The 54,424-nt window shown below is 33.2% G+C and overlaps 1 protein-coding gene across 1 annotated transcript; it reads right to left on the bottom strand.

Moving 5' to 3' along the window:
• Positions 1-401: 401 nt before the first annotated feature.
• Keap1 (kelch like ECH associated protein 1) lies at positions 402-49,236 on the bottom strand. Its single transcript, XM_085952484.1, has 13 exons — positions 49,060-49,236; positions 16,367-16,565; positions 15,289-15,402; positions 14,484-14,648; positions 13,617-13,766; positions 13,403-13,519; positions 13,144-13,305; positions 12,839-13,030; positions 11,544-11,675; positions 5,966-6,045; positions 5,649-5,854; positions 4,512-4,688; positions 402-980 (listed from the first exon to the last, which is right to left on the bottom strand). The coding sequence occupies exons 2-13, from the start codon at positions 16,520-16,522 to the stop codon at positions 520-522; spliced, it is 2,112 nt and encodes a 703-aa protein (XP_085808610.1). The 5' UTR covers positions 16,523-16,565; positions 49,060-49,236; the 3' UTR covers positions 402-519.
• Positions 49,237-54,424: the final 5,188 nt, after the last annotated feature.

Genomic DNA, 54,424 nt, shown 5'->3' on the forward strand with positions numbered 1-54,424 from the left:
TTGGCGATAAGTGCCAAATTTCGTCGCACCTACTGTTGAAAATTATTTGCCGTTTCACTGAAGTACGCTCTTAAGAAAAACAATATTATTTACCTAGATTTTAGACAATATCTTAATTCCAATATTTGACTGAATGAGTGATAATGAAAAAAAAATTGATTATGTCTCTCCAGTGATGCTGTTCACAGGCGAATTTGTAAAATTGCGATTCTATAGATCTCAAGGTGCTATAAATTGATGGATTGATTTATACGAATATCAACTGTTTTTCACGCGGGAACTTGAGGACCGGTGGAAAGGTATCCGGTCATTGCTCTCAGCGGACTCACATGTCCCGTTCGAGGTTCCAATGCACCGTTTGTCGGTACCTTGAAAAATGTTATATAAAAATATTTTTTATTCACAATTATGCAACATTCAAAAAGTAGTGGAGGAGCTCATGCTGTCGGGACAGTCAGGATAGTCGGGTTGGGGGAAGTGGAGGCAGCACAGACCGAAGCACGCGGTTCACAACATGTCTCATAAGCCACCTGCACCTGTCCCCGCCCCCGATCCTGGCCCCGCTCGGTGGCCGAATACAGAGCCGATGATGGCCCGGACGGATGGCATGGAGCACTGGCCGCCTTCTCTCCGACGCCCCGGTTCACCGTCTCGGGAGTCTGAGTTAACGGAGGGAGTGTTGCGGGGCTCGTCAGGCCCGTCTGAGGGCGAGGGGGAACCGTCCTCTGGTGGGCGGGCTGCATCACGTCTCCTGTGTGGTGGGCGGGGAGCAGCCGCACAGTTGTCGGTCTCGCGGGTCGGTGCAGCCCCCCCCGTCTCGGTCTCGAGGTCCACACTGTGGAGGGGGCAGGCGTGCTGGTAAGACACCGCTGAGGCGTGGCCCGACCGTCCTGAGGTCAGCGATGCTCCCTCTTCCCACTGGTCCGTGGCCGGATCATATACTTCCACGATCGACAAGAACGCCTGGCCGTCGTAGCCACCTGGAGATGAATATTATTTTATTCGAGAACACTCAATTCAATTTCAACCGGTATTTTAAGAAAACAAGCTCTGTGATCGTCTCAGCATCCCAATAAGATTATCGTTGGTTTATCATGTACCGACTCAAATTTGACATAATTAATTTGAGGTCATTTACACCAGGGATTGTCAATTGGTTTTTGTTCAGGAGCACATTTATGTTCAAGAATGGATGTTTAGTTGCATTTAGACCAAACGAACATGGAGCTGGAGCATTCTGTTCCTGCACGCCTGGTGTAAACACACTAGTGAACAATATCCACAAAACAAGTTAAAACTAAAAGAGCTAGAAACACTGCAAGCGAATTCTCCGGCTCTCTTTCTGCGTTTTTGTTCGTTTGGTTTAAACTATCACATTTGTTTGTTCGCGAGACATATTTTTGGCTGGTCAATTTTTATTCTCTAATATTTTCTAAATGCAGCGAATCTCTGTAGAATCCAAAAGAATGCTTGCTCGCTTGACAAAAAGCGTTTACGTCAAGACAATTTCGCTGGATTGGGGAAAGAACGAGAATTTGATCGCTTGGTCTAAATGCTGCTTAGGTACCTATGTTCCAGTATATCAAATCAAACAAATCCAACTGGATAGTCAGAAACTGTTAAATGTCACGGTTTCAAAGAAATTTTGCGGGAACACGATTTCCGGCAACTAATTAGTGTTGCCAGTACCTAAAATTAATTCAATAATATATTTGTCACTATAACAGCAATACATTTATTGAAATATCAACTAGTCATGAAATTCCAACCTCCTATGGCTTGTCATCTACAATAACACAAATTTAATTCAGTACTGTGATGACTGGATGGCAGACGGTTATAACTGGAGTTTTTTCACTTTTTAAGTTTTCTTCCATAATATGTTCCAAATTGTACATTCTTTGATGTGGAAAAATATTAGAGCTGCAACTTTATTGGTCACAAAGTAATGTTAAAAGATATTTGCAGCTGACCAAATGTGAAAAAGTTGATATGGCAAAAAGATATACCTATCTGCTTAAAATGCAAGATAACAATAAAACTACAATCTTATTAAAATAAATGATTAGAGGTTTGTATTGGGATGCTAATTCTGCTTATTTTGATATAAAATATTTCAAAACTTGCTCTCCTGTAAAATTGTGTATAACCGTTTGACATCATAGTACCGAATTGTCGTATTCAATTATTTTATATATATAAAATATAAATAATGCTTCATGAATAGGTACCCAATTAGTTCATTTATCAGAATTATATGACAAAGGTATTCAAAAATTACTTTTGTCCAAAGCTTTTCCTAATCGCCCACTTGTTTGATTGTTTTCATGTTGACATATGACTTGACGACAGTAGAATATATAATTAATAAAATCGATAGGTAGTTTTAAAAATTAGTTAGATAATATAAAACCGGAACATTCCCTGTTGATTTAACATAATATAGTTTGTAGTTTAGAATCCATTACAATATATTATAAATAAAACAAAATAAATTGTCGGTATGACATGATAATACGTTGATATTAAATCAAACTCTTTACATAGAGAAAATGGCCAGAATTATGAGATAATAAGACCAAAAGCGGTTTCTTGTTCGCATACGGTTACAGTGAAACCCTGATTCAACAGTTTTCAATGAACCCTTAAAAAAAAGATAAATGTGGGAAACAATAAATGCGCGATTTAAAAAAACTCATTTTTCTCTTGGATTTTTTTCGGCGTGTTGAATTATTTTCAGTTTCTCAGCTAGAGTTCTAGTTTTCTTCATGGGGGGCATTTTAGTTGCGGTTTATAAAAATTTGTGATACGAGATGTGAGGGGAGCCTGAGCGCCGACCGACATGTGCAAACAAAGTGACGCGACTGAAAGGTCTGTATGTATCATAAACAATTCTACGAAAGCGAAATGAAAAATATTCAACAAAAACGGTCAATCGGGATAATATTTGTGACAGGACCATAATATTTAGACGATAGATCAAGGAAAACGATAAATCGGGGAACGGTTAATGCGGGATTCTTTAACATTGTTATATGGGTGTTTGGCGGGCAAAAAAGAACGATCCGTGCGGGAAAACGATTCATGCGAGAACGGTAGATCGGGATTCCACTGTACTAATGAATAATAGCTATTGATTACTAAGCTATAATATACCCAATTATACCGCATACGCATTGCGTCAATTTTAAGCTGTCAAACCGTTGGAAACGTTTCCTGGAACGCACCTAGAATATGGATTGCACTACAGTCCACTTTTGGAAATAGGGTAACATTCTAGGGAGGTTCTTTTATCCCATAACTTTGCCATTTAGAAAGGAATTTTTCTTTATTCCAGATTAATATAGAATGCGAAAAGTTTAACTTTATGTGCGGCAGCTTGGTTTACTAAAATCCTCTCTCGCAGTTCCCTCTTCACTCCCCTCACCATGAAAGCATTTGATGCTTCTTTTTTTTCTACTGGAGGTCTGTGGACCACTGATGCATAGAAATTTTTGGTGGTCTGCAAAATTTTGGAATCCAAATGCATATGCTAAAAATTCCAATAAAACCTACAAAACCCGTGCACCAGCAGTAAGTATTTGTGCATTTAAAACAGATTAATGGTTTTACGTGACGAAATCATTACTGCACCGTGATCAGATGTTTCACTTGAACTTATTGTTTTACAATATAGTCATTTCATACGGCTGAATTGATACATTTTGTTAGCGGTTTGCAAAATGTTACTCGCATTTTCAGTGGTCTGCAGGTGGAAGAAGCTTAAGAAACACTTTTGTAAGTCATTTAGATGTGTTAAAAATGCAAAAAGTTTTGAAAAGAAAAATGACAAAAAAAGCTTATTCGGCCCATAGACTGACTGTGGCCGCACAATTGACATTGACAGTTCTATGGAAATGTCTGGTGGCCGCACCAAATTTCACTTTTGTTGTGATTAAAAAAATGAATGCTAAATTTTATTTACTAATTTAATAAAAGCCATTTGAACATTTTAGTAGATACATAGATATCTATTTATTTAAAAATAATGCAAATGTAAATTCCTCAATACCTACTCCTTTTTTCCAATGCGAGTCACATGGCTGCTTCTAAGTTTACATCTGTCAACTGGCTTCGATATTTGTTTTTTATGAAGTGCATTACACTAAATGCTCTTTCACAGTATACAGGAGTGGGAAAAATCGACAATATTAATAAAGCAATTGTTGCCAATTCTTTTGAATTGACTTGTTTCTTGGTCAAAATACTTATAACTTCGACCAAAATTTTTCTACCATGGTATTATTAAAATTGTTTTTAAGTACTTGGTTATGACTCATTTCCAATAACGCATATTTAACGTTAGCCCAGTTAATTAAATTAAATACTGAAAATGATGTTGGTGGCCGCATGCGGCTGCCAGGACCGCACATGAGAATCACTGCTCTAAACCGTGTCCTAGATAAGAATGCAACTATTTATTCAAATTGAAGTTGGCGAAAAATAATGAATCGTATAGAATGAAAACCAACCCATGGCGTAAAGTTTTCCATCCAAAACCGTAAGAGAGAGAGCGCTGCGAGGCACTTTGATGGGGCTTGCTGTCTCCCAGGCCCCTGTTTCCGTGTCGTATCTTTCCACTGACCCCAGCTGTCTGGTGCCATCGTATCCTCCTACCACATATATCCAGTGGTTTAGAGCAGCCACACCTATAAGGAAGGATATAGAATGATATGATTAGAATATAGCGTTAACTGTGAAAAGGTCGCGAGACATTCATGATAATGATCTGGCATTTGGTTATTTTTGTTTAGGCAATAATATGATGGAACCTGCAAATCAAAATTTGAGTGAACACAGTTTATGGGGCCATATTTCATGTAAAAATTACAAATAAGAATTTGAGTTATCTTTGGGAGTTGAGTCTGAACAGTCTGACAACTTTCTGGATAGATGCGTATGTCATTAATATAGGTACCCTATCTTTCCTCATCCTTAAAGTTGACATTTCAAGATTATATAATATATTAATACCATAAAAATGTATTATTGTAAGTGTCGTCATTTGAAATTCAGAGTACAGAGAGTAGTACTGCTTAAAAGTATTCTTTTGTAAAAGTGCAATACATGCATTATGCCTTTAATTTTTTTAATAGACAATAAATATCTAGTATAATAAGTTTACTTAATACTTTACATTGGAGTTTGCAATTAACATTCACATTCACATTCAGTATTTGCGATGATACACTCGTATTATGTATTTCATGATGATTTAACATATTATTATCACAAGGTTCATTCATTCCCATTTAATACCTACTAAAATAATTAGAAAAAAACAATTTTTCATTATAAAATATAATTTTATTATAGCACATGATATGGCATCAGCGATCTATCGGCAATAAATTGGAACCACTAATTCCAAGGCAAGTGTGTATTCATTTGAATTTCTCTCGCCACTGTATAATATTATGTTTTCAATTGATTCTTAATAATCATATAAATTATCTGATTTAATAATGCTTTCGGTGTCCATCTGTTTGTTATTCATCACATTGTTTATTTTGAATCTTAAATTTATCATATATCTCTGTGAATGGTCTTATTGGTTGTGATTTATAAAAAAAATAAAATTCAACGTGTATCAGTATTAAAACAATAACCTGCTCCGCTTCTGGCAATATTCATCGGTGGCACCATCGTCCAAGCATTATTTTCAGGGTGATAACACTCCATACTAGAAAGGCGGTCCTGACCGTTGAAGCCTCCGACTGCATATAGCAAACGGTTGACGACAGCAACTCCTACCCCCAGACGAGCGCAGTGCATCGGTGAAACGGGTGTCCAACAGTCTTCTTCTGGATCGAAACTGAAAAAAATTTAAGGCTTAATGAACCTTGTAATATTAATGTGAAATTGGATGCGTGTTAAAATTTACAGAAAATTTTATAAATAAAACAATAAATTCTCGTTTACTTACTATTCAACACTTTTGTGATATTCTGTTGCAGCTGATCCCCCAACAGCATACAAAAGTCCATCCATAACGGCAACGCCCACCTAAATATAAATTGTTACATATTATTCGATAAGAGACATGTGACATTATTCTCATATGGCAGTAGTGGTGAACCTACGGCGCACATGCCACAGGTGGACATTCAATATGCCCGCAAAATAATTATATACAAAATCAATTTTATTATTTATACATATACAGAAGTACCCGAAAAGAAAACACAAAAAATTTTGGATTTTTTTTTTTATTTCTCTACGTAGTCTCCTTTTAGGTCGATACATTTTTTCCAGCGATGTTCAATAGCTTTGATACCCTGTTTATAGTGAAAATCTTCGAGCTCCTCAAAATAGCCATCAACCGCCGATTCCACCTCTTCATTGTTGGCAAATCTTTTACCACCGAGCCATTTTTTCAAGTTTGGAAACAGAAAATAATCCGAGGGGGCTAAATCTGGCGAATAGGGTGCGTGAGGAAGCAATTCGAACTTTAACTCATTGATTTTGGCCATCGCGATAACGGATGTGTGAACTGATGAATTGTCTTGATGAAACAAAACTTTCTTTTTCGCCAAATGCGGTTGTTTTTTCTTGATTTCATTACTCAAACGCTGCAATAAGTTTGCATAATACACGCCGTTGATTGATTTTCCTTTCTGAAGATAATCAATGAAAACTACCCTACGCGTATCCCAAAAAACTGACGCCATGACCTTGCCTGCAGATGGAACTGTCATCGCCTTCTTTGGAGCCAATTCTCCCCTTTCAGTCGATTGTTTTGACTGTTCTTTCATCTCAGGTGTGAAGTGATGGACCTATGCTTCATCCATGGTTATGAATAGACGCAAAAACTCTGCTTTATTGCTGTGAAACTTCGCCAAACATTTATTGAAACATCCTCACGATGCTGTTTTTGTTCCATTGTGAGTAATCGCGGCACCCACCTTGCGCACAGCTTTCTCATGTCCAAATTTTCAGTCAATATGTGATGTACAGCACTTTTTGAAATGCCTACCATGTCTACTAGCTCGCGCAATTTCAGTCGACGTTCATCCAATACCATTTTGTGGATTTTCGTTACCATTTCTGGTGTGGTCACCTCATTTGGTCGACCACCGCGATGTTTGTCTTGGCAGCTCGTACAGCCTCGTTTAAACTCAGCCACCCAATATGTTACTGTTGTAAACAAAGGAGCAGACACCCCCAGAGTAGAATCTAGCGCCGCTTTCATATTGGTTGGACTGAAGCCTTTCAAATGAAAGTATTGTATCACATAAATATGACCAAGTTTTTCCATGTTTACAAATTCACTGAGAGCGTTCACTGTTGATGGCTGACAAATAATTACTGAACAACGTAGCGTCGTCAAACTTCAAACTTAGGTTTTATAAAGTTGGTACTTTCTATCATGGTCACTATTTTCAAATAACAACTGCTATCTATACGTCAGGTCGGGTACTTCTGGGACTACCGGTACATATTTATTTTAGAAAAACAGTGTTTGCTAGTCTTCATTACACTTGTAAAATACGTGTTTGTTGACTGAGCTGGCCAGGTGGCTCTGTGTCTGATTTAGGACTAATGGCATATGGCGCTGCAAACTCTTGTGTTCGCACCGCTTTGACACGGATACTAAGTCGGTTTGGTTTGCCAGGTGTGAAATGCATTGTCTATCTGCGCCGCTTTGATGGATATATAATGCAATGCACATATGGCGCATCAGTTTACAGCACTATGTATTTTATCCTTTAAATGATTTTTCATCATTAAATGTTTTTGTGTGTTAATGAGCAGACACCGCATTAAATGGAGATCAGTATTTTAAAGTGGTCAAATAAAGTATATTAGTCTATGGGCCAAATCTCATCAGATTTAATTGGTACTGAAGTGTCATTTTATGTGATTTTGAGATATGCAAATGTTTAGGCTCCCACGAGACCAGTAGCTACCTATGGCTGTGAGACATGGTGCCTCATTCAAAGGGAAGAACATAAACTGGCCATATTCGAAAGAAAGATCCTCAGGAGAATTTTCGGGCCCACATTGGAAAATGGAAGTTACAGGATAAAAATGAACCACGAGTTAGAAGAGTTAAGTTAGAAGGTGGTGAAATTCTGTCGATCCCAAAGACTAAGGTGGGCTGGACACGTGCCTGAGCACAGGACGCCAAAAATCATGACCAAGTGGATCCCACAGTGGAAACGGTCTAGGGGCAGACCAAAGAAGAGGTGGGCTGACTGTATCGAAGAGGACTGGAGAAAGATGGGGGGGGCTGGAGACTGGAGAGGAGCAGCCAGGGAAAGGAGCGTGTGGAGGACAATTGTAGAGGAGGCCAAATCCCGCCCCGGGATGTAGTGCCGAGAAAGAAGAAGAAGAAGAGGCTCCCACGAGAAGAAGCATTGCATTGAAAATTGATTTTTTTATGAGAATTTTGTTTTTAACACATTTTGCGCGGGCCTCAGTACAAATTCACAGGTACACGCAGCGGGCGAAAACCAGCGGCAATTGAAATAAAATCGAATTTTACAAAAATCGCTCTATCTTCCAAACTATCAGTTATTTTTAAATAAAATTTGGAATTCACACTCACCATATATTGCTCCTCAGTGCTGTGTTTCTTTTTAGAACAAATTGTTTAAAATAACATAAGTACATGGTGCTAATCACATATTTACAGGAAGGTTTCGTAAAAAATATTCCATTCACTATAAATAAATTCCCGCACAAAAATTATTATTCTAATATTTGGATAAAGTATGATATTTATGAAAACACTCACCCCTGTGTAGGGGGACGTCACAAAATGTACACATATAACTAGTCAAACTTTTCTTTTTGTGCACCGAACACACTCGACACTGTCTTTGTGGGTATTTTTTTTTACCATCTGTAACAATTTTTATCATTCGATGCTTCTTCATATCGAGTGATAACCTACCAGGATGATCACTTTTACCCACTCTTCTTGGTAATCGTGATGTAGATGGCCCTGCTTCTTCCAAAATTGCGTCGGTTTCAACGATATGGTCGGCTATCCAAAATTTGCTTATACTACGCAAAAACTGTTTGTAAGTTAGCCTTTTGGTCGGATTTAATACTTTATAAACTTTAAAAGAATTGAAAAAAGCACAATTTAACAAATACATGACAACTCTCTTTGTCCATTTTTTTGTTCTTCGTATGATCGAGTAGTAAGAGAGATACTGATCCGCACGGTCAACCCCTTTCATATATTTATTATATTCGATAACACATAGCGGTTTCCAAATGTGTAGTCTCGTATTCCAATCGGTGTTGTGACTCTCTAAAATGGTAGATGGATGTATTGTTGAAATCATTCGAACATCTCTCTTTGATTTCCAGAGTTGTAACAATACATCCTTTCGCCGACGGAAAATACTCTGTCCTGCACTAAGATTGACGTGTTTAAAACATTCTGGGAAGCCTCGGTTTATTCGCATTGTTCCGCACGTCCTAATTTTATTTTTTAAAAGTGCTTCACTGGTTTTTACACTATTATAATAATTGTCCATATAGACATGATGCCACAAATTTAAATACGGACCAAGAAGCAATTGGATTGTGTCTAATAGTGGTCTTCCTTGCCCACTGTAAATGAGCATATTACAGATGTATCCCGTAGTGGCTTCACTGACCATGCGCACTAGGATACCGTATTTTATTATCTTAGATGCATTATATACTTTAAATACAAGTCTTCCCCGCCACGGTATAATACCTTCATCTAAAGAAAGTTCCCTTTGAGGCTTATAAACCGAAGAAAACTTCGGTATTAGGTATGTCATAATTGGCCTAATCTTTTCAAGGCGATCGCTGGAATCCGTAATGATATCGTTATTTGAAAAGTGCCACGATTGCCAAATTTGTCTAAAACGATCACGACTCATTGTTTTAGAATATATTGGTGTTTCTATACTCGGATCAGTAAACCAATAATCATCTCTTGTGTCTTTTCGAACTTGTCCCATAAGCAAAATGAGTCCGAGGAATTTTTTCATCTCACCAAGATTTACAGGCTTCCATTTGATAGATTTCTTCATTTTCTTGATTCGGGATTCATTTTGTGTGCGGTATCGATTGCTTTCTTCTACCATCATGCTAAGTAAATCATCTCCAATAAATAAACTAACTATATCCATCACATTTTCAGAATTGTTTGGTGCTACGCAAATACCAACGTTGCCTAAAAATGGTTCAATATGCGGTGGGTTGTCTATTTCAGACCATTCCATGACTTCCTCTTCCTCCACTTCACTGTCTTCAGAATCACTGATTTGTAACGGTATCACTGGTACCCTTCTCGTGCGAGGGAACTCTTCACTATCGCTGTCGCTATCACTGTCGCTGCCTAATTCTGGTAAATCTTCACCAGAATAGGCAGACAAATTATCGGCAAATATTTCGTCATCGCTTTCATAATTGTCTGAAGCCATTTTTTAAAGATTAAATAAAATATCGATTACTTAAATATATTTCACTTGTAAAAACACACCCGTTCTATAGCGCCGTATTTCAAGACTGAAAATTAAATACTGATATTCAATATAGATCGTAGTAGATTACAGACTAAATAACATTGGTTTCCACTTATGTTATAATTTATTGCTCCGCTCGCATACCAGCGTTATCGCACCGCACAATATCACTTACAACAAGTGCGAAAAATGCATTCCGTCTATCACAAATTGTCGTCTTTTCACTCGCTCACAAAGGATAATATTATAGTATGAAAAGGAGGCCTATGTATTTATCACACATCATAAAAATATAAATATAATCGCATTCACAGTACAGCGAACAAACCATGTTTAAAGAATACATCGATATTTCACAAAATGTTGTCTTCCTGCGCACCCATCAAAAAATAAACAAGTGTAAAAAGAAGACGCATATAGTTTTAGCATTCTTATCGTCTACAGAAATATAGTTCGCTGATTTAGTGACTCTAAACAAATTTCCTGATTACGCACAAGCTCTCATTTGGGCTGCGCAAGAGTGTGTGTAAGTAAATGAATCGACGGTAAATTATTTTTTTTTGTAGATGTGTGTGTAGTTTGAAACATTTTCAAACCGTTGACATAAAATATTCGTATGCAATAATCGGGTAGAAATACCTTTCCCGCACTTCAAGTGGAGCCGGCGTAAAAGGTATTTCTACCCGTCCCGCCGACGAGCACCGGTACGGCGCGCGGGTAGAAATACCCTTCCCGCTCAAGATGTGTTAATAGGTATCATGTCATAAAATAGACATTTCTGTAAATTTTAAATAATACCACTAATAGGTGCATAATACTGTGTACTAATTTATGTCCATTATTACAAATATTTTTTCAGTTCTTGGCACGTGGGCATGAAAAGGTTCAACATTGCTGTCCTACAAGAAAAGAGACGAACAGTATGTTTAATTTGTATGAATGTGTTGTTATTGTCATACGATGTCTGGAGTGTAATTTCCTTTTCTAATTATCCTTTAGCACGCTATTCATTTTCTAAACCATAAGTATTCCACAATATCAACATACCCTATTCCGGGGAGTAGACATGGGGCTGCAAGGGCGCCATTGTTCAGTGGCCGGGTTAAACATGTCCACCCAATCGCTGTCATACGAACTTTCTGGTGAATTATTACGGCCCCCAACGGCATAAAAAAGACCCTATACAGGAAAACAAAAAATATTCTTCACAACACATATTAAATCCTCAAGTCAACGTTTACATTTAAATGGGATTTAGAATAAGGTTATTGAACTTTTCTGATGTATTTATAAAAGTGTGTATGCACGGTTGGTCTTAGGGCTGATTGGAGTGGTTAGGCTCCGTACTCTAGGCGGCCCCACGTGTGACAACAAAACAGTGATAGGGTAAAATTGCTTTTTAATTTAAAGTAACGATTTGATATAATCATATAAGACGCGAGGCCACTAAATAAAAACAAAAAAGTCTCAATTTTCATTCAAAAAAGCTTCATTGCTGGTAGAGATTTTTTTTGTCATTGATATTAATTGAGAGTATTATGACATTGTTTTATTTTCACCAAATCTAGTATTTTTGATGACAGATTATTAATGAACACCCACCAAAGATGTTACAGTAAAACCTCGTTAATACGAATTCCATGGGACCGATAATCGAAAAAAAATTCGAATTACGAATTATGAAATGTATGGGGGAAAATTTAAAAAATTTAGAATTTTTTTTTTTTAATTTTCATTAATTTTGTTTCCGATTATTATAGATGTGCCTACCGAATTGGGTCATAAAATGTCAGGATTATTTTTATTATCTTCTTAAAATAAGTAATTTTTGATTTTTTAAGAAAAGTCTCACAATCTTCAATGACTGGCATAAAATAGTGTACTTTATTACGATTTATTGAATATTTTTGTATGCCAAGGACTCTGAAATCATTTCGAATTACGAAATTTGAATTAAAGGTATGGTTTTATATGAAAATAATGTTCACGGGACTTTTTTTTCGGGAAAATTTCGAATTACGGCGAATTTAGAGTTATCAGTGTTCTTAATAACGAGGTTTTACTGTATTTGTTTTTCAGATGGAGTTTTTTGTAGTTTCTTTCTCTATAAAAATTGTTCAAGTGAATTTCGCTTTCAGTGGCATTTTTCTATGCGATAAACAATGAATGCCATATTATGACTGCAGGATTTGTATGAAAATAATTAGACATGGGGTTCTATACGAACGATACATTTCGTAAGCAATCTATCCTGCAACAGCTGTTGGTTTATGAAAGAATTCACATTCATTTAAAGATATTAATGCAAATTACATATTATTTATAAAAGAGTCAAATATTACTTTGAGAAAAGCTCCTCCTAAACCAGATCTAGGTACTGTCAATTTGGGCAGGGTGGTCCACGAGCCGTCGTCGAGATTGAAAGCTTCGAGGGTATTGAGAGAGTGTCGCAGGAATCCGCCGGCTATGTATATCATCCGGGGCGTGTTGGGCCTTCTTTCTTTCACTATCGGCTTCTTGTGGAGGGTGAGATCCTGGAATACGGAAACTGCACTGACTTGTTGGAAGTAGAAAATCACTATTCATTTCAATCAATGCTCGGGATTGACGGTTAAGCTGGATCGCCACAAAGAAGAATTATACAAACCTTAAATATTCTAGCTAAGTATTCTCGGCAAGCAGGAACTTTTTTTAATAAGGTACAATTTTTCATTTGATCTTTAAGAAAATTTGGTGTTAAAAATTGGCACCTAACAGCGTACAAAATGTGCTCCATTTTTGGATAACGATTATCTTCATCGTGCTTTACCTGAAAAACAAATAAAGTAAACGTAATAAATAGCGAGGCGAGTCCAATAATTTATACGAAAGAAAATTTATCATATATTGTCAATAAGAGTAGGTACCCAGTTAAGAACGGCATTGTACACCTCCCGCTCCTCCTGTACATTGAGTTCGTCTTTTCTAATTAATGAAACTAACTGAATCGCTGAAAGCTGCAGAAATTCTTCTTCTTGGCATACCTGAGAAAAATATTAAAGATTTCATAAACAATAAATCAGATTTCGATGATAATATTAAAAGTAATAATTTAATTATTGACAAAAATTATGTACTTACCTGAATAAAGTGTCTTTCGATAAATTGTGTAGCTTTTTGTTTAAGGTCATTGCATCCATGTTGTTCAGCAAAATTTCCAATGCCGATTGCATTGCTAGGATCAAGTTGGCGTTCAAGAAATACGCAGCAAGCATCTATTACATTTGTTATCTGTAATAATATAAAAATTATTATGTTCAGATATTTGTCAAAAATATAGAGGCTAATGTTGTCAATGAGGAAAGAAGATTGACAACAAGCAATATATTTTAGAAGACTCGAGCAGTAGTAGTTTTAATCCTAACAATAATTATCAATGGTTTTAAATCAAATATAAAAAAATGATTAGATAAAAATACAATATCGAAGAATTGATAAATCAAACAAATTTGCAACACACATAGATAAGGTTGTAATTTAATCTTTATTCACTCTTAATTTAATGCAAATTTCATATTTCACTGAACTTTGAGATCTATTAAGACATTCAGAAGTGTTGATGATTCATTTTCGAGCTACACATAAAAAAGTGTTTATAAGAAATGCTATGATATGTTCAATGTGACGTACAATTTTTTTTAATCTGATGAACAACTTAGAATATCAATACTCAGCAATTTGTTACATAGATAATTTTAATAATTTCTTATGTGGCATAAATCAAGATAATATTCAATTAAACGTTTAGCTTGACAATAAGCCAATTAATGAATGGGTGAGGATTTTTTAATCCTGACGCATGCAAGGTCATTTTTTTTCTTTGATTAATTTCTACCGCCCCACTAATTCACCCTGCATCCATCAGGACTAGAAAATACTACTCTACATTCACAAATAGCAGTATAAGGTTCAAAACATTTAATGAAAGAAAATAAGTTTTTGTTGTACCTGAAACATGGTGGCTGCAGGCAGTAACTGACAAACGGTAACTTCGGTGACTCTGACTTGACCTGTGTACATGAAAAAGACTAGACGAGCCATGGCAGAAGGGCAAACACCCTGTAGCTTTACCCGTGACATGTCACACTCCTTCAATCCACCAGTAAACATGGCCTAGAAAAGTAGACACAATAATTCAACAATTTTATTTTATTATTTTTTTATTCATCATTTTTCTTAATGAAATATCTTTCTATCATCTTTAAGAGCATACATAAGTGAAACGGCAAGTAATTTTCAACAATAAGTAGGACGAAATTTCGCATCGTCGCCAAACGCCGAGCGGCATTCGATGTGAGAGCACGTCGATTTTTTTTGTGATGGCATCGTAAGAATATTTTTAAATTGTGTAATGACTAAAAAAAGTTATGCCTGTACTCGAAAAGCATTGGGTTTTGCACCGTAATGTAAATGGTAAGTAATGACGTATTCGATACATACTGTTCGTTGGTTCATTGAAATGTATATGGGAAACATATGGCATAAATTTCAAAAAGTGAATGATAAATATTGACTTTTATGAATAACAATTATAATACATATTGAGTGATGTTTTAAAAAATTACAAGGTGGTAAGGGGGCGCTATGCACTTGCATGATGTTAGAGCAGCGGTTTGCCGCTGATTGTGATCGACAAAACAAATTCAATCTTCTAGCCACACTTGATAAAAAAGCCATTGGCAGGATGAAGGAAAAGTTTATACAATATAGAGCCAAAGTAATTTCACTAAAAGGTTACAAAAAAATTAGGAACCTTGAAATAAGGACTAGCGGCTGCGAGGATGACTTTGTGAGCGTGGAACAGTTCCGATCCCACTTCCAATATAACATCAGTCAACATGTGATGAGATCGCATCATGAACATCATCTGGAAACAAAAAATCAGACATTTAAAGTAAAACTGCGTTTATTTAAATATTTTAAGAGAATTCAATATGGCGCTGAAAACTAATGAATATTGCGTTGATCGACCTTGTTTAACTCTCCACCACCCATCACATCTCTACATCCCGTATATGCGGGAAGTATTATGGCGTAACGAATGTTAGGCGCCTTCCAAAGATGTGCTGAAATTGTCTCCGAACCAACTTCTTAAGACCTTGGTTAACATGCAGTAGAGTGTGCGTGATTCCTTTTCTGATAACGGTGCCACGACGAGTTAACTCGAGGGTTCTTATAAACGTCATAACTTCTGAATCAACTGTTTGTGTATATTTTCTAAACAATATTTACCATTTTATTGTGAAAATATTCACGATAAACTCGAGAAACATGTTGATTTGGTAAATTTTCACAAATACTTATCATTCTGTTCCTGTTTCATATTTTCTAAGGGATTTATTTTATTCCAAAAATAGCTGTCGTACAAGTGTCCACCTAGTAAAAATTGGCTGACGGTGTTAAGGCAGAATTCAATTATAATAAGTATATTAAAGTGAGTGGGCCTCCATAGAGCAGAGGTTATATAACTTGCTAATATTAGCAGACTTTTTTAGACGTCAGCTACATTGAAAAACAACATATGAGTCAGGGATATTGAAAGGTATTTCAGACTATGAATAGATAGACCATTTGGTTCCAAATTATACCAATACAAATTAGCATGTAATCATTAAAAACCAAAAACAATAAATGTTCAATATTATCCGACATATATCAGAGGCGATATGACATTTCCAAAGTGGGCTGCTATATAATTGGACTTGACCAGAATGACTTGACCATTGACAAGAATGCCAGTCGGGTTATTGACAAAATATTTATCACAGGATCTCTGGGAACTTCTTGAATCTTAGTATTTGGTGAGCGAGTATCGTGGATGCTGCGGGTACCTTCATAGCTTCCTTGACATAGTTGGCCATGCAGAAGGTGACATCCCCGAGGTCATCGGTGTGTCGGCGATCCCCCGGTGGAAGGGGGGGAGAGGTAGAGGTGGAATTGTTTGAACCTCCCCCTATCCCCGCCCCATACAACTCTTCGTCCTCCATTCCCCCCGCTGCTAACCCCCACCGACGCCACTGCTCGTCACGCCTGCAAAAAAATAACAACAAAATATTATGGAAGGAAAAATAGAAGGGATGGTGTATAATGTGGAGGAAATGTACATTCCCCCACATCCCAGCACAGATCACCTCCATGAAATACTCTGTCAAGAGTCAAAAAGCCGATATCTGATACAGTCGAACTTGGTTATTACGAGGAAGATGGGATCGACTGAATTTGCTCGTTATAAGCGTTACTAGTTATATCAGAGAATAGGTATTTTTAAATGAGCAGTCACATAACACAAAAAGTCGAAAATAAAAAATCTGAAAAACATCATAAAAATCTCCGAAACAAGCATGGCATTCATAAACTACAAAAGAAGTTGTTTTTGTAATGAACGCTGGTAGGTACCTACTGACTTCACAAACCTTGGAATTTTTACTTATTTCAACCATATGCGTGGATACTTTTTCAATATTGTTGGCGAAAACACAAATTAGGTAGGTAGTTAGACACTTAACTAGTGTCATAAACGTAATGCGATCCCGGCAGCATCCTGTCCGGTCGGATTTTATTGCTTAGGGTCGAAATATTTTTGAACAATCGACACATTCAACAGTTTAAGAAAATTTTTGACGATATTTTAGCTCGGTATATCCGATAAGTTGCTCGTTATAACAGAGAATAAATATATGGAGAAAATCATAAAATAAAATGTCAACAAATGTTTCGTCATTACATCTGAGATCTCGTTATATCCGTGATCGTAATTACCGAGTTTGACTGTATTACAAATGTAAAAAAATAATGATTATGTTACTATCACTAGCTCTACTGTACCGTATTCGGTTACATTGCCTTCTGAGTGTGATGATAAGTTTTGTTTTAATTGTATTTTTACAATTTATGACCTTGGCCAAGATGCCAAGAAATGAGTTGACATTTTCAAATAAAATTGCTATTTTATTCAGGAAGACTATTGCTGGCCACAGACGTACAGTTTTCGTAAGAGGTTGAACATGCCAGTTAATACGTAATGGCGGCCATACAGTTATCTTTGGTAGATAATCTGCTGCGCCCATAGATGGACAGTTTTTGACCTGCCAGATGTGTGCCAGGTTCAAACTGCCAGCGACCCCCACTCACGTGTTTTTGTAAAACTGTTGGAATTTCAACTAGCCGAAAGTTCTCGGGTGACGTTAGATGTTGGTAACGTTAAGTAGAATATACAGCGCGATACAACTGCGGCTGGTGTTGCTTGTTATAAAATACAAATTCATTTATTATTAATACTGTAATAATATTATGTACGCGGATCTCGCAAATATTATATTTTATTTATTTTTACGAGGTTAAAACAAAGTTATAATTATTTATGGCTTCAAATTATTGGGTAAGTATATATATGCATTAATAGCAAGTATTTTAATAAAAAATCAAACAAGTATTTTATTAAAAAAGTGGGAACTATTTAATATGAACAGCAAGTAAAAAATGATTATTGGTAAGTATTATAATATATCAATGGAAGTATTTAAATTATTATAGGGAATTATTTAAATAATTTTCGGGAAATATTTATATAATTAATGGTAAGTATTAATATCAATTTGTCAGAATAAAATCTATTTTGGACAGATTTTTTCTTTTACTGAAATAACTTATTTAGTAGCTTCCTTATTATGATAAATTTAGCAGGATAGTATTGTTCTTTCTATCTGGCTCTCCAGAGCAGATTGTACCATTAGAATAGTATTTCTCTATTATTTCATGCCTTACGCCCATTCAGTGTAGCAGCATTTGTGTATCAATAAAATGGCTCAATGATGCAATGTCAGTCTCCTGAGCAAGCTTCTAGTGGTTTTAAGATACTATTTCATTTTAACTATCAGCTGTAACTTAACTGCACATTCCGAACCATCAGTTGTAGGTAGCTGTTCTTGATCAAATCGCACTTAAAATATATATGTAACCTTACCTTGTGAGATTCAAACCCTTAATCTCTACTTCATTGCGGAGTTAAATACAATTGTAGTGTCTATTATATATATTTTCAACTTTGCAATAATAACAAGACATACTTCGGACTTGTGTAGTGTTTATTACATATTATTTTCAATATCAGAATTAAATAATAAGACAGATTTCAGTTGTTTACAATAAATACATTACTTATGTTCATAAATTCACAATAATAATCAATGGTACCTAACAAACATATGACAGAATAAGACGTTTCCTTCAATTACGTATCAATCACATAGGGTAGTTGTACCAGTAGTCAGCCACTTAGCACATATCTGAAGTGCATACTGACGTAATATGTTTATAAATAACATTGGGTGTTGTGTGTTTTTTTTGTAATAAGCGAAATTTAACGAAGTGTTGTTGACATTTTTTATTATGTCTATATCTCATGGAGTTTAGCATATAAATATTGTTTTTGTAAAGTAAACCCAATTTCCCAGTGGCCAGCCACCATGTTCCTAATTCTGGCCACCCCAGCACCAGAAGTCAGCCGCCTGATTCTAAATAGGATTTGAATTATTATACTCTTACGATAATGCTAGTAAAACAGGGCTATTTAATTTGGGTACTCAAATTTTATTAAAAAAGGTAAAAAATATTTACTTATTTTATAAAATTGTACGTATAATACTATTGTTAGACGATAAAAAACTTGCAAAACATACTACAAACATAGAAAACTACGACTACTTAGGTACAAAAATCGCATAGAAAACTGTTGGTGTCTGCATCAGCACATGCCACATGACACCACACATCGCAGACCACGCATTTAATCCATTCTTCCCCTAATGTACCTTGTGAAAATTTTTGTTTGCAATATTCGCACTCAGCATCGTCAGAAGATAAAACAGAGTTTTCACTGTTTTCTTTACGTGCTTTCAGCTTTTTCTTGGGTATCATCTCCGTAGTTGCAACACTTTTATTTTCTTTTAGAACATTTACAGAAAGTGCTCTTTTTTTAGTTTTTTTGGCTATATTTCCCGCTTTCTGACGAGCCTCTTTCCTCGTTCTTATTTCTTCAGCCTTTTTAATTTTTTAAGCTTCCTTGTTCGTTTCAAGCAACCTCCATGCACTCGAAGAAATCGCACTGGGCTTGGAAAGTTTCTGTTTGGAATTAGATGGGCTTGGAAGTGGGGAAGGGTAAAAGAGATGGCTAGAAAAAGGTGAAGGAACTGAGAGAAATTTGGTTGGTAAGAATATGTCTTCTAGCACAGTATTTTTTTTTGATTCAGTCGTTTCAGATTCGTCATATTGCCGCAACAAACGCTTCTTTGGCTCCATATCTGTAAACTGAAAACAAATAATCAATTTATCAACTAGATCTCGTTATAAATACAAGTAGCTATTTTTATTATAAAAGAAATCTACAATGATTAAATGAAGAACTTAAAAGGTGGCTGACCTAAGGATTTGAGAACTCCAGTTCTCGGCCGCCAGCATAATAGTACTTTTACAAGCGGCTGACTATAGGATCCTATGAGAAAAATAAATATTTTTTAATTGTATTGATTAGAGAACATCATTAGGTTGTCATTTCAATACCAAGCGATATTATATATTTTTTTATCAAATAATCCAGTTGTCGGCCGGGTGGCTGACTTTTGGAAAACTCGGAAAAAGTTGACCCTAAAGGCAGCCGCTTTAAAAAAGTAACTAATATTATTTAAATGCATTCTTTTTACACTAAAACATAATAAATATATCATGATTAAGTAGAAGGAAAACTTACCTTGAACAAATTATCACAGAATATTGAAGTATATCGTATTTTCGAGCACTGTATCAACTCGTCCAAAACGTCAAAAACACGTACTCACTCTCCGAACTTCCAACTGCAACTTAATAAATATTAAAATTTATTTCTCATTCGAACCACAGATGGCAGTACACTATTAGGCCCCCATAGACGGACAGTTCTCGTAGCAGTTTGAACATGGCACAGACAATAACTGTTCAATAACTGTACGTTAGTGGACACACCACAGATCAGTTTAACTACCCCATTTAAAATCTGTCGAACTGTCAACAGACGTGCCCATATACGTACAGTTATTGTCTGTGGCAGATCAAGTGTCAAAAACTATGGAGGTTATGTTCGCCGAGATCATACACAGGGGTGCCATGTGTTAAATTAGTTTTAAGTAGGGTATACTTGAACGAACGATTGATCTACGAATATTTTTACTTTGTTAGATTTATTATGATTACAATTTATTGTTTGTGTAAATATATGTCCAGATTCTTTTATTTTGAATAAATTATTCATAGTATACTTATTGTTGTTTTAATAAAATTTAATTAAGATAAAATACATACGTATTGTTTTATTTAAATCAGGGTTATATACATTAAATTTGTGTAATATGTTTTATTCAATCACCAAAACAATTTACTTATTGGTTTTGAATAATATCTATTAATTTGGTACATATTATAACATTAACTTAATACTAAATTTACGTAAGTACATATTTCTTTTGTCTAGATTTATTTTACATCAAGTTTACATTTTATTTTTTTATTTACATTTAAGTAGTGGAAAATATTGTTTGCGGTACCTAGTTGACACCACAATATTCGTAATTATATAATATGAGTATCTCGCAAAAGAACTAACACGCAACAAAAATAATATACTTCTTACGAACGAACTATGACAGAACTGTCAAAATTTGCCGCCAAATCGCGCCAGCTACTCCTACTTTACGTTACCAGCATCTAACGTCAAACGAGAACTTTCGGCTAGTTGAAATTCCAACAGTTTTACAAAAACACGGGAGTGGGGGGTCGCTGGCAGTTTGAACATGGCACATATCTGAAAGGTCGAAAAGTGTCCGTCTATGGGCGCCGCAGATTATCTACCAAAGATAACTGTATAGTTATTAACTGGCATGTTCAACCTGTTACGAGAACTGTCCGTCTGTGGCCGGCAATTGTCAATAATCGTTATTAGGTGACCGAGCATTGGGTCAAATAAATTAAATAATTTAATGTTTACTTTACTTCATATACAATGTTTTGTTTGGCATGGCTGACTACTGGAGCTGGCTGACCAAAGGAGCACCTACCTACAACCTATTACTAAAAACGACCACTATCGATCAATGTGAATATATATATAATAGTATATCTAAGTATTTTACTCAGCAATCAAAATAATTGACAATACGACACGTCGCTAACAGGATGGTAAAAGAAAAGAAAGAATTCGAAATTGAAAGGAGTGCGTAGGACAAAAACGGTTAGCTTGTAAACAAACAAACAGTGTCGCCAGGCTATTGAAAATTCTCGTTGGATTTCAAACATGTTTGATATTTTACTCTCCGAGTTGCCAAAATTCGTCCGTCAATAACTAAGTAAAATCGATTTGTTATTAATACGCAATAATTCGGAACAAAAAAAAATGTTATTGTTTTAAACATTTTTATTGATTTTTTTGTTAATTCACACATTAGAAAATGACATTCATAAAAGAAAACATTTGTGTTGTTTTTACTGTTATATTATTTTATGCAAGTCTACATATAAATAACTCAAAACTTTAGATTATCGGAAGACATTCCGACAATCGCAACATTTGACTTTTGACAGCTCGACTTTTTTATTCGTTCGTTGATCAGTATCAGAGCATAGACAAATCGGACGATTTATTGTCCTCGGACTTTTGGCTCGCCAATGGAGCTGGCAATAAATTTCATGGTCTTGTTTACATTACATACTATAATAAATTGACAATATTAAATTATTATCTGATTCTGCATTTACACTAATAGTAAAAATAATAATATACATATATAAACAATTAATATACTTAGGTACTTAAATTAGTAATTTTAAGAGACGTCGAAAAAAACCTTTTTTGTAGTGATGAGTCCAAAACATGTGAAATTATAAAAAATCCACGAACCCTAACTAATTAATTTAGCATACAATTTTAATTGAGATAAATTTAATATCATACTATCAATTATTGTTGTTCCCAAACTGAGATTCATTTTTTTTATAAAATTAGACAATAATATGTAATAAAAATGTAGGTACTTAGTTTAAAAAAAATTATTAATATGATTTCTGTAATAGTTGTAGTACCTACCTAGATTAACTATATTGTTTTATCAATTATTAATTTAATCTTTGAGGTTATTCACATTTAATGTGTGAAATGTCTATCTAGCTCTTTTTTCGGCACTTGTGCGACTTCTTAGTTGATCTTTTTTTAATAATAATGTAATCATAAATAGTTTGTTCTTACCGATATTCATGAATGCATAGACTAATATACTTTATATGCGATAATGGTAACCCTAAAATGCCATACGCCCCATTGAATGTTTTTTACTTTTCATACTATCAAAATAATAATGGATGTTGATTTTATCTATTGGCCCATGTCATTTAAATAATGATTATTTATTTTTACTACTGATTTTTGAATATTATTTCTTGCTGTACGAATATTTTACATTCAACATTAAAACTGGCGGGCTTATACCGATACTTTGAAATAAATACTTACCATTCATTTAAAATTCTGACAGTTGTTATTTAAAAACTTTTCAAAATTGTCTATTAATACTTGCTTCAAAAATGCACGCCATTATTTATGTAAACATATTATTTTATAAAATATAATATAAATGTTAAAATTTTAGAGAGCGTTATAAATATTAAGTTATTGTGAAAATATAGACTAATAACTCAGTATTCAAATTTTATTTATTGTATGTAGTGAATATTACAAATAATTTAAGACGTTCACAACATAAATTAGTACAGGTACCTAATTGTGAATGACAATGTCAGTTAATCTAAATGGAATTTACGTATATTATATTTTAATAATATAATAGTAATTAATTATTATACTGATGATTGATGTAAATATAATTTTGTGGCATGTTTAAATTTATTGTATATAATATCAATACCTATATAAATATTACCGTATTCTAAAAATACGACCAAATAGATAATAATTAATACTGTTGGGAACTGGGATACTAAGGGAATAATTTATTCAAAAGAAAAGATTATAGTTCATATTTTATATTTACACGAATGTGTATAATATTGTTTTGGTGGATCGATAAAATACACAATCCACTAGCAAAATCATGATTTATTTTACCAATGTCGTTGGTGTGTATTTTATGTCAATTTGCTTCTAATAAAAACAATTATAATCATAATAAATTCAAAGTAAATTTGTTCGTGTACTTATCAATATTGTTCAAGTATACCCTATTTAAAACAAATTTTACACTACCCCTGTGTATTATCTCCGCGAACTTAACCTCCATAGTTTTTGACACTTGCTCTGCCACAGACAATAACTGTACGTATATGGGCACATCTGTTGACAGTTCGACAGATTTAAATGGGGTAGTTAAACTGATCTGTGTTGTCCCCACTAACGTACAGATATTGAACAGTTATTGTCTGTGCCATGTTCAACCTGCTACTCAAACTGTACGTGTATGGGAAGCTAATGAAGGGATCCCTACATCTGCACTGAATACCTATGCTGACTTTGTAGAAGTGAAAATTTATAAAAATAAATGACAGATTACAACTTGATGCATTTTTCAGAATTAAATAATTTGATTTAACTTATTTTATAATTTATTATTCTCCTGTCTATTCTATAGAAATAAACATTTTTTTTGAAAGAAAAATATGTTTTGTTCAGTGTTAAATTTTAGGTATTAGTATGTATAGTGGATATTTTTAATTTTGGTTTTAAAAAATTACCTAAAAGTGGAATAATATTATAATATATTATATATTTATTAAAAAATAATTTGAAAATAAGAAGATATCGTTTATCTTGCCCTCTCATAGGCAATAATTCTTAGATCTAAGCTAGATCTAAAAAACTGAATGAAAATTATCTATCAAATCTATATATGATATAAACGATCTGTCTATACAGAGAAATTACGTACTAAAAAATCCCGGGACAGCCGAGTTGTTCGGATTGGTTTTAAAATTCATAGCAATCAATAAACAAGAATACGTTTTAAAATTGTCACTCTCTGAGATTAGAGAATAAATTGTCATATTGTCATGTAAACATAGTTTGTATGAAAGTGACAGAAGGTGGAATAGGTATTCTTTTGTTTTTGTTTTACCTATTTCAATTTCAATTTCAATTTATTTATTTTTACATATTGTGGACATTACAAATTATAAGTTTAAGACGTTCACAACATGACATAAAAAAGAGATAGATAATATGTTATTAAACAGTAGAAATATGTACATACAAAAATATTAATTATATCAGAATAATGCATTTTGAAGTAGTTGGAATGGTTACATATAAACGTATCGGAAAATAACAATTACAAATTGAAATGTTAGATTAGCAATAATTAATTACGCTTCAAACAGTTCAAAATAATTGGTCTTCAAAATTCTCTAATATTAGTAGGTACCTAATATATTATAATATTTGAGACTTTCACGGTTGTTTTTTATCGTAATAGATTTTTGGCTTCCGACACTGTCAGCAAAATCCAATATTCGATCGGGTATCTCTGGTTGTAACTCTGAGCAACGTTTGCTCTCAGCTAATCGGATTCCTTTTGGCATTCTTAGAGCGATTCTTGCATTCCTACACCTACACTACACTTCATCATAACACATATCTTTTGATAATGGCCTCTGCAATGAGCCCGAAATGTCGAGGAAAGAAGGAAGAAGTACACACGGTGGAAACCCAAAAATCTATTACGATACCTAATATATTATTTAAGACATTTACAAGTCGCTAGGTACTTGTTCATTTTAAAATTTATGATCCCACCAATATCCCAGCGACGTATGCTTCTTTGTTATATGAAAAATTACATTCTTGCAGAAACGTTGTATGACTATTTTATATAAAGATGCTATTACATTTGTGTGAGAATTAGTTTCATTGTTTTTACTACTAATATAAATATGTTTTTATATTTGTGTTTATTCCTATCACTTGTTTGACAATGTGCAACCTATCTATTTCATACATTTCAAAATAATATTCAGTTTATGTAATTAAATTTAATATATTATTAGAAAATATATTTATTCGTGTATTTTACCGTCATGTTAATTTGGATGCATGTGTGCTGCGCACCCCCCCCAACACCTTCGCTGACACACCGCTGTACCTACGTAGATACCTGGTAGTACACAATTTTGCGAAAAAGGTACAGATAAAGAGCCAACCAGCTTATTTAACACTTTTAATAATGACAATCAGACATTTTAGGAATCAGGGAATTGAGAAACATTGTTTTTTCTCATAATGTATACAGATAGTTCAACCAATAAAATCAGGCTTTAAAGGCGTAGATTTGTTTTTAACAATTGCAATATATGTATGTTAATTTTGACCAATGTGCATGAGTATTAATAGCATACTACCAGTTTCAATATTAATTAAGATGATGAATACAAAATATATTATTATCTATCGATGCCATTCATGTAGGGGAGCGTGGGGTAATGGGAGCCGGCAGGTAATGGGAGCGACTGCAAAACAGGTACCATGGAAAGCTAAAATGACTCGGAAATAACCCAAACATCTTCATCAATCTTCGGCTAAGCCCGTCAATCGCTGTCGGGTGCTTAGTGACACGTGCACGCACATGGCGAGTGGAAGTGTGTTTTGGGTTCGGTGATTATAAAAATTTACAATACATAAACATCATGATGTATGTATGGATAGATGGATGGAGTATGAGCAGGATGACGGAGGACATCCCATGTAAATGAGTCCAAAAGGTTTAAAAAAACCTAAGTGCTTTTCACACGATTTTGTTTTTGAGTTTCCGTCACCATTTTGGGCACCCGATGAGCACATCTTTGCATATCCCAATTTTTCCCACAAAATCGTTTGTATGGTAGACTTACTGACGTCTGGGATCAAAATTGCGAGCTCACGGACTGTCAGACTGCGATCTTCATGAACTTTATCATTGATTTTCGTCAACAAAATGTCATCAATTGAAGACCTCCTTCCACTCCTCTCCTCATCATGAACACTCGTTCTACCACTTGAAAACTCAGTACACAACTTTTTGACATTCCGCTGGTTCATCACATTACTAGTATTGGATGTGAGACGACGATGGATTTCAACAGGGTGAACTCTCTCTTGGTTGAGACTGATTGAACGCACTTCGCAGGCGGCGGGATTCGACAGCGGAGCATCCATCTCAAACGGACGCAAAGGTCATACTGAAGCAGTGTCATGTTATTTTATAACATAACACACTAAGCCAAGGAAGTCTTTACGAGGGCAACACTACGCAAAAGTACGACCGGATCACGCCTGCGCACGGGATAGTTTGTACGGAGTTCGTGACACTATTTCCGGCGCTATACGAGATAGCGGGCTTTTTACACGAAGGTGAAGCAGGAGTCGATCTCTCAGTCTTGACCTTTCGAAGGAAGCAGACGTCTTGGCCCGTTCCGAGCCTCGGACCCGGGGCACAGGGCTTTCGATTTCCTGACGTTTTGGAGACGAGGACGATGGCCATCTGAAGGACGTCCCCCCCACGCCAGGAGATCGGAGTAACTCCACGGTCCCCACACGTTTGAAGACGCACTCCTCGATTCCGTCCTGGAAGGAATCGAGGGCAGCGAAAAGGCTGGAGAGCCTTTTGTGTAATTGGTATTTATTGTTCTTTTATGTTACGGTCCACCGGAATTAGTCTTTGTTTCGAATTAGCTTTTGGGTTTTTGTTCTAATTTGTTTAAATATTATATCGCTTTAGGTGCTCGTGATTCACTTAAGTAATTATACTTCTCTATACACTGTAGCCCGCAAGTTATCTTATTTATTAATATACAATTGTTGAAATTTCTCTACTTGCTTTTCATTTAATTTTCCTTAACACTATTGTCTCTATGCATCATCATAGAGTGGCGCTCAAATCCGAGATATTTATATTTTATTCCATCTTTATGTACTTTATTATTATACAGGAACATCCAACGAATGAGTATAGTAGCCGGACAGGTAACTGAGGTCTTAGAGGTAATTGTCAAACCATCCACGACCCTGCCTCCTCCTAAATCCCCGAGTCTCATGCTTATCCCTATCTACATCCCCAACCTATCCCGTTCCATATCCCATAACCCCTCCTCTCTTCCTTACGTCACAATCTGATCAATTGTCACATTCCCACCTATTCCCTATATCCCATCCCATCCATCCTAAATCCCCATGTCAAAATCGATAACGTGACAGCAGCTACTGAGCCAGCTCACCACTCGTTCTGGAGAGGGAAGTCTACACTACACGCCAGTGCTGCCATCTTTTGAGAAATAACATCCGCGTCGCCAAAAAAGAATAAAGGTCTTTAATTATTGTACAACCCTCGTACTTAATATTATGTTCAGTAAAGCGTATCAGTAAAATACTGAAGATGATTTAATGATACAAAATTCAAATTCAAGTCCCATAAATATGGCTATACTAGCACTTTTTTCTTTTTCCGACACCCTACATTCCTTGAACAGGCCACTCTTCACAGAACACTCTTCGCCACTTCTGGATGGTGTGCTCGTAATATTCACGAACAGTTATCTATACTTAAAATAGTAAATAATACCGTTTTTGTAATTGCTCTTTTCTGACATCAAAATGCTTGTTCTAGAGACCGACAAGTTTAACGTGAAGGTCCGCGGCGTAGCTGCCTACTGTTGATTTATAATGTTTATATAGAGAAAGAAAGAAAAAAAAACATTTCTGATAACTCAGATTCGAAATGGATACTAATTTAGGCAGACACCTTTGTAAAAAATATTATTGTCTGCTCTGCTAGAGTAGCTGTATTGTCATGGGACGTTGCATCTGGGAATTTTTGACAATAGTCTAGTGTTCGGTAATCTTCGGCTTCGGCAGATGAGAGGAGCGTGAAAAGACAACTCAAATCAGTTTGCTTCACCTACCCTGCACCATAATGCATCTTAATTAACATAACGAGGGTTCAGATAAAATCGACAGTTAGTGGTTGAATGCTCCAATGTTACCCGGGCAGTAAGTTGTACAAGTGGACAAAAAATCTGCAAAATCATGACGGATAGGTACATACAATATTCAATTACATTTAATCTACGATAATGGATTGATATCAATTAAGTGCATAGTCACGCAGTTTACGATTTTAATACTTTAATGACTTTAAAAAATCACAGGAAATAAGTCACTAAAATAAAAGTGATAAGGATAAAATAAATATTTAAATAACATGTGCATACATACTTGACTGACATAAGACTTTTATGAGGAAAAACAATTATTTCTCTAGTTTTCCAAAGGTAAAAGTATAGCACATCTGTGACACATTACAATAATTTGTTTTAAATTTAAAGTCCCTTTTACTTGTACATACTATATTATTTCACTATTGACACACGTATAAATGATATCTAATGTAAACGAAGTTAGGCAAAATAATGGTGGTAGGTATTTATTCTTCGAATAGCATGAAGATTTGGCACATTGTTCGATATTTACACCCAAGCAACCTGGTGAAGATTGTTAGTAGGAAGTTAGAATAAAACCCCGTTTACACGTGCATGGATTTACTGCAGATAGTACGTATTATCACGGCCATAACAAGAAAATGCATGCGTGATTGCATGCATGAATCAAAAAAGTTCGTAAGTTTCTGAATTTTCATGCGACAGATTTTTTCGATCTCCGCCTGCGCAGTAGAACGATAGTGGCGAACACTGCCGCCAAAAAAACGAACTACACCGCGGAGAGACTCATTTTGAGGTTAACCGATTTTTACGACCTGTCAAATAGTACCATAAAATGACAAAATCGCGTCTCGCTTACTCTTGAAGAATGAGATTGGAGAGACAGTCAGCACTTTCACGTGTAAACAGTTATTGTCACGATAGTTTAAAATACACACTATTGCTGCCAGTAAATCCATGCACGTGTACAGGCGCTACAATAATATATTAATGAAAATTCGTTTAAATTTCTTCAGTCATCAACATAATATAATACTTTAATAGCCTGAAACACCTGTGACTATTAATACCTAGCTTAAAATAAATATACCTACTAGATTTTTTTAAAATCATTATGAGTTTTACCACGGAAGTGACAGTTCGAGTAATGATATTTGATTTTAATAATTATTCTAGTTTACTGGCAATTGATTGGGGTATTACACCAGTGTATTTCTTTTGCGTTCGCGAATAATACCGTCTAACTATTAAGTACAAAAAAGACCTTCTAAAAATGTAAAACGTTAAAAGAAGAAACCCTTCTTGTACTTGTAGTATTTGGTGAATTCACATTTCGCACTGACACTTCAATATTATATAGGATGGAACAAAGTATTTTAAATGTTTAAATGTTGCGCGATTTTTTTTGATAAAAAAAGTAAACAGATTCCAGTGTGGTACCTATTCTAATTGATAACACACTATAATACTATGAACCACGCTAAAAGAACTACAAATTAAACAATATAGCACTTTCGATAGAAAATAATATATTCATAATACCAACATTTAACGTATTAACCGGTATCGTAACTGGAACGTCTTACAATGTAGGACAATAAAAACAAACTGATGTGTATCGCTTAGCAAAGGCCAACGAATATCTCAATTGAAAATAATGTAAAATCGCGAAGATAATACAAAATGAACGAAGTCTATAAATACGTAGGTATTTTGACGATTTTTGCGTGTTTATATATTTTAAAACCAAATTATCATCGCTCGACAATGCGATGACATGACATAACATAACAACACAGTTTATGTATTATTATAATAGGAAAGGGAATATATTATTATATTTCCGATCTAGAAATTGAACACAATTGTTAACATCGAATCGTTCTAACATATTATAACGTGTGATGCCCTGTTCTTTTTACATTATAATTACATGCCGAAACAAGAGATAAATATAGGTACCTACTACATTTCCATACCCGGTAGGATGCTGTGAAGAATATAGGTAATATCTAAGAGTGAGAGTAATATCTGAGTGATAGCAGCGGTTTGTAATTTATCATTAAAATGAAGTAGAATTATATTTAATAATAATATTATCATTCATCAATGTTGGATCCCGAGCATGAAGGCAACACTAGGTCATCCACAAGATCCACAGCATTAAATTTGTAGAAACATTAAAAAATTACCAGTATTAATTGTCGACCACTATGTACTCTGACAATTATTGTCGGAACATTTAAAATATTTCCGATTATACCTATTACCTACGTATACCTACGATGGGTTGAATTTTAGCGCAAACCTAACATGAAACACACACAATCATGTTTGTTGACATCCTCTGATTGTGGTTTACAGTGCTTCCCAAAAAAAATCTAGGTACCTCTAAATATTAACTTCAATAATTTAATAATAATTATTAGTGTGAGCCATTTTGAATACAAAGGCATTCAAAATAAATACAAAAACACCATAATTTTAAAATGCCTCCTTATTTCAATTTTAATAATAGTGAAGATATTATTTAACCTGTAAACGAATAAAATATTAAGAATAGGTACCTAATAGTTTTGTACTAAAACACCGTTAATAAACATTCCAATTTGGTTGGAAAACTTAATATTGTATGTAGTATAGGTCAAAATGGAGCTTTTATGGAATTTTCAGAGCATTAGCCTGAACATTCCTTAAACGTTGTAGATAATCTGTTTATATAATTTTGAAGCCTTATTGTCCTTGATATTTATTTTAAACATTTGATGACTGCATACAGTATTTTTATTACATAAAATAGTATTCTTTTAAACCTCTCGATCTAATGTTTTAGAACATTTCTAATTAATATTATGTCACATTTCAGTACATCAATGCGCAGTGGTGTTAAGATTTTTTATATTTATTAATTTTTAAATGCATTTATAAAACCATTAGTAAAATTAATGTTAATATTATATAGTGAAATATTTACTATAAAAAATATATTTTATAATCTGTTATTCCAAATTTGACAAGAATTAGGCATTTTATTATTCAAAAAATGGGCACGATTAACACATTTGAAGATACTTTCTAAAGATACCGATTATAAGTCTTTGACCATTCAAATGTGATAAACATCCTACGAATAATGATTGTTTTACAATAGTTATTGACCTAAGAATAAAGTAGGATTTTTTTTAAAATACGCCATTTCTATTAGCATTCCCAGTGGTTAAGCTACAACATACGGCCGTAGCCATAAATTGACAAACGATAAATGAAGTAGGGAGTTAGATCATGTTAACGCGCGTGCTTTAACATGTACCTAACCGAAAAAAAATAGTTTTTTTAAAAACGGAACATGTTCAAACACGCGCGTTAACATGATCTTACTCCCTACTTCAGTTATAGTGAGGTGAAATAGTGCGGTTTTGATACATTTTGGCGGATTTCGCTGACACTCCGTCTACCAATTTTGAAACTGTCTGCCATAATTACTACTACAGGAGGACCTCGACTATCGTACATAATTGGTTCCTGATAAGGTGTGCGAATGTTGAATGTTCGAAAGTAGAGGGAAGTAAAACAATTAAATTGTGTGTATTTTGAAATATTTATTTATCAAGTAAATATAAGATGTTTAAAAGACATGTTTAAGTGGGGTTTGCGGGTGTTTCCCTTAAAAAGTTATCAAGAGTTAACTCTTTGCCACTCTTCTTTTTCTTATTTTAAATAAAATATTTTAAATGGTAAATCATTAACTTTACAATATTGCTTAACTGCTGGCACGAAATGTAAAATGAACCAATCTTTTAATATTAACGCAGTAAACCCAGGCTTTTTTATTTGATTACTGTAAGCAATTCTTTATCCTTCCCTTTCAATGCTCTGGGATTTTCTGGTTGATAAATTAACATTGGCATCAATTTTAAATCACCAGCCAAGTTCCCACCAAGAAGCAATGTCAATCGGTTTTTAGAAGGTTTATGCCCTGGGGCAACTGATTCTTCCTTAGATAAGAATGTACGACTAGGCATTTTTTTCCAAAATAAACCTGTGTCATCTACATTAAATATTTGGCTAGAGGAATATTCTCCATCTTCAATAATTTTGGATAATGAGGAAATAAATTCTTTTGCAGCATCTTTATCCGCATCAGCCGATTTTCCAGTGAATTTAATATAAACCAACTGTTACTTGCTTGAAAAATCGTGTTAGAATCTTCTTTTTCTAGCCTTCCAATCTTTGTACAAACTAAGAGCCTTCGCTTGAATAAATGAAATATTCAGAGGGACATCTTTTTGATGTTGGTCGTCGATCCATGATGACAAATATTTTTCCATTTCATCCATAACTATGCCGTGCCCTTTCGAAACAATCTTTAAAGATAATATATTTCCACAATTTTGAACGTATTCCTTAATTTTATTTTTATTTTTCAAAATTGAACATATCGTAGTAGACCTGTTTGTATCATACGAACGTCCGATTGAAGCAAAGTATTCACCGCAATCAGAACGTCATGTGAAGTTTATAAGTCCTTGATTTCTTTTTGTTCGTATCAACACTGCAGTTTTTCCGTTTCTCACTCATGTTTATAAATTTTTAGGGTGAAATATTTCAAATGAAGAAAATTAGCAAAACGCACAACATGACACGCCGCATGCGCTTCTGCGCAAGCGACCTATCCTAGCTAACTCACAAGCAAAGTGACGGGTGCGAGCAGGATGCAAGTGACGCAAGAAATGCACTTGCTTGCGAGCGAGAAGGGGATATCTTAGCCCCACGGCCAACGCGACGTTTTAAAAAAACGTTTTATTTTGAAATGTGCGAAATAGCGAATTGTGCGAAAGTCGAACGTTCGTAAGTCGAGGTCCGCCTGTATTAGCTTCACCAAGTTTTTCTTTCTTATTTGGTGCGGTCATTTTTTGTGGGTAGAAATGAAATTGTTTATTAATTTATTAATTATTTTGGTTCTTTACGCACAAATTCATACTGGAATTGCTCCGATCAGATGAGGTATTCTCTCCCTACAGAGGTCTCAAGCATTGTAAATCAATCAAAATTAGAGTTTCGCGGCGCGGCGTTCCCCGCTGCCTGATTAAGTTAGTGCGATAATAGTATGTGTAACGCATAAAGTCTATGGACCGACCTATGCAATTATATATTAAACGTAATGCTTATTCTTGAAAAGAGAGAGCCTGCTATATTTTATACAATGCGATCTGGCATTTATTATTATAGGTATTTTTTTTCTTCAAACGCGTGCCATGTAAAATCAAATCGCGTGCCATAGGTTCGCCACCACTGTCCTAGAGTCTAGACCTAGACGCTGTACTTCGGTGGCAATTGTATCAATACGGTAATATCCCAAATGTTGCACAACCAAATAAGAAAGTCTAGAAGGCGTTTGACGAAAACCATCCAATAACGTCACATACGTCTCGAAATCTACTATCTTAATTACCCTGACGGTTAACGAACCTAGAACGACTGGAAGGGGTGGGGTTATTGTAATTCGGCACCTTTAAAACCTAAATCTTGAGTGTAATAACACTGTACGTAAGGAAATTCATGTAAGGATAATTTTGTCATAAAGTTGAATGTCAGATTTGATATGGAAAAGAACGTCGTTTTTATATAAAAACAAATGAGGATGGTGAAATGTTGATTGTGTGCAACCTCATTGAAAACAGTAACAAACATTGATACTATACAAGTTATCTACACTTTGCACCGGCACCAGCATTTTGTGTGAATATTCAATATCTCAATATAAATAATATTATATAAGCTATGGATGAGATGCTTTTATTTATTTGAGGGTAACTTATACATTAAAGAAAAACAAATAAACACGAAGCGTCTATATGAAAAAATGCATGGGTTGCGGCGTATGAAATATTTGGGAGTCGCTGAGTTTGATTACAGCACAAAATAATTGAATGACTTAGCATTTTTCAGTTTGGCCAACACATACATTCACGGATCGGCGAAGTATTTATTTATGTATATTATACATGATAAAATAACATAATGAGATGTTATTTCACTAAATATACTGTAGGTATATTAGATCTGGTTTTAATAATGGCCAAAGGCGCTACACTCCAAAGCCCCGCGGTTGACAGGGGCCTCAGAACTAGGGATTCCAATCCCGGGATTCCGAATCCCGGGATCCCGAGCTATTTTCGATAGCTATGAATCCCGGGATTGATAAACATAATCCCGGGATTTCGGGATTGATTTTTTATCAATTTTTATGGAAAATAAAATAAAAGCGAAAATATAACAGAAAAAATACTTTTAATAAAAAATAACTACATTAGAAATAAACTGAGTTTGAATGAAGTTTGATTTATACCAATGTGTAGGTTGCCGATTCATTTTATTTTTTCACGTAGATTATAAAAAATGGAAAGATTGGAAAAAACAATGCTTCGCACTTTTAACAAAGTAATTCCACCATGATATCATACGTTTTACGGCAGTTTCATATTTGGCTGACTAATTAGATTTATGAAGCGGAAAGGCCATAATTACGCCATGATTATTTGCTTTACTATTTTAAATCTCGCTAATCCATTCATTAAGTCTTTACTATCAGAAACAGAAAACTCCTATTAAATTCACATTATTATTTATATTACAATATTATTTACTCCATTAAACTTGTGTATTTCCAAGATTGAACGTATACAATATTAACAATAAATGTCTTAAATAGTATTAATTATACTAGATTTATTTTTGACCGATTTTATCAATGTTATTTGTAAATATAAAAATTTTATATTAACAATGGAAAAAATGCCAATCCCGGACCAGTCGCGGGATCCCGGGATTGTCAAATTGTAATCCCGAAATCCCGGGATCAGAATTTTGGCTCGGGATTGGATTCCCTACTCAGAACCTAAAATATGTAGGTAGGTATATTTTATTGACAAGGTGAAAATCCATAACGAATTAAAAGTGGTTTACGCAATACAAGCAGTCAACATCGATTAGTGTCCATGCTATTAAATTTTGTGATTTAAAAAAATCAAAACTATCGATAAACCTATGTTTTTAATTAGGTAGGTACATTTTAATCAATGGTTTGGAGCCCCCGATATATAGGTATTAGTCCAGGGCCCCTTCAAGGGTAAATTTGATCCTGAATATACGAATATCAACTAATCTACTAATATAACGATATTAATAAAATACACGTAGGTTATGAGTGTTATGACAATCGATACAAAAAATGTATAATAATATTTCGTTATGAAGGTATCATGGCGTATTTAAATTAAGAAAATATATGCATTTTTATTGATTTTTGTCCACTGTAGTAAAATAGAATAGGTACCTTTACTTCCATACTGCCATACACCAAATACCTCGTATAGACATATTATTATTTATTACTGCTATTGGCTTGTTGGGACAATAGCCCCGCCTCAATCTATGTGTTATACTCAGACATACAATTAATTAAAAGTACGCGTGTATAATATTATACAACAGTGCTGTCCAACTGGCGGCCCGCCAAAAAAAATTTGCGGCCCGCGAGCTGTATACCAAATTTTTCATCAAACATTGGGGAGATAATTACCCATCAGACATTAAAATATGAAAACATTTCATTATAATATAAATATTAAAATTACTTTTTCAAAACTTAGAAATATACCTACTGCTTAACTTTTCCAGCTTGAAAAAAACATAAATTTGTTGATGAGAATTAAAATATTGCGTTACAAATAAAGGCTTTTAGGCTGACCCATGTATTGCATCTAGTGGAGCAACTAGAATAGAAGTGTTCAAACTTTTGGATATACAAAAATTATTTTTCTAACAGGGCTCGAAATGGAACGGAATGCACCGGAGCGCCGTTGCCAAAAAATTAAAGATTTTGGACTTCAAATCATTTCTATGTTCGGAAGTACATATTTATATCCGCGAGCGTGCCTTCTCTGACATGGAATACATAACAATCATAACATCAAAATATAGAAACAGCTTGAAGGACTCCACCCTTGAAAATATAATTAGACTTGCCACAACAAATGTTGATATCGACTTAAAATAAATTGTTGCTCAACAACTAAGGCCACAATGCTCCCATTAAATAACTTATAAGTACGTATAAGTATAATCTTTGTTTTGTAAACGTAATTAATTTATCATGAATAAAAAAATTTACAAAAAAAAATTAAATAACTTGATAATATTATTGTTTTTATTATTTATAGTTGTGTTATTTTTGATTTTTTTTTGTAAGTATAAAAAATTACTTTTGAATTGACATTAACTGACTTTTCATTTACCTATTCTCTTTGGCCCCGAAATGTTTGCTAAAGAAAAAATGGCCCGCGGCCTAAAAGAAGTTGGACAGCGCTGTTATACAATACTCTTGGTGTATGCGGAGGTACTATCTTGGCTTTTCTCGCACGCAGCAGCCAAGCAACACGACGCGCGGTGTCACAACGCTCGATTCGTATTTGATTCAGAATTTACAGCGCCGTATCTCTTGGCCCAGTGGTGGATAACCCATTTGACAGACCGGACAGACGGCCAATTTATCCATTTTATGATTGTTCACGGGTCGCAGTGGGTAAAAGTGTTGATAATCCTATCAATCATATTATTGATTGAAACATTTGGTGACGAAATATACGGCCTAAGGTTATGCATTACTGCCTTAGCCTCTTTTAAATATATTTTATGGTACATTAATCTTGGGACCCGGGTCTTTCATTGAAAGCCATCTGACACCGAAATATGATGAGCGGTTTTCGCATAATTCCAAGTAAAATACGGAAGTATAATAATTAACAACACAGTAGGTAGATTTGTGTAGATCGTCTATTATTCTAACTAATTTGTGATAAAAGTGGTTCGGATAAGGATAAATTAGGATACTTAATTCAAAAAATCACCTTGTTTTTACTTATTTTATTAAATTGTACCCTTTTCTTATTATCATACGAAACTGATGATCAAAAAGAAATTCGGATAATCGAGGCGCAGATAAACAAATTTCTGCTATAAATACCAATTGTAAGTCGGTAGGTAGGTAGGAAAACATGTTGAAGAAAAAACTTCATTGCTTATGAATACATTAGCTTCAAGACATTTTACATTGCAGATTCAATTGAAGCAAAGTTCACACTGATTTTCTGAGATTTTATTTTCCAGGGCTGCATTGAGATTGCGTAAAATCGCAGTGACAGTAAGCATGGAAGTAAGGGTCCGAAGCGCGACGTCAATAATAGACCGTTACTTTCTTTTTTAGGCAACAATATCAATTGTATTATTCTAGTTAGACAACAATTAAACCATACTAGAAATATTGGGACGATACATAAATAAAATTTGATATAAATAAAAAGGATTTCAAGTTATACACATTTATATTTTTTATAAAAATCGATGTTTTTTTTTAAATGGATATAAAAAAATATTAAAACTATGAATTAGTCAAAAATCTCTTAGGCGATGCTTAGAAAACTTAATAAACTAAATTTTAATAATAAATACAATTGTAAGTTTATCTTTGACTTAAAATAAAAAATATTTTTCTTTTTAATGTTTAGATACATATTTATTAATTAACACAGTTGAAATTGTAAATTGTCAAAAAAAAAATCTCAAATTGCAAGCTTCGTATTTTTCCGCTAGGTGCCTCTTTAAAAAATGCTCAGTAAAGGCTTCACCTTAAGACTGAGCTGAACAGGGACAAGGTCATTCATAGTTCAGTCAGAAATTAACCACAGCGTTGAAAGGACGTCATTTTAATTCAGTCTAACCTCAAAAACCTCTAACCATCGGGGATTTATTTTAAGAAACGCAATAATTATTAATTACAATTCTCGGTCGAATGAATAATCATTATTATTATTAGTATTATTATCTTCAAACATAAAATGTATGCGACGTAACCTGATGCCGGCCGAAGGAATACAGGGCTGTCAAAATAATATCAATCTAATGGAACGTTTTAAAGAGTTATAAATTTAAAGTTAAAAATTGCTAGTAAGCTATTTTCTTATTATTCCATCTGTACAGTAGTACAGATGGAATAATTACATATTTCCAAGCGTCAAACGGCATACAACATTCATTTGAAAAGACTAGCTGATTATGTTATGTTATTTTTGTATTGTTCTTATTTTTTTGCTTATCAAAATATTTCACATATTATCTGATGATGTGTATTTTGGGTATATCGTAATATGTATCTTGTATCATTAAAATTGCTATTAAGTTGATATAACATAGGAAAATCTGTAAATCATTAAAATGTTAATTTCGTTATAGTTTTTAACTAAACCTGTGCAATTACATATTAGATTTAAACACTGTTGTACTGAGTGACTTCTATAATATCAGATAGCCTTACGCGAGAGGGGCAAGATAAAAAATAAAACTGTAGGATGTCGACAGAAGAGTAAACAAAACCCAGCTCATTGGAAAACCGAATGGTGAGCAACTGTATATATTATATTTTTCCGCCAAATTGCACACAATTAAAAACAATTTATCATAAAAGCAAGTAAGACGTCTTCGACAGCCCTGGGTGCTTCAATACTGTTGGTACCTTTGTCTTGTTCTCAGGGATCCGCTAGCTTTCAATAAAAAAATAAACTGTGGGTGACACCACGTTAATAATCTTTTTTAAATTATTTCTTGCATTAGCTTTACTTACCAACAAAATACAATAATTATTGTACCTACCAACTAAAAGTAAAATTGCGTTACTTGTTTGTAAAAGTGTCAGACTAAATTAATTAAACTAATCGGGTAAGTAATAAAAAGCCATTAATTGAATTAGCATTAACTTCGTAGAATTCCATTTTAAAAGAAATGAAAATATAATTATAATATATAAAAAGTCACTTTCTTTTTATAATAAACAGACATCACTATATTCCACTTTTTTTTTAAATATGCATTAGAATTAAACAATATGTACCTATTTTTTTTAAATAATTATGTAATAGGTCTTACACATTCAAAATAAATACTATTCATTAATAATGTTTTTTGGATAGCACATGAAATAAAAATGTAGGTAGATATGTATTTCAACATCCTTCGTATGTTTAGCTCTTGGACAATTTCAGGTTAAAACGTTATTAATATATTATTATTAAGTTTATATCGTGGCTATCCATCATATTGGTTGCAATATTTCCCACCAAACAGATGATTAACAAATTGAATTTAGTAACATTTATGTATATTAGAAGATACCATTTTTTGGTCACCCCATATTTTATACACTTTGACAGTGTTATGATTTAAATTTAATTAAGAGATCATTACTTACTTTAGACCAAAGCATTGTCGGCGACCTTTGAATATTACCAGTAGAGCAACAATTCCGGACCACATGTAAAAAAATCATATTTTCAATTCTCAAGGGCAATTCTGTAGAGCGTCCCCTTAAGAACAATAATCGCATTTAAGATTGTTAATTTTATTTGAAAATTTCAGTACACATTTCCGTAAATACATTAATACTAATAATAGGTACATAATGCTACTCCTAATTTATAATTTCCACCAATATTAGCCGTTGTCACGCCACCAATTATTATTATTGCACATCATGTTAAATAAGGAATTACATTATTTCTCCAAAAATCAAAAACTCCATTCATTACACTTATTACAGCAATGAGGCTTTTTTTATACGTAAGTACTTAAAATTATTGCCAGTTAATGATATTAGATAGGTAGACTCAGTGCAAATTTATAAGAAGGTTTGGTGCAGAACGGCTCAAAAATAATAGTTTATACTCAAAGATTAAATAGGTACAATAAATTTTAATTAAAAAAAATTTTTTTTGGTTCAAATGTAAATCTTAAAGCTTTACCATAAACCTTAGAGCTGAAAGTCTGGAAGTCACAAATTCAATATTTTGCAGGAGTGCTTTAACCAAAACAATCAGTCAAATGTCTCTACAAATGAATCTTTTCAGATATCCTCAATTATTTTGCTAAATTTGTGAATTGTAAAGGCCATTCGAGGTTAGACTTTATTATTTTTTATTAATTCATAATTGGGAAATTATTGGACTTCAGCACTATCTGTCCTGAAGTGTCTATTGTATAATTTATATACTATGGACTTGGGATTTTAAATATGTAATAAAACGTATAAGATAATATCATTTAAAATTATATTTTCTTAATAATAATAATTACAGGTATATTTTAAGCCATTACACACACGATGCAAACATAAAAATAATAATAAAAAAATAACAACAAACTTGTGTAATATTGTATAGATTTGATGAATTGAGGCTATTAACGCTATAAAGGCTATTAATGCACACTAAAATTTCCCAGTCATAAGTATTTGTTTTCACTGAACTAAGACTACAGTAGGCAGATAGTGATAGTAAGTTTTTAAAAAAAATAGTTAAATCCTGCATAAACCAAGCCTAATGATGTTTGATTATAGTTAAACCTTGAACACACTAAAACACTCGACAAAACGGGTGACGGCCAAAAACACAGTACAAGTATGACTTCAGTGTTGCTAATCTACTTTCGCTTTTGTGTGAAAATTCTTTAAACAATCTATTGTATTATGTAATAATAATTTCCTTACTCTGTCGATTCAAAGAAATACCACATCCAATTTTTGATAACATCGTAGCAGTGCTCGAAATGGAAAATTTCACGAACAGGAACGCTGTATAATTTTCCGAAACTAAGTACTTATGCTAATCCTTTCTTTACGTACGTACGTACTTTTGATATAAAAATGCAACAATAAACTTTAAACTTCTTACGTGGATCTATATTGGGCAGGTTGGTAAGGATTGTCAGCGCCGCAGGCGAAATAATCTTGTTTTAACAAAGTATACCGTCAAAAATTGTATTATTCTTTATTTTTACTTTATCTACCACTATAACCAGTGCATGATACCTCTACCACCACTCGTCACTGATTATAACTTACTGTCTCATTTGGGATAGATAAGTTTGTAATTAATTAGTCATAACAAACAACATATCCACATAAGTACCTTATAGATTCAAATTAAAAAAATATTTACGTACTTATAGAAAATTTTACAAATTCCATTTAAATACGAGCACAGAATATCAAACATCAAGAAATAGTATTAAAATAGTGTTTAAAAAATAAAGAAATAGTATTAGAAAAAACAGTAAGTGCCTACCTATACCAAGAATTTATAAAATAGCGTTCACATAAACTCGTTCTCACGCAGGTGGAATATACGATTATCCGAAGCGATTTGGTTGAACATAGTTATTTCCTGCCCAATTATCATTAGCAATTATTGCACCTTGGCAGAACAAACAACTTAGATTATCAAGAAAGTTATAAAATAATATATAATAAAATCAATACTAAGTACCAATAATGGCAGAGTTCTCATTTGTACTGGGTAGATATAAGTTGGAAAAAGTACATAGCCTAAATACCTAGCTCTCTTTTTAACTTTCAGAATACAGTATGTAAGCATACGTCTTGAGAAATCAATCGGATAAAACCATGGATAGTATCCACTATCCACACAGCTTTAAAGGATTCTCAAAGATTTATTTTGAACCTTCTCCACTATAAGGGGCATAAGGCCGTACCTACATCTAATAAAAGTTTCAAGTCATCCAAACAACGTAAACATAGCATTATTTGTAATTAAATTACCAATGGTGTGTCATTTTCATTTATATAAGATAAAACATGACGGAAGGTGAAACTCAGGTTGCTAAGCGCGATTCTTATAGAATAATATAAAATTGTCATTAATTAGTACCTACTATATTCAACATTATAAGGACTAATATTGTATTGTATGCATGTTATGTTACAATGGTGATGCTTTGGTTACCATTATTGTAATATACATCTACCACCGTATTTATTTAATAATCTATGACTAACACCACCTAAGATAATTAGATGTCCGCACTGGACACATAGGTACCTAATTTGTTAGTACCTACTTATTCTAAACGATTCAAACTATGTTATTTGTCCTTCCCTACTCACATTATTATTGCCATGGAAATGATAATAGGTACCTACATACAATACAGATATTATGATAGTCGTACATTTTTATTAAAGGATATTCCTATATTTTTTTTAAACAAATTTACAAACAAAAATTAAGTAAAAGTTCTCTCCACACTACCTATGTATTATTTCTATTATTTTTAAAGTCACAAGCTACAATGCATGTAATAATAATTGTAATACAATAGGAACGTCCCAAATAAATAAACTCTGCAGAAGGCTATTCAATATTTTCTGCCCAAACCATCAATGGCCCAAACACATTTTTGTAGAAAAAATCATTCATTATTCATTGTGAAAATTGGGGTTTACGACTTATCATAAATATTTTTTTAACACAAGTCAAGTTGTTGAGATGATAATAATTAATTATTGAATCACAGAACAGATGTTGCCACTGTATTGTCCACCGGAAAGAATTCCTAATGTTTTAGCAGATTTACACGAAGTACCTACTACGTAATTAAGCCTTCATTATTTTTATAAATATCCACAAAATTATCAAATTGTGCGTGTGGCCAGAATTATCTTAAATCAGTTTGGATACCAGCGACAATAGTATATAGGTATATATGTAATAATATAATTATGTAAAAATGGCGAATTTGTATCCCACAGGAAAGTACTTATTAAAAACGATAATTGTAAGGGTGATTATCCACTTAGGGTTACGAAGAAAAAGCGAATTTAACATAATAGACTTTTTAAAATATTATATTATAAAGCCTATTATAAGGAAAGTATTCATCCACAGGTAATTAATAAATAAATGTCAAAGGTTAAAAATTCTCCTCCTGTAATAGTATTTTGGTTAATTCGCCATTTTTACAATACACCGATGATATAAAGGTATTCGTATCGCCTGCTGAGAATTTAAACTAACTTTTAAGAGAACAAATTGTTATTAAAAAATATGTTCAACACAAAGTTAAAATTAAAACACAAAACTTACCAGAAGCAACAAAATTCACTTATAAAAAAGTATACTCATCATGACCTATGGCAAATAAATGAATGAATGTAGTAGTTATATCACAAGATTTAGTGTACTATAGTCGCAATTAAACAATAATGTAAATTACAAAACAAATGTAAACATCGTAAAAAGAGGGGTTTACGACACGTCATAAGCTTTTTTTAACAAAAGTTAATTGTTGAGATGAATACCATCTGTTGCCACTTCAATGGTTATTGGAGTGAATTCCTAATGTAATGTAATGTGGTTTTAGCAGATTTACACGAATTACCTACTACTTTATTATACCTTCATTAATTTTATAAATAACCACTCAATATCATTTTTTTAAATGATCAAATTGTGTAGGTATGTGGCCAGCGTTACGTTACCTGCGACAAAATATTTTTCAATAGTTTCGGTTAACACGTTTCGCCTGATGACATTTTTGACCTACTTTTAGAACATTTTTTTATTAAAAAATCAAGTTAAACACACAGTTAAAATTAAAACACAAAACTTACTAGAATGTAGCAAAAAAACACCAAACTAATAATATAAACAATTTTGTTTAGAAACGTATTTATATCTTAAATAATACAAAATATTTTAAAAGGCAACTAATAGGAATATTATAGCGGATTGCACGAGTCAAATTATCAAACTTTTTTGTACTAATTTAACCATCGAAAACACAATTCATTCACCCGAAAATAAATGGCGAAGTAATAATTTTTGTCACTCCGAATAAAATAATATAATAAATTAGTAGGTAAGTAAATTAACAATGCGTAAGTCAAAGGCAAGATTGTATTGAGATTTGAAATGTTTCATCCTTTAGAAATTATTAAACAATGTATACTTTATTTTTTAAGAGTTTTCAAATAGTGTCAGCAAGGCACATTTTTTTGGGTAATAAAGTAATTTACGCTTGCAGCTGGTTGTTTCTTGTTATTTAGACAATGCATTTAGGCATGACATATCGACACAAAATAAGAAGGTTGAAAGAAATTTAGGGATGTCATAATTTTTATTTTTAACCCTTGCACGCCCGGCATAACATAACTTCGTTAATTTTTAATTTTGAGAAAAACTTTAAAAGATACATTCATATATAATTATCTCAATCTAACGAACCGCAACGCAATTTTAAATGAATCCACGAGCCGGAACGGTATATTTTGGAATTCCACGAACCACAACGGCGCTCCGGTGCGTTCCTGTCCATTCCGAGCGCTGCATCGTAGAAATATATGGATAAAGATATTACTGGTAATAATAAAAATTAACGTAGGTAGTTGAAAATTAAACAAGAAAATGTCCGAATAACGTGTATATTCAAGCGCTTTGTTTTGGGCTACGTTGTTATATTAATAACAATTTTGAAATCAGCCAATGAGGGAGCTAGACTGCACGTATACATACCAAGCAAATTCTATCGGATAATAAATATTATGTTGGTGTTAGTGACCATCTTAAATATTAAATTTATTTCTACCTACTAAATCCTCATATGAATATAATCTCATTCCCACTGTAAATGAAACCTGAATCAATCAAATGACTTTGGGAAAAGTGAAATTAGGCATGCATATTTAATTTGTTTACCTAGGTACTGATTTACATTGTATTTATAATCTATCCCCTCATCAGTTTATTTATCATTAATTGATGCATATTTTCTGGTAATAAATAATGAAAAAATACTGGGAAAAGTATGAATATAGTATGAGATTCATGAATCACTTTGTAAACAAACACCCAATAAATTTATAAATGAAAAAGACAATGAATGCATTTATGCAAGTAAGTATTGGTTGTTAAAATTGCTGAGTCACTCATTGGTGTATAATTTAATTATAATGAATAAATTATTTATTTGTGCACAAAAAATATTAATGTGATATTAATTAGTAATTAATTAGGATATTGTATTCTATATCAGGGGTGGTGAACCGGTGGCACGCGAGATGATTTTGTATGGCACGCGTTTGAAGGGGAAAAAATAGGTACCTATAATAATAATAATAAATCACAGATCGCATTGTATAAAAATAGCAGGCAAATACTCTTCAAGAATAAGTATTACGTTTAATTTAAATATATAAATGGATGTCGGTCCTTAGACTTTATGCGTCACATATAATATTATCACACTAACCTTATCAGGCGGCGGGGGGTACCGCGACGCGAACCTCTAATTTTGATAGATTTACAATGCTTGAGACTACTGTAGCGAGAGAATGCCTCATCTGATCGGAGCAATTCTCGTGTTAATTTGTGCGATAAGAACCAAACTAATTAATACATTAACAAACAATTTCATTTCTACCCACAAAAACGACTGCATCAAATATGAAACAAAAACTTAATGAAGATAGTAGTAGTAATTCTGTTTCAAAATTGGTGGACCGAAATGTATGGCGTAATTGAAAAAAGTGTTAAAGCCTATATATTATGTGTGTTATGTTCTGTGAGTGGTATCTAGAACATAATCATTTTTAATAACTATTTTTTCCTCACGAAAAACTGCTTGGCACGCCAAACAGTTGAAAAATAATTTTTGGGAAAATTTAGCACGCATACATAAAAAGATTCGCCAACCCTGTTCTATATTATACTATTAATTGATTTATAAAATTATGAATTAACATCACCCAATGCAGCCAACACCTTCTGTAGTACTGATACTATATTCTGGGCAACACATCATCATAGTCAAATTATGTAAGTATATTAAGGGATTATTGATAAAAAGTATTAATTTGCAAATACTTCCTGAATATTTAGTTAGGGCACATACTTAACCAGAGACCGACAACTATAACATGAGTCGCAACCTTGGCGTTAGTGTAGCGATGTAAGTATTGCAGGTGTATTGTGAGCTATTTATTAGTTCTCCAAAACCGCCACAACTCTAGTTATAGTTGTAGGTCCCTGACTATAAGTAGTTTAAAAATTTCATTATTTCTTTTTAAATTCAATTATTAACAGCTTTTAATGCCGGCTTATAGACATTTGTTGATTCATAGTAGTGTCGATGATCTTTAAGGCGGTCAATGCCACGAGAACCAACAGAATACTGTGTAAAAATAAGCACTGCAATTTTTAGAGGAAATACATTGTTAATATATTGTTTATTGAATGCATAAGTGAGAAAATCTTTTACCCAACTCGATTTTCTTCACTGCATACAGCAGTGGCAAAGGGTGGAGATAGGCTGTTGAGATCTGATATAAATAGTGCACAGTAAACTTTGTCAGTCATACTTATTTGTTTTCATTTAACTAGGAATACAAATTGCTGATGGTGCTGGCTAGTTTTTAAAATTCAATTAAACGCTGCCTAAACACACTTTTTCAGTCAAAATTATTTGTTTTCACTGAATTAAGACTACAAATTGCAGATGGTGTTGGTTATTTTTTTTAAATGTATGGTACCCTACATTAGTGCTCTGCAACCTTTTCTCACCCACGGCACACAAAAGGTCTTCCCAAAATTCCGCGGCACACCACATGTAAAACAATTTATACACCGACACATGGACCCCAGGCCAGAATCTTCGGCGCCCCCCCTACCTATCGCTAAGGTTAAAGACAGTGTGATACTTTAAAATAGCGTTTTTCAAATGATGTTCGAAGTAAAATAAATCGTATTGATTCTATGTTTAGCGATTTTTTGTATTTATTAATTCATCCACTTGAACTACGGTTAGTTGTCGGGTGAACAATAATTATTTGTCGAGTATTGACACAATAATAATAAATTGTATCCCACAATCATCCTATGTGTAAAAATATGAATGCCAGCGAAGTAAAACAGCGCCTTTTTTTTGCAATTAGAGCAAATTTGTAATTTGTGTTTATCTCACTTATCTGCTTGACCTGCCACGCCACCCCCCCCCCTGAGCTTGGGTCCCCAGGGCACCAATATTACATTATTTACCTACTTATTTGATAAATAATTACACAAACATAACACACGACGAAGAACCAAATGTACATTATTATTCCCATGTATTGGTATTATCAATAAATAGCTTGTTTCAATGATCGTACAAGTTTTTAGCCATACTTAGTTAGTTTGGTAGCCTTGTCAGAAATACGAGGATATTCTTTATTAACCGAAATCCAGAAAATACCATAAGAGGTTCTATAGCATTTCTGGCATTGGTTGCAAAAAGGTTTCGAACCAGTCGTATTGATTGTATGAAAGTAATGATGAAATTTCTTTTGAAGCAAAGTTAAATGTTTTTGAGACAGATCCAAATATAATTGCTTGTTTTCATTGGTGGTCTGGTAGGTCTTTGGTACATTTGTAGAGATCCTTGTCTTAAATCTTTCTAATTTATCAGATCACATCAATATATTTTCATTCTGACCTTGCATTGTTTTATTAAGTTCATGCAGGTGCTCAAATGTATTTATTACCAGCCATGTACGCAAATTTGGCTATTAAGTAAGTATTGTATAATATATCATGAAATTTGTTTTTTTTTTTAAGCAATGCTCCGCGGCACACATATCATCGTCTCGCGGCATATCGGTTGCGGAGCACTGCCCTACATAACCAAACCATGAATTGTTCTTCTATCTATAAAATATCTATATTATAGAAGGATGAATATTTTTTGTCTATTATTTATTATGGCTTGGTTGGTTTACGGCAGGTTTCACTGAATTTTAAAAACTAACCAACACCATCTGTAATATGTATTCTTAGTTCAATGGAAACAGATAAGTATGATTGACAAAGTTTAGTTTGCACTATTTATGTCGAATCTCAACAGCTTTATATATACCTAGGTGGGTACCAACATATTATTATTTAAAAAAAATTAACAATTAAGTATGAAGTTTAAAAAGAAACAAAAAATAATAAGTGTTGGTGATGTACCTACATCCACTGACTTTTGCTAGCACGTTAATCTGTAATAACAATTACTTATATTATTATTCGAATTATTATAGTACTCCATATCGTCATTTTAGTTAAGGTGTTTTTGAGACCAAAAACCAAACTAAAACACAACCTATTTATTTTGGGTTACAGTAGGTTGTTTTAGGTTTTGGTTTAGTTTTTCGTCTCAAACGATCTCGATCACAAAAACGATATGGAGTACTGAGTGATAACACAAAGTTTAACCTATAAAGTTAGGCACAATAAATTCTAGACGGTTTTCGTTAATTTTAATAAGGCGTGTAGTACGCAATTTCGCGGGGAGCAGTGAGACTTAATGCAATGCAATTATTTTAGTTAGTATTAGAAACAAGGAACTCAAATTTAATTATTACATAGTTTTTCATTTTGACATTTGTATTTTTAGGTTGTGAGAGGACTACTTTCGTAGAAGTAATTATAAAATGAGTATTTGCAGTAATTCGTGTTATTTTGTAAAAAATTAATGAAATTGGCACACAATTCGACGTCGATTATTGTATAGAAATTATTAAAAACGACAAGCACCGTGGAAATAGTAAAAATGAATAATATTAAACCCTATAAATACAAGAATAAAGTCGTTTTATACTTACGAAGACACTTTTGCAACGTTTAACTCCCTCGTTAGGAAAATGTGAAGGGTTTCGAAAGTAACCGAGCTTTTTATAAAGTAATAAACATTAATATGTATTTGACTGAGGATATTTTAACAGCAAATAATCACTGCACTGACAAGTGACAGAAATAATAGATTTGTACTTTGTAGCAGTGTTGCCAAGTCAAAATTTAAAATTTCAGTAGATTTTGACAAAAAATTCATTAGATTTCATAAAATATCAGTAGATTTTGGAAAATGTAGTATATTAGATATAATTTAAGACTAATAAGGATAAAAATAATTAATAATATTAATTTATTGTAAATAATGATGATATTAATGGGTAAAATGACGCTACAATGCTTTCTTCGTCAATTTAGAAGTGTAACACATTAAAAAAGATCGTGCGTAAATCATTTCAAGTTTATTATTAAAATAATCATCAGTAAACTTACAATTAAGGAGAAACACAAATATCAGTAGATTTCTTTAATTTCGAAAAAAAAATCAAAAATTCGGTTTATTGCAAAGAGATTGGACTCCTCCCCAGAGGTAGCACACAAATGTCAGTGTGTATTCGTTTTGTGAGAGAAAGTTCTATTTCTCTGAAATTAGGTACACTTTGCTGCAAATGGGCCATACTCGGACATAAAAACGCCCCACTGAGTATTTTTTTTTATCAACACAAGCTTACAACCAATTTATGATAAACGTATTTTCATTATTAAAAGTTCCCGCAATAAAAACTTTATTAGGATTCAGGGTAAGAAAAAATAATGCAAATGTATTTTATTTTTAAAAACACAAAAAACACAATAATATTATGAAAAATTATACACAAATCAGTTAATAGCAAATGGTTAAATATTGGAATAAGAAATATGGTCTTGTTTTTACATATTGTTCTATATAAAATAACATAGGTAGCATTATTGTTTAGATAAAATGGTTAAATAAAAAACACAAATAATTACAGTTAATTACAAACAAAAAAAAAGTTTATTATATTACCTACCTATTTACACATGTCTATTTTGAAAATATTTTATGAAATAAAAATACAACATGGGTTCGTTTTTGACATATTGTGTAAGTATAAAATTACTTGTTTATATAAACCTATTAGACACAAAATACAGGTAGGTATGTTGAAAATTTGATTATATATTTAATTACAATATTTTATCTATTTAACATAATATTATTATCAGAGAAGCCCTGCATATATTTTTTTAAATTTGGATGCATACGAATGCCTCCGCTTTGGTGCAGGGCAAAATATATTTAACTCTGAAAACTATTATAAATTTATCTAAATAATGAATGTCATTAACTAGTACTAATATTTTTTACTTTGAAAATCAAATCTTATATTTTGGGTTCAAAATAATATTACGAGTGCGGCCCTGGCACATGGCATTGGAGAGTAAACATTTGACGTTTGACATAATTGTTATTGTAACAGATGTTTTAGGAAAAACTATCAATGTATAATTAATAATATGCATATATTGTTCCGAAATGCTGTTACTCCTTTGTATTCTTCCTTTAAAAACACTTTTTTAGCCGAATAACATCTGAAATCTTTGTAAAATACAATAACGATATCCGCCATGTTTTTTTACAACACAAAAGCAAACGATAGTGAAGTAGCAGCTTACAGTAATACGAACAGACTTTTTTTTCTGTTTCGTATATTGCTTCGTACGTGTTCGTACGAAAATGACGATATGTTCACTCTCCACAGTCTAATCTCTTTGGTTTATTGGCAAAAAATATCAGTAGATCTACTGAAATTTCAGTAGACATGGCAACACTGCTTTGTAGATTGTCTATGTCTGTATCATTCAACCTGAATCAAACAAACGAAATGGAACCGTTTGGTTTGGGATCGTTTGGTAAATGTCCGCGGAAACGCTTTTCTGACGACTAATTAGTGTTGCCAGTACTTAAAATTAATTCATAACATATTAGTCTCTAAAACAGAACCATATTTATTGAAACGTCCACTTGTTATGAAATTCTAACCTCCTATCGTTGTCTACAATAATACAAATTCGTATTCATTCATTTTAAATGTACAAAATATAAAGAATGCTTCGTGAATAGATAGCCATTTAGTTAATTTATAAGATTTATAGGTATGACAAATTTTTAAAAATTACATTTTGATAAGAGCTTTTATAATTGACCACTTGTTCATGTCGACAGTATGATTTTGTGACTTAGACGACAATCGAACATATTAAATTGATAAAATTCGTTAGGTAGGTAGGTAATATAAAGATCATTCCGGGTTGATTTAGTACAGTTTGTAGTTTAGAATCTCCATTACAAAATATAAATAAAATGATAATAAATTCTTGGTCTGACATAATAATTATAGTAATGATATTAAATCGAACTCTTTGCATAGAAAATATGGTTGGATTTTGAGATAATAAGACCAAAAGCGGCTTCTTGTTCGCGTATGGTTATTTATGAATAATAGGTATTGATTATTAATCTATAATATACATAATTCAAGTAAACATCTATGGTGTAAATGTCTAACATATTAATATGAACACCTCACGATATATAAATGCCGAATAATGCTTATCAACACTTTGACAGATTGCCATTAATCTATGGATCGTCCGAATCGGTTTGACGTTTCATGTCAAACCATTTCTGATGGTCCGAGAACGGTTTGATTTTCAATGATACACTGAACCAAACGTCAAATCTCAAACCATTTCCGGTCAACTTTTTACTCATACAATTTGTATGTATATTGTCTATGGTTTAATTTGATTTGTTTCGTTCAGGTTGAAAGAAACGAACGAGTATTTTATCTATGGTACTGATCATAGACTAATGTACTAATAACACGTCATAGGGCGTTCTGTTCGTACAAACTTACAGTAAAATTGGTAAATAGCCGAAATCCATCTCTTAACTATAGATTATAGAGATAAGGAATCCTTAAGAGGGGGCTCAAGAGGAGGAGATTGAAATATAATCTAGTATCAAAAGGACATCGGCGTCGTTAGGACGTTAATTTAAATCGATATTTTCGCAAAAACCACTAATCATCGGAGATTTTATTTAAAAAAAAAAATATATTATTGACATTGTCGGCCGTCTTACACATTATTATTTGATAAACAACTGCACGTGTCCGCCGATCAGAAAACAGGGCTGTCAAAATATTATATCCATTAATATTTTTAAAATGTTAATTTCGTCATAGTATTATTACTACCTAATTCAAATTGAGCGTAGGTTGATACTCAAATACTATTATAGTATGTTTATGATTTCGAGAAAATAATACGATGATATATAATCCATATCAATTATTTGAAAACAATACATTTGCATGTAGGTACATTACCTAAATGAAGAATATTCGACATTCATGAGTGAGCACGGCTCAAAGCTATGAAAATGTGTTTTTTTCAATTTGAAAATATTTTAATTGTGTATTATTTTATTACAGATTCATAATACGTTATATAACTAATACAACATACGGTTTTTTTCTATGAATAAAAAAGACTGGAAGGAACATATTGTGTCATGGCAATCAAGAAAGACCGGAAAATATGGCCAACAATGCATGATACACAAACATAAAATACACAAAATTACCTATTTAAGTTTACCGCACACGTGCAGACCACACGATATTTGTTTTCGCAAAGTCATCGCTTTCCAAAATGGTGAATTTGGTTGCCAGTTTTTATGGCGATGAATCAGTATGTTCCTTCCTGTCTTTTTTTATTCGTAGGTTTGTTTACTATGTACACCAAGAAATTTCCATTTATAAAATCCAAAATGAGTTTTGGAATATAATGCAACTAAAACTAGAAAAATTCTATCAGGGGTGTTTACTTCTTGAATTAGTTGACCCCAGAAACAACAGGTCCATTCCACTACGTGAACCACAGTGGATATTATGCAGGGTCCACATTGGCAACATGTCGCCGGCAACCTCGTTAAATTTTACGATAAGTATGATAATTATCGTAAAATTTATCGAGGTTGTCGCGCGACATGTTGCCAGTGTGGACCCGGCATTAGATGCACAAAACTTGAATAAAATATATTATAAATAAAATTTAAAAAGTACAATATAATTAATTGCGTCGACAGCCCTGGCGACGCCCGCCAGTCGGATGGTCTAATAAAAAAATAATGTATCTAGTGACTGTATGTTAATAATTATTTTTAGGCACTCAAGATATAAATAATTTCGCCCATTGCCTTTACATGCAATAATGGTTCTACCTACCACTTGTTTCACTAGTATAAAAGTGAAGTTGCGCAGTCAATAAAAAGTCACTTTCTTTTTATAATAGGCAGACACTAAATTCTACGTTTTAAAAAATATGCATTAGAATTAAACAATACCTATTATTTTTAATACGTAGGTCCTAAACATTACAAATAAACACTATTCATTATTAATGTTTTTTGGATAGCACATGAAATAAAAATGTAGGTAGATATGCATTTCAACATCCTTCGTATGTTTAATTCTCGGACAATTTCAGGTTAAAAAGTTATTAATATATTATTAAGTTTATATTGTGGCAACCACATAATTGAAAATGTCACCATCATATTGGTTGCAATACTTTCTCCCAAACAGTTGATTAACAAATTGAATTTAGTAACATTTACGTACCTACCTATATTAGAAGATATTATTTTTTGGTCACCCCATTCTGTCTTCACGTCGACCGTGTTTATGATTTAAATTTAATTTAGAGACCATTTACATTTGACACAAGCATTGTCGGCGACCTTTGTATATTGCTAGTAGACCAACAATTCCGGATCACATATAAAAAAATCATATTTTCAATTCTCAAGGGCAATTCTGTAGAGCTTACCCTTAAGAGGGGGCTCAAGAGAAGGAGATTGAAATATAATCTAGTATCAAAAGGACATCGGCGTCGTTAGGACGTTAATTTAAATCGATATTTTCGCAAAAATCACTAGTCATCGGAGATTTTATTTAAAAAAAAATATTATTGGCATTGTCGGCCGTCTTACACATTATTATTTGATAAACAACTGCACGTGTCCGCTGATCAGAAAACAGGGTTGTCAAAATATTATATGGATTAATATTTTTAAAATGTTAATTTCGTCATAGTTTTTAATCAAACCTGTAAGTACATACTGATAACTTGGGTGGATATCGTAGCAAACATACTATTGATATATCTACGGGTATATTATTATTATTACCTAATTCAAATTGAGCATAGGTTGATACTCAAATACTATTATAGTATGTTTATGATTTCGAGAAAATAATACGATGGTATATTATAATCCATATCAATTATTTGAAAACATTACAT

Source organism: Rhyacophila brunnea, unplaced genomic scaffold (genome assembly GCF_057557595.1).
Source record: "Rhyacophila brunnea isolate RB1 unplaced genomic scaffold, BYU_Rbru_1.0 scaffold_3, whole genome shotgun sequence".
Classification (NCBI taxonomy): Eukaryota; Metazoa; Arthropoda; class Insecta; order Trichoptera; family Rhyacophilidae; genus Rhyacophila; species Rhyacophila brunnea.

What these genes read in the sequence shown, in the direction of transcription:
- Keap1 (XM_085952484.1), bottom strand. Translation starts at nt 16,522, where the DNA reads ATGGAGGACGAAGAGTTGTATGGGGCGGGGATAGGGGGAGGTTCAAAC. An exon ending in TAGGAGGAGCTTTTCTCAAA is followed by an intron (nt 11,676 to 12,838) that starts GTAATATTTGAC and finishes TTTCCTGTATAG; the next exon opens with GGTCTTTTTTATGCCGTTGG. An exon ending in TGGAAAACTTTACGCCATGG is followed by an intron (nt 981 to 4,511) that starts GTTGGTTTTCAT and finishes ATTCATCTCCAG; the next exon opens with GTGGCTACGACGGCCAGGCG.